Source organism: Struthio camelus, chromosome 7 (assembly GCF_040807025.1).
Source record: "Struthio camelus isolate bStrCam1 chromosome 7, bStrCam1.hap1, whole genome shotgun sequence".
Classification (NCBI taxonomy): domain Eukaryota; kingdom Metazoa; phylum Chordata; class Aves; order Struthioniformes; family Struthionidae; genus Struthio; species Struthio camelus.
This window is the reverse complement of record NC_090948.1, coordinates 4,790,911-4,849,030: the sequence shown is the minus strand read 5'-3', so window position 1 is coordinate 4,849,030 and position 58,120 is coordinate 4,790,911. Positions and strand designations below refer to the sequence as shown.

Sequence of the window (58,120 nt, the reverse complement as noted above, 5' to 3'; positions counted from 1 at the left end):
TTTTCTATCAAAGGGGAGTATGTTCATCCACGGCTCTGAAAAAAACTATTAGGCACTGCCCTGGCACGGAGATGGGAAGGGCACTGTTTAACTAGCTAGAGCAGGACGCTAAAGCGTCCCAGGTCTCAGAGCTGACCTCTCTTTGGTGTTGCTTTGCCTTTGATAACACTAGTAATAAGCTATTTCTGTCTGAAAACAAATGATGCAGTTGTCTGAGCAAGAAGAAACCCAGGACCGATGCTCGTGAGAAAGGAGCCGTAGTGTTACTCAGTCCTACCATGGAAAGTAATTAAAATTCTTTCATAGGGAAACAGAGTTTGAAGGCTTTTTTTTTTTTAGAGTGCTATTATAAATAATAGCAAGGAAAAACAAAGTTTTTAATTTGTGAAAATGCTTTGACAAAGTCGTGCTTCATCCTTGTATAAATATTGCTCCTGTAACATTGCCAAGGAATGGCCTTGAGCTGTCTGCAGCCAAAACCCCAGACCTGCTCCCATCTGAGTCCATGAGACCTAAGGATAATTCATGTTTATGGCTGGCATTCCAGCTCCTCAAAAATTGTCTGTGAGCGCTTCCTGACTGGGAATCCAGACTGCCTTTCTCTGACTTGTGTGTAGTATTTCAGAGATGGCACATTTTGCAAGGAGAAATACCTTTTATTAGACAAACCGACAAAGCTGGACAAAAAGGACAAGCTTTCAAATAAGCAATTCCATTCTGAACATCTGGGATTGTGTGCCTGGGTGCTTATCTCTTCTGTTACAGTGATCCAATAAAAGATAATCTCTCTACCCGAAAAGCCATTATGTCACTTAAACCCTAGACCATCATGGCTAAAATAACATGGCCACTGCAAAGATGATGACTGAGACAAGAAAAAGGAAACCTATTTGACTGCAGAAAGATAACTGCATATGGAAGGAGCAGAAATTTAATACCTCTGTTGTATACTCTGGCTGCATTCCTCATTTGGTTGGTTCTAGCCTGCATCCAAGTAAGGAAAAGAGGAAATTCCAGACAAAGTCCGATATGAGGTGGTATCTGTAGGAGCTGTCTCAGCTTTGAAGTTTCCATTGAAGCTCTAGCTCATACGTCTTACTTGATACCGAGCCCTAACTGTTAGGCACAAGGCTTTTTCCTTATTCCTCCAGAAACTTTTCAAGTGAGGGTTCAATTAACCTTCATGAAAAGTGATGTGAGAATAAACAGAATATGTGTAGTTTTGAAAAACATAGGCTGAAGTTTGAAAACCTGCAGGCATTTTATGATTCTGCTATTTCATACCCTATGAACTTGGAGATTCAAAGATAAAATTACAGATGGAGTTGAATTTAAAAGGCCCATAGGACTAACTCCTTGATTTTGAAGAAGTAAGGACCCCGATTAAACTTTTCATTTCACACCACTGCTTAGTTAAATTACAATCTAAAATTCCACAGATAAGAAAACCACAGATAAGATCAACTGCTGAAGAACCACTTTCTCATTTAGACGCAGGCAGGCTAAGGAGAAACCTTCAATAAAGCATAAATATCTTCAGAATGGGGCTCCTGAGTGTGCACAGAAAGTATCGCTTGGACAGTTCTCCAGTCCATCACTGCTTTAAAGAAGAGGCTTTTGCACACCAAATATACAGGCAGTTCTTAAGATACCTGCAGATGGTCTTGTGATCATAAAATCCTGAACATAGAAGGTTTCTCAACATGCCTTCTGGTACAAATGCTGGGGAGCACTGAGTGCTAGGGAATTTGTAGTTACTCTACTATAGCCAATGCTTTTAATATTGCTGCTAAATAAATCAATAGAATTTTAATGAGCAGAGTTGGCATTGCAGCATCTTCCTGCATAGAAAACATTGGAGGCATATGATGATGTTCTTTAGTTTTTCCAAATCTTTATTGTTGTCCAGCTCCAGAAAAAATCTAGAGTTTGGCTCACTGTAACACTAGATGTAAAATTTTCGAGTTTTACTACTCAGTTAACAGGAGTTTTTTGTGAGTTCTATAATTCTGGTAGCCAGAACTACAACATATATAGAGAGATTTATTTGCAGTGGAAATCCACAGGAAATCTGTGCTTGGAAGAGGACATCCTGTCTTCGAAGACAAGCTGAAATGCTCACCCATTCCTATGTTTTCATACACAACCCAGTGTTACTCATGAGTGCAATGATATTCCAAAGAATAACTTCCCAAAAGCCTAGGAAAAAGAAAATTTCATACCTGTAGGCCTTAAACTGCTTTTCCACGGTAGTCACCACTTTCTGCAGAAGCAGGATAGCCAATGGAGGGCTCCATCCCATGGTTGTTTCCATGATTCATGCGTATAATTTTCTCACGTAACCTGTGTTTCAGGGAACAGGAGAATCAAAACCGTCACATTAGATTACCCTTTCTCAGGTCATAGCTGAGTAAGTGTGATAAGGAATATCATCCTATGAATTAAAAGTTCATATCCAGGTACAATAGACTAGGTGTACCTAGTACAGTGCTGTAGTACTGCAGATATACAAAGAGCAAAATCAGTGTAAGAGCTAAACTGTCTGTCTACCTTAAGCACTTCTGCGTCCCGTTAGCGGCTTTTTTATTTAGACTTGCCCTTCACCATTGTCTGTGGGCTTGTTCTCCACCAGCGAACGCCATGTTAATTCAACTTTCCCATGTGATAACCTGGTTCCCTGATTGCAGGCATGGTACTTCTTGTTGGTGAGGGATATTTTGACCTATTAACGCCGTAGCAGATATTCAGTCCTTACTGGGTAAAAATTAACTCTGTCGTTGTGGACTGAAGCGACACAAAATACCCAAGTTTCACACTGAGAAGTGTATTCTGGCACTAGTGTCTGGCCAGAAGACATGTTGAGCTAGCGAAAGATGTGGTCCCCCCGTTTTGCCACTAGTTTTAGGATCTTGTTCAAGGCTTCATTTGGATTGTGAATGATTTATCTTCTGTACTTCCCTCTCAGATTTTTGCATGAGATTTCTTCCTCTCAGGTCCTTTTTACTGGCTAGAAGAATACCAGACAGCATGGTCTGGTAAGAAGGACAGAGGGTTAACATTATTGGTGACATGAGCAAAAAAAGGAAACATATCTTGAATTGCAGGTGCTTAGACATTGATTTTGTATTTCTGAGTGTTTGAGGAACAGAAACATGCACCACACTTAAACAGTTTGCCATTAGAGAGGTAACTATGTGATTTTTCTCTGCCTTTTATGAGTTTACCTGCGCCTGCAAAACCTCAAGCACTGAGGCAGTAGTTATATGCAGGCAAATCAATCACTGTGTACTATCATGTACTATATGTTTTACACATCTCTTTGCCATTAGAAGCATCTCTGCTAGGAAGAGGTAGTATAGTTCTGGTAAGAAAGCTATGCTGACAAGCTTTAAAGTGTAGACAAGGCCTTAGCTCCAAATTATCGATAGATATCACTATAGCAAACCCATTGAAATAGTTAAATTCTGATTTTCATGGTCAGGAAATGGTGAAACAGTGAAAGAGTTGCAGGAAAGCATATTTTACATAATGCTCCTCTCAACCCTGAACCAAAAACACTGAGAATAGCCTAGAGCAGATCAGTGTCTTTCATCCAGTTCCAAAAGAATCTGGAAACACTCATTTAAATTTGTTAGCCATCCTTTAACCTTTTCTCCCTTTTCTTTCCATCTACTGTGGTCTTGCCACATGCAGCTCCTTCCTGTTTATTAATTTACTTTCTTACAATAAAGGGCGGAGGGGGACGACTGTTGTGATAACTGCGCTCAGCTTCAGTCGCTTTATGATGGGTTCGTTTTGAGCATAAGCACATTGCTGTTCGCTACCAGTCTTACTCCTCCTATTGACATGGCGACCTGCTACACGATTTTGCAAAAGGTTTGAAATACTCTCGTGTCACATATATTGCTTCTATCTTCTACCCTGGGAGCAAGCTCCGTACTTCGCCTATGTACTTCAGGCTCTTCTTTCATACTGTGGCCTGGCTAACCATTTCTTAGACAAGCCTTCTATTGTATAGGAGAAACAAAAATGCAAAACATTCTTTCTTCATAAAGTAACAGCATTCATCTCTTCAACGTGGCTGCTTTCTCTTTGCCTGACCTATTAATTCCAAGTGCAGCCTTAAATATGGGAAAGGAAATTAGTTTTGGAGCAGTATCACTTTCACGAGGCAGGGGATGTGTTTGCCCTAGGATTGCAGAAGTAGCTATGCTGTAAGACAACAGCATCTCGACCCCCCCTGGGACACCACAAAACCCCCTGGGATCCAGCCAGCCCCAGCTATGCAGCTGCAGCATCCAAGCTAGCCAGCTGTGTGGACACCCGCGTGGTTTTGGTGATATCTGCTCCAGGCAAGGGACTATAGAGCTGTACAAACATGCAAAGCCACAGGGAGCCCGAGCCCTGCGCGCTGGTGGCAGTGGGCTGCGTCGAGAGGCATCTCCTCCCTGCCCTGCTCTCTGAGCTCTCTGTCTTCCAGGAGAGCATCTCTTTTCTCTCTCTTTCATCTTTCTTTCTTCTCTTTCTTTCTTCTTCCCATTCCCCACCACCACCACAGAGGACTCCCCTGTCCTGGTATCTGCCTCGTGTCCTCCTTTTCAGCATGCACCTTTGTGCTTCCAGCCAGCACCCACCAGCATCTCCACTTGGCCTTGCCCATCTCTCTGAAAGGCACAGAAATATTTTTTCCCTCTCTTGCTTAGCAACGTCACAGCAACAGGGAGTGCAATTTTATGACCCTTAAAAGCACCTGGTAATCTCAGTTCATCTCCCTTCAAGGATTGCTTGGTCAAGAGGGAAATCAACAGTAAAGTCAAAAGAGGTATCCATATGTCGGGCTCCTTCTCCACAAGATAAAGAGGTACCTGCCAAGTCTGTGAGTCACATGGCTAACTCGGAGAGGGGCAAATAGTGATCTCACAATGCTTTCCAAGTGAAAAAATATTTTAATAGGACCAATAAATTCTTGACACTTGGATGGTATTTCGTGTTTACGAGCATTTTAACAAAAAGTACTTAATCCTCTTAACAAACTCATTATGTGCTGAGTCCCCCATTTTACAAATGCAAAACTGGACAAAAGAGAAGAGTAAAATTCTTTCTGGTCCTTTCTTGTGCTTCTGTTGCATTAGGAGGGGACAGGCAGCCCCGGAGAAATGCCAGAGCTGATACGGTGGTTCTCTCCCATCCCCATGCCCTGGCACCAGGTTAGTTAGTAACCGATCTGAACACAAGAAACAATTAGCCTGGCAATGCACAAAATGGAATAACATTTGGTCTTCCTTGTCAGTTAAGTTTGCTCTGCCAGGCTAGGAGAAGTGAAAAGCTGTAAAAAAAGGGCCAGGATATTCGCTGGCTGAGTTAAGCTGAAGTAACTGAATGTATGAGAGGTGCGTAGTTTTGGAGAAAGAGATGACATCAATTCCTTATTCTCTTAGTTCTCTGCTCTTAGTTAACCACCTTTTTAAGGATGTTGATGTCGTTGCTATTGTTAATACACTTTAATTCCACTGGTAATGTTTCTGCATATGCATGAATAGACAGGAACGTCGCCCTGAAGCACTATTCGCTGCTAAAGGGTGCAAGAAGCTGAGCTGATGACAAACAGAGAGAGGGGGGATGAGTTTCCTTGTCGAATCCCGTAAACAATAATAATGCCACGTACCGTGTAATTACCAATCCAGCCTATGGCTCCGCTGTGCTCAGTGTTTCTGCTGGCTGGATTAAGGCAGCAGGTAGCAAAGCAAGAGAGCAGGAGGGAGGAAGGAAAGGGAGAGTGAAGGAGGAAATATAGGAATGGAAATATCAGCCAAGAAAAGAAGAGCGAAGCAGAGATCTGGATGTTTTAGGAGAACAGTAACAAAAGGCACAAAGAAAACCCTAGTGCTGCGCCCCCCACCCAGCAGGCCGCCTTCCCTAGCCCCTACAGGTTTGCCCATGGGCACGGTAGTGACTACCTCTCTCACAGCCCTCTTGATAGAACTGACCAGGCAGAGAATGTGGTCTTCTCTCCTTTCTCCAAAAGAGAAGGAAAAGGAGGATGTGAAAGTGCAATGTATCGCTGCATCGAACACGATGCTGAACCGGGGCGGCAGGCTGCAAAGGGCCTCGGAGATGCAGTTTGGAGCAGGAGGGGAAACCTGGTCCTGCTTTGAGGGGAAAATCCAGTCCTGCTTTGCTGCCTCTGCCCAGACCCCTTAACCCCCCAGCATCAGAAAGGCAGGGATTTAGCGTTGTGCCAGAGCAGGGAAGGGCTTTCAGAGAGGGTCACTGCCACTGCGCCGGGCTCCAGTTAATAGGAGCACCGTAGCTTGTGTCTTCCCCGAACAGACTTTTCCAAGGTCGCTCTCAGGTCAGCACAGACGCATTTTCAGCAGAGCAAAGTACATCGTATGCAAGCCTATCTATAATTAAAGACCCACAGTTTCCTACATGCGTATTCTTAAAACATCTGTAAGCATAATTACAGTACAGCATTTAAACAGCTTAATATGAGGCAGGCATTCTTTCTTACTGTGTGATTGCTTTTAACGACTCAGTGTACAGTGTAGTCTGCAGATAAGGCCAGAAGTGCACCTAATTATATCTCTGCTGGCAGCTACCATACTTACAGTTACATTTTCACAGTGGTGTGTGAGGCTTTTTTTCTGCTTCAAGATGACTCCCATTCCAATTAATGCTTAATTCTCCATGCACCACTTTAAAAATTAAGGATCAGCCCCAAGCCTGGGTTCCTGCTGTCCAATTAACTGCAAAGAATGCCATACAGCTTAGTGCCATTTCCTTATGTCTTTCCTCTTTATTACTTTGACATGGGCTGATAGCACTCTTTTGTTAGCCGAGAAGTGTATTTAATATCTGCTTTTCAGAAATTACTCTATTTTTGCCAAAACACATATGGTTTATACAGATTATGGTGTCTGTGGTATAACAAAGAGTGTTTGAAAAGAGACTGAACGTAGCTCCTGGAAGAGCTACAGCTCAGAGTTCTGCAGTGTTCAACTTTCTTGGAGACTTGCAGCAAGTAAGGCAGAGCTGAGGGGAACTATTTGATGCCTGTGTTTGCCTGAGTCACTGTTCTCACCTGGGGAATTTTTGAGACTGGAAAAAGAGGTAAAAGAATCAAATTGAGGATGTCTAAAAATCTGAACTGTTTTGCAGGGACTTCTTATTTTTAAGTGATTTTTCTTTCTCTTTCCCGCTTGCCTGAAGTGTCCCCCCACGGCACTCATGCCTCTGCTGTGTGAGTGACCTTGTGAGGAAACCTGTTCGTCATCGCCCTAAGCAGAGACGCCCTTATGACTTACCATCCAGAGTAGGTGACCTCAGCAGGGGGGCTGTTTTGGGGAATAAGGAACCAAAGTTTCCCAAGATAGGAGTCCAGTTTTTACCCAAAAAGAATGGAAAGATCCATTGGATAAACTAGGTGATCCCACCAGGGTGGGAAGCTCTGCGGTTTCTCACTTTGCTGGAGAAGGCACTGCTATGCATGAAAGTAAAAAGCAGAAGTGTCCATGTTTCTGCCATCACGCAGTCAGAGACCTTTTTTTTAGCATGGGAAACAGAAAGAGGAGGCCAGCTGCCTGAATAAGGAACTGGCTAGGAAGAAAAATATCTATGAACAAACTGTAGTCTTGCAGGAAGAGGTCAAAGCTGAGTTGGGGAAGAAGGTGCAGAAAGACTTAAAGTCACGGGTGCTAGATGCTAACATGCTAGAAAGCTGAGAAAGAGAAATCATGAAATCAGTGTTTGCAAAAGCAAAATGGGAACACATGGAGAAATTAGAAAGAAAAGACATACATGGGGAGAGGAGATCTTGTGAAACTCCTCTTCTGTTTGCCTGTTAGGCTGTGAGTGCCAGATGCGTGAAATGTTGGTGTTACTGTTTCCCCACTGATGCACACGCATCGCTGAGGACTCCCACAGTCCACAGCAGCTCACTCCATCCAGGCTGTACAGGCTTGCATTTGCAGATTTTTTCAGTCTCTTGTGGCAACACCTTTCAGATAATCCTTCGGCCAGACTGTGCAAGCATCCTGGGCTAGTCCTCACTGACATGTGCCCTCCTATGTTACGACCGAATTCGCATCACCACAAACAGCAATTGCATAATCCAGGCCCTGTTTACAGAGAACCATAGAAAATCAGGTCACGTCCAGCTGACTTACCCGCTTCGTCAGCGTGACCCATGGAAACGAATAGACCGCGTACTCGCTGTCTGTGCTACTTCCATTGTCACGCTGACTCACAGTCTCCTCCCCATGGCCCATGAGCAGGCCAAGTAACTACTTCAGCTTTGAACAGTGGTTCTGCTACTGACCTTCCCTGCCGAGGGAAGACACACTTGAAGTGAGAACTGGGAAACCTCCCAAAGACCTCCCTGAAGCTCTCAAATAAAAACAGCACAGAGGCCCACACACAAAAGCACGAGAGGTCACAAGGCTCTTGGTGTCTTTGCTTTTCCATGTTTTGCAATACGCACAACACCCTGACAGATCTGATTTTACCCTCAGCGGATCCTGAGGGTCACATTGAGACCACCTGCTCCAGCAGGGTGAACTATCATAGGGCAGTGAAGGTCAAGAGAGTGAGGAGCAGCCCAGGCTGTCCCCTTGCCCACTGTCCAACCTCCCCACACGTGCAATTCAGCAGAGAGGAGCTCTCACAGCACTTACGCTTTTTCCGCTGGCCAAGCAGATCATCTTTCCTGCTATAGGTGGCCAACAGCCACTCAAGGTTGCAGAGTAAGGTTTCTCCTACGGTCAGTGTTATAAAAGGATGGTAGAGTTGCCCCCGGGAAGCTTCTCTGTTGTCGACTCTGCGGAGAACCTAGAGAATGAGCTTAAATACAGATAGCTAAATTTTAGACGTCTGAAGTTAAATAAGCGTGTCGCTCTCGCTCAGAATGTGATTTGAACATAATCCATCAGGTCTACTTTGTCCCCATCCACCAAAGCCTTGAAGTAGGCACTAAGGATGAATTTTTCCCTTGCACTTTTGATCATCAGAGTTTGCATCCTAGTAGGCCTCCTGATGATCTTTCTGTAGAGTCTGATATTAAATAAATACAAACGTATTTCATTGAAAGATTTGAACTATCAGAAACGACATTGTTCTGTGTTTGACAGTGAACTGTATTTCAATGTATTCCTCTGATTAACAGAATATAAATAGACTATGTTTTCATATTAATCACACTGGGAGGCATTTCCATCCAATTATTTTTTTGTCTCTAAGACCAATGAAAGCTAGAAAGCACATACATTTTTCTAAATAACTATGGTAGTGTTTTGTGTGGATTCCATTTGGGAGCAGATGGTTAGGAAGACAAGTCTTAGCAAGAATTTAAAAAGAATTTATTGTAATAAACAGTGTATAAATAAGACATGTCTAATCTCTTGCTATATTCCTGTAGAATGTGAATTCTGTTATGATTTAAATTAAAAGAAAACAGAATACTGCAAGAGAAGCCAATACGTCTTCTTCCTCTCCTGCTACAATTGGAGGCAGAAGCTCTCCAAAATCAACTTTCGATGTCCTTCCCTATTTCCAGGTAAGTTCACAGGGCTGGGCATCAAGTGGTCTGAATCTGCTTCTACACCTGCTTCTGCCACATTGGGTAACCTAAAATAAGTCAAACTCTGAAATGTAGATTTCCTCCTAGAATAACTGAGATAATTCTCTCCTACTTCACGGAGAAGTTACAAGCTTTAACCAGGAAGGTGAGCAGATCTCAGTTTGAAGAACACTATAGAAATGCCAAAAAAAGAACAAATTCCACTCTTCAGACTGGCAAAGTTCGGTGTTGGCATCAGTATCTAAGAAATGCAGAAAGGATTTGCAAAAGCAGAGAAATGCATAAACGTCAGTAGACAATATACTTTCATAAAATGCTGACTTTTTTCAAGGATCTAAAGAGATTATTCTTTGCAGACGCTTTTTGTTCCAGGAATCATATTTAAAAAGGCTTATTCCCTAATACTGAAAAGTAAGTGGATTCTACTTACATGGTTTCATTCAGCTATATATGAACAAAGAAATAGCATGCATCAATCTTTCTCAGCTATTTTTAATCTGCAGCAATCAGGAGGGTGTGCTACCTGCACTCTGCTATAGCAGCAGAAATGCTTAGTTTTGCTAGGGATCTGGGATTTCCGTCATTAGACAAGATAATATTAGCAAAGTGTTTGAGCAGTGTTTACAGTTATACTTTTCTCCCATTCCTAGTTAGCATGAATACATCCGTGCTGCTTTGATTTTTAGTCTTTAATGAACTGGATCCTCTCTGCCACTGGGGGCTCAGCTGAAGGTTGGATCTCCGTGGTACTGACAATGCACAGACATACCAGAAGATAATCTTCCTCAGGAACTCCCGATCCAAACGTACTGGGATGAAATAAAGAAATGAAACGGTGAATTAACTTGTGGAGCTAGCAATGCTCCTTCGCTATGCCTATTGGTATCCCCTAATAAAACACTCACCCTTTGGGTCAGACGACATGAAGGTGGCTCCACTGTGGCCATCCAAATTGCAACAGCATCAGGACACTGCTGTAAAACATACATAACAAAAAAGTTTGGCTAAGCAGAAGCAAATGTCAGGCATTATGGCAAAGGCAGGCTTTGAGTGGCCGTTATATAAAGGTTGGTGCCTCATGAATATGGGCATGAAGGGGAAGGCAAAGGCACCCAAAGTGAAACAGATAAGGTAGTATAGGCTGGCACTGCTGCGGCGAACCAGGTGGTAAGGGAATGAGCAATAGCTTAATATATTCAGTTCATCTGAGAGCCAAGGGCAATTAGCTAATGTGGAGCTTCTGGGGCTGGGTTGAGTGGATTTCTCATGAAAAGAGGCAGATTATGATGATATTGAGCAGCACACCAGAAAGAAGACCCTGGGTGCAGTGAAGATGCATGAGACAGACTATTGTGCCTGGCAGGAAGCCATGAGAAAAAGAGAAGTGTAACTGAAGGACAAGAGGAAGAGGGACTAAAGGCTTTAATAGTCCAGACAGATGGAAAAAGTCAAATTTCAGCAATATTACAAACAGAGGAGCAGCTAGATTTAGATTTGGGTCAGTTTTGCGTAGAGAAGGAGTTGACCCTCGGATGGACTTTGCTAGCATGTTTATAGAAATGTGGTTAGTTATGCATGCCTTACAAAAGGGAAGCTGGAGAACAGGAATCATTTGGGAACAATTGCTTGAGGATCATCTGTCCAGGTTAATTGTAGCTGCAAGAGATTTTTATGTTATTGTGCAATGGTTTATTTAAATATCCGCCTAGGTAACTTTGACCATATGTGAAAACTGCCCAGTAGGATATTTTATCGGAAAAAAAATATTTAATACGAATCATATCTGAATTACAAATGTTATTAAAAATGACATCACAACATATGTTATTACAGCAAACCATTGGATGATATTATCCTACTCAACAATGCCAACTGGAAGGTGATTAACACAACTCACGGGCCTGGAGATTCACTACCTCAGTGCCCTGTTGCCCAGAGACTGAGCTCCGGTAGCAAGTTTTTATGCCAAGCCTGGCTGTCCCGGGAGCTGACACCATGTCTGCCAGATAACGTAATAAAGATTTCTGAACACGGACGCCTCTTTCATTTTGGTAAAGTTATAGTCGTTCCTCTTCCCAACCAGTCCAGAGAGATTTTGTTCCTGACCACACGTTTGACATCAAATATGGGAAGTTATTGGATTACAACACTGCAGCATGAAAGGTCAGCCACAGAATGGACTCCCGGCTACCGTGCTTCTGTTGCATATTCACATAAGGATGGATAATCAGATAATTCCTGTGTGTGCTGGTTTTCTACTGATTTCTATTCTACTAGATTAAAGATACCTGGCTAGGTCAGAGCAATATTCTAGTGCTCTTGAGAAAGCACTTAAATAAAGCCCTTTCTGTAAAGTACACCTAATATTTCCATGCGATTTTCCTGTGGGTCTGAATTGTTCTGCGGCTGCAGAGGATTTCTTGGAAAGCTGAAGGGGAAAGTAAATTTAATTTGACCGTGTCTTAGTTACCTGACCTTTCACATTCTGTGTGCATTGGGTCTTTCCAGTACTCTGGGCTCTGAAATAGCTTCTTTTCTCATAATTACCTTTTTTGTTTCTCAGTCTTCCTAAAATGTCTTTGATGCTTCCTGAAAGCCAGAGCTGAGGTGCACAAAAAAATCAGAAGGGATAAGACCTTCAGCTGGTGCAACTCAGCATGGCATTGATGACTTCGTCCTATCCCAGTATTAGAATTAAATGAAAAATCCTGAAAGATGAGTTGAAAAACTGCAAATATCATGATTTTCCCATGCTGTCTTTCAAATTATTGGGGGGTAGGGATAGCCTATACACTTCTTTCATCTCTCAAAGTTGTTATTATGGAAATAGATCAAAAGGGCTGATCTGTTTTTTTTTATTTTTATCCTTACGTGCGGTAATAGTTTACTATCCAGTGGTCTTCCTGTCATAGCCTGGCCTTAAAGTCCAGAGAGAGTAAAACTCATTAATTGATGACTCAACTGTGCCTTTTATCTTGTTAGTTTTCACAAGCTATTTGTTCCTTTTCAAGATAGCTTCCTCCTATGAAGCAGATTTTTTTAACCTCAAAAATTAAACTCCAGTTCCAACTATAGACAGTTTTATTTCATATGCTAAATTGTAACAATCAAAGGCAAAATCTCTGCTGAACAGGTTCAAAAACATCTGGCTCTTTTCTTGCGACTTTTCCGTCTAATTATCTCAGTACAGATTGTGATTGCTAAGTATAAAATTAAGCTGACCAACCTCAGCAGTCTCTGCGAGTTTGGGGTTTTGTTTTTCCCCCTTTGTAAGTATTTTCCCCACAGCCTTAAATCATGCTGAAATGGAAACAGTAAAAATATGTGCCCGCAGAGCAGTCCACATGTGCTGGCACTTTGAGACACCACCACAGGAATTTCTTGCTGCGTATTACAAGAACCGGTCTCTTTGTGCAGAAACCAGTGACTGTGAAGGGCTCGGGTATTTAGATGGAAAATTTGCTTTCGCGGGGAGACGCAACCTTTGAACGGAGCCAGGCTGTATAATGCAAGTATATAGGACTACCCACGTCAGTCCATTTTTAATACTTTTCAATACAAATTAAAAGGGTGTGAGGAATAAAATACACAACCGATGATGGAAAAAGGGTTAAAACATTACCTAGATAATAACGCAGGGGTGTGAACCTTCTGGCACTCCAGAAAGCTGAAGCTGAATGTTTATTCTGTCCAGGTCTGCCCCATGCAGAAAGAAAGATTTCTAACTAGGTGCAGAAGCAGTGGCCACGATGACTTAGAAAGTCTCAGGTTAACTCCTTGTTCTTGGTCTTTGAGTCTGTCACCCATGCCCAGGTTTGTCGAGCCATTCCCATGGGTTTCCCCGGATAGATGTTAGTGTCTCTGCGACTCATTCCCCATTCATAAAACAAGAGCTAGAAGCTATGGGACAAGAGACCTATTACGCGTCTCTGACACTGAGACTGCACAGTTAAAAGAACAATGGATAGAGAGTGCAAAAGAGGCAGAAACAGGTTTCGTTATTAAAGTGGGAGAAGGCTGCCACAATCTGCAGTGTCATCTGCCAATGAAACCATGTCTCCCGTCACCTTGGTTGGTGGAGTATTGCTTTGCTTTGGCTGCCTATGTTCAGGACAGATGCCTTGCCTGGCAGGGTTGACCCCAGAAAACTCAGTGAATAGATCAAAAATATATCATCCTAAGCCTACGGCCAGTGTGATACCAGGCTTTTTTTTTTTTCTTTTCTTCTCTCAATCTTCCCAAAAGGACCAGAGGTGCTGAGCGGCTGGTCCCAGGAATGGATATTCTTTCTTTTACGTGCACATAGAGTCACACACTGCTCCTGCTTCAGACAGCTCTTCTCCTTCATTTGGCTTTCTCTGTGTCAGGTAAAGTCTAACACATACACCCACACTGAGGAAGGAAGGAAAAAGAAAAAAACCACAACAATGAATCGCAGCAAACCAACCTCCAACAGCTTGGAGGAGTCTAGAGAGAAGCTGCTGTTATTGCTGTTTTTAAACAGTTTGGTGAGAAATTTAGAAGTGACCGTGAGGACCAGGCAAAAGTGAAGAATTAAAAGATGGAAGGAAACATTCTGAAGAAAGGATTGGCTTACTGCAGACAATTCAAAAAATTTGGTAGACCGAGGGTCAGTCAGTGGCAGGGTATTTAGGTGTTGTGCAAAACTTCAACAAGATATTCCAGAGATAAGAGCATTTCTTCAGTAGAGGCACATGACAGTGACACTCATTATTCTAGTCAGCAATCACTTGAAGTTTTTCTGTGCTACTTGATTTATATATCCTAAATTGTACCTTGGGAACTAGTAAATGCTTTCTGCCATGGAAATAAGAAATTCTAAAAAAAAAAAAAAAAAACCTGTGAAGTTAGTTGAAAAGGCAACTTCCTTTTTAAATGACAGATAGCACTTGGTTGTAAAGGGTGAGGGGAGTCATCCATTATTGCTATTTCTTCTATACTGACTTCTTTTTAATTATGAAAATGTACTCAGGCACTATGGCATAGATACAGGCTTACAGGAGAAAGTATTATATCTTCAATATTCTACTATCATTCACCACCAGTCTTTAAGATATTAAAGAACCTGAGTCAGAAGCACTTTACAGGAAATCTGACATAAGCATAAAGAAAGGACACAGTCCTGATGGGACCTGGAGTATTAAGGCATCATGTTGACTTCAGTTTCATATGTGATCCACTGTTGATACATAACACAGGCGTACGTACACAAACTTTTTTAATCCCATATGCAGTTTAAGGAAGTCACTGGTACAACATTATCTGACATCATCCCTACCTTTTGAGTGAATCATAGACTTTAATGTTTCTGCTAAACTCAGTATTTTTGTGGCCCTTCTGGAGCTGCTTAGGCAAGGGGGAGATCACGTCGCTACTACTCCAAGCCTCAGTACGTATAGTTCTTGGGCACTGTGCGCACAAGTGGGATTCAAAGCTCCATTACTCATCCCTCTTCCTGACGTGTTTCTGCACCTCCTCCTCCTCCCTCCATATGCATCTTTGGGTTTATACAGCCAGTCACTTTGGGCTGGAAGAGTCTTCTCCTTAGACTTGCAGCAAGGCATGATGATCACACGTATAAGATACATGGCTCTCCTTCAACCTCTGCCTGCAAACAAATGCCTGGAAAGCTAACCACAGTGCTGGTTGTGATTTTGGAAAGAGGAGATCACATACTCCCTGTGGTTTTAACATTGCCATGTTTGGCATTTTCTTTTAGACACTGTCATTACAGGAGGCCCCATGGTACTGTTTGGGCTCCAGGTTTGAGATTTTTCCTTTCAATGATCTTTCAGGCTCATCTTTAAAGACAAGTTAATTAACCACATTTTAAATCAGAGGCAGACTTCATTGGGTCTCAAATACAAAACAAGAGTGACTGCTTTGTAGACCAAGTTCTGCTTCCTCCCCTTTGGTTTGTGGCTAAGCAGGCAGTCTTACTGCTCCAGGTGGAAGTCAGGTTGGAAGGTAGCAGGCAGCATAGAGGTAAGCAAGAAAAAGTCTAGCACAAAGATCATTACTGCCTTTTTGGTTTTTTTTTTTTTTAAACCTTTGAATACTCTCCACTCTGCCAGTACATACAGGAAGTGTATGTTTGTGCCAACTTGCCCACCTATGGGTTTCCATCAATCTGTAGACACATTCAGTGGCTAGGAAGTCAGAAAAGACATCCAGCATACCCTAGGTCAGCAGCCTGCTGAAGTTTTTGAACTTCTCCAAGAGGCTGAGCCCTGAGATATCAGTTCCCAGGAGATTTCTGGCAGGTGAAGTTTTGCCCCAGGAAGAAGCAAAACAGGAGTTACCAGGAACCACTGTGGTGACAACAAGAGTATCAACTCCAATGCAAATCTGCACTTACCCAACTTGGACCATCTTTGTGGACATTTACTTGTGCATTTCACTAAATAAAAAAATGCATCAATTATTTTTCCTGTTAAAGGATGAGTTGCGCAGGGAACACTGAAAAGAGCTGCTATAAGAGCTGCTAAAAGTGATACCTGCTAAATATAGGTGAAGTTGCTAAATATAGGTGAAGAACCTGAACCTGAGAAAAAACTTCTTCACTGTGAGGGTGACAGAGCATTGGAACAGGTTGCCCAGAGAGGTGGTGGAGTCTCCTTCCCTGGAGATATTCAAAAGCCGTCTGGATGTGATCCTGGGCAATATGCTCTAGGTGACCCTGCTTGAGCAGGGAGGTTGGACTAGATGATCTCCAGAGGTCCCTTCCAACCTCAACCGTTCTGTGATTCTGTGAAGTTACATTTGGCTGCCAGTAGGCCACAATGAAGTGCCAGATCCCCCCAAAGGCCCATGCCTTGCAGAGGACCATTTCTTGGTGCAAGGCACTGTGAATTACACAGCTGTTAGATCATTTGTCAGGAGTGACTTGTGCAACAGGCCAGTCTTCTTTCATCACATTCTGACTTTCTGTGTTGTTCAGCAACACGTTGCTGGTGCTGTAGCCCCTCATACCTTAGATGCTGAGCTCTGCTCACAGACACAACTCCCTTGCTCACTCAGGGTGACTGAAAGGAGCAGAGAGGTGAGCAAACCACACCTGCAGAGGAGGAGGAAGAGGATGCTGCAGGGATACACAAGTCCTAGCACACCAGTGCTCTGAATGGAGCAGCAATTCAGCAGAGCAGCCCATCTCCAGCCAAGCCTCACCTTGTCCCAAGAGCTGCTACTTCATAGCAAGAGAGAAACTCCCAGGGAAGTCTTAGCCTTCAGGACCCTGCATGGGCTGCGCATCTGCCCTCCCATGCTGCTTGCTGCACGCCAAGCACTGCAGCCATTAGTACCCTGCTGCACATGCTTACACAGCCAAGCTGGGAGCAGGCTTAAGAGTAACAGGCAGGAGATATATGGGGTTTCAAAACTCTTCAGTGTCAATCCCAAATAATGTTTAATGAGATTCCCGCTGTGAAACAATTTCTGAAGACAGGTGTCTTAAGTTACTAAGGGCAGCTCACTGTTTGGGTATAGGCCTATAACAGAAGCCCTGCGTCAACAGAAGAAACCACTTCACTACTCACCATATAGAAATACAAATACTGACTTACCCCATGAGCAAGCACTTGAAATCCTATGCAAATTGGTTAAGATCCTCTTACCAATTGCTCCTTTCTGTAGCTCTCCATCTCTTAATTTCACCTAGTCACAGCATTAATTTCAGAAAGTCATCATTGCCACATCATATCTGCTTAGTAAAAAAGGAGTAATATGCTCTCATTGATGATCTGCTACCACTGCTCTTCATTTTCCACAAATAGCATAATTCCAGCTAGTTGAGAAGGGTAGCATGGGTATAAGAGAGCACCAGTGTACCAGAAAAGCTGCTTTCTGGAAGGAAGAATATAAAGTAAGCTCAGCAGAGTGGCTCATGTCTTGCAGCTGAAGCCAGTGGCTTAACCAGCTCAGCTGCTCAGGCTTATGAAGAGAGCCAGGAGAATAAAGGCCCAGAAGGATATGGTAATTTTCTATGATAATCATCTGGGGTTAACCAGAAGAATTAGCTGAGTAGAAGGGTAGAACAAGATCAAATGGATATATATAGGTCAGGAATACATTTAGGTGTGAAATTAGAAGGTTCCTAATCACTGCACTGAATTTCTGAAATCCTCCATCAAACACAGTGATGAGAGAAGAAACCTACACTGTTTTGAGATGGATATTTTCAGCTGTATGGGTGGGATTTGGTGACAGAGCAGAAGGAATCCTGAAATCAGAAATTAAAGGTTGCAATCTGAGAGTTTGAGTGGGGTTCCCACAGAAAGGGTGAAAGGAGATTTGCAGGAATTTTGATTGCACCCTGTTTATACTATTAACTACTCCTGTGCTTCAGACCTACTGGTTGCTTGAGAGACTGGGAGGGCTTTTTGACTAGGAGGGTTTTTGCTTGCCTTCTTCCAGATCTGCAGAGACTAGTTGTAGTTGGGGCTGGGCTGTTGGCAGAGGTGCGACGATGCCCTCGCTTGTTTTCACAGGTCTTTTTGGACTCAGTTAGTGCAGACTGCTCCGGCGTTCAGAGCTATCCCAGTTGTTGGGTGTGAGACCAGGAGGGATCCTCCCTGCAGCTTGGCCTGGCAGGGCTGCTCGGGAGAGAGCTCCACGCTGGGCATCGAACAGGATGCTCTACTACTGCAGGGAGCCAAGGACATCGCTATTGCCTTGTCCTCTTCCTCTGGTATGTCTGCCTTTTGGGGCTTTTAGTCTTTCTGTACTGATCATAATGGTTTTTTTAATAGGGCCTTAAAATCCTCTTAGAAAGTACAATTTCCATCTCCTCTACATTCCTCAATAAATGAAGTTATTTGCAGATAACCAGCAACTGAAAGACAAATGTTTTAATTATATCAATTTTATGATGCATTTTATTTAAGAGTTTTTCATTTTCACCTGGCATCCAGGAAGTTTACTACTATATTGATCTTGGAAGAAATAAGCAGCACTTGCAGGACCTCAGAATTTTAATTATCTGGTGCTCTGTAGTCAAGACTGTCCCAAGACAGAACCATTCCAGGGTGAAAACTCACAAATAAAGAGAAGAAACATAGTCTCATAGAATCAAAAACAATACTCCTTTCGACATCTTTTTTTTTTTTTTGAGCTATTAATCTCTGCAGAGCTATACTGCAGTGGTAATAAGTTTCAGGAAAAGAGGGCTTGGCAAATCTGAAATGAATTCCAGGCCTCAGAAGGTTGCAGGATCATTTGCTTACAAAAAATAACTTTTAAAAAGCTTCTTAGAATTTGCTTTTTAAAAAGCCACAGACAAGTCCGGCCTGCCCTCATTGAGGTTAGACTCTGCACTATTTATAGAATTTCCATAAGACTTTGCATGGGTTGCTAAAAGTTCATTGCAGGGAGTATCTGCTCTTTTCTGTTTCCAACCCTCTCAACGATCCCAAGTTATTAATCTTTAGAAAAGTACAGGCTTTCACTTATTTTTTACAGTTTATCCTTTTCAAGCCTGACACAGATGAAACCACAATGTAAATTACAAACTGTATATATAAAGCTCACAGATTAGCTAGACTAAACTGATATCACTAAAAATTCTATTTTTATAAGAAAATATAGTTAGAAATTTGATTACTTGCTAGGATCTTAAGTTGTCTGCAGTTTGTTTAATATGCAACAAAATCAAATCAATTTGTACCTTGCTGTGAGGAAAAAAGTCAATGCATTTGAACATGAGACAGAAGAGCACCAGCATTACAAGATCAACATCTAGGAGCAGAAGCTTAGCATTAGATATCCTGCTGCTGAGAATCTTATTTTCAAAAAACTCATCATGGAAGGAATTGACCTTGAGGTGTACCAAAGGAATAAGGAAAATATGAAAATTGATTAAAGTTTTCTCATCTTTGACGTTCATATACTGTGTTCATATGATTAATAATTCTGCATTCTCCTGCTCTAATCTGTATTTACTCCATTCACATTCCAGGACTTGTGGCTGTACTCTGACTGCCAATTTCAATCTGTTAATGCAGCTCATAGAACTATTTCATTGCTTTTGTTTCTGGGCCAAATGAAGGCCAGCAACTTGAACCCTTTAGGATTTTATACAGGGCATCCTAGAGGACTACAGAGATATGCATTGTGTTGTAAAAGATAGGTTAGCTGTCATTTTCACCTCTAATAAGATGATTTGTGCTTTCAAAGTACATTTTCGTTTTCACAACAGAGGCTCTTTTTGGCTCTTGAGTATTGAATGCAACATGCCAGAAACTCTGTGTTTTCATAATACCTGTAAAAAGCCATACATTTTTAAGACTTTTCAGCAACCAAGTGTGAAAAGTTGAAGGAATCTCTTAACATATTGATTGCTTTGAGCACTGCTTTAAATTAGCTTTCAGCTCCTCTCCATATGGTTTTCCATTAAATTTAAATAAATTAAGGTTCAATTATCTGGAAGAGATGCACAGAGTCCTTCTCGAGCTGCAGGATGAATTATCACCCAAGCTTCTCTGTCGGAAACTCATCAGGACGCCCGCCTTGGGGTATCATGTACTCCGCTGCCACCTACAACTTTCTCTCCTAGACAAGATTTCAGCCCAGGTGTCAAGCACACTTTCAGAAATAGCCCTGTGATTGGAAATGGCTTTCCTGCTGCTCTACTATGTGAGTCAGGACTATTAAAAAAAAAAAAAAAAAAAAAAAATTCATCAACTGCAGAGGCCCCACATTGACACATAGAATGGTTGTCAGTCTGCTGAGACACAGCAGACATAAACAGGAGGAAATGCCACAGATGGTGTTTATATATATGTGTGTATGCATGTATATAAAATATATATTTCCTATATATCCTTGCCGTGAGCCTTTCAGCTCCCCATCCGTAGCACTGAGCCACCGCACAGAGTCACAAGCTTGAAAGTTGATGAAACGTAGCCACAGGCTTGGGTGGTTGCACAAAGCAGGATGAGCAAATACTTCAGGCAGATGTCCTGAGACATCCGTTGGAAGTACCAGCAGCTAGTAGAGCCAGCACCATCTAACACCCTCCTATGCATTTTCCGCCCAAACCAGGCAGGCAGAAGCTTGCTCACCCATGAAGCCACTTGATCTATCGAAGAAAGACAGAAACGCTGTTCAAGAGCTGTCATTCTCATCCTTTTTTCTTTCTTCCTCATGCATAAGAGCAGAAAACATATCCGCCTTACAGCTTTTGTCAGTAGTGCAGACGAGCGCTGGAGGCAAACCTCCTCATTACAGTCCCTGTCGCTAAAACGTTGTTCTCCTCAGAAAATATTCAGCCGTGAAAAACATTATTGGAAGTTAGGATTAAGAGTAACTGGATGTGAGCGTGACCTATGAGAGAAATATCTGTGACATACGCTACTTCATTTTTTAAAAATCACGGTTTATCAAGCTGTTGTATGAACATATAGTGAAGCTTTTCAGGACACGCAGAGGTGCTGACTGGCCCGTCCTAGCAGTTACTGAGTCGGCATGAGATCCTTACAGTCTCTGATGCCCCATCTATACGGCTTAGGGAGAAGAGATTTGTCTTTGCAACTATAACTACCTTGGAAATTGATTTCTTTAAGTGAGAATGAAGAGAGATGCTGGAAAGATAGCCAAAGTAGGCATACGCAGAGCGTACGTTCATGTTTACGTCTGAATTTTCCCCCCGTGTCCCCTATTTTAGCACTTAATGTATCGCCACCTCCTTGAGGCTCAGCTCCAGCCTGGTGGCTCCTGTTACTGAACGAGCCATTCAGCCATACCACAGACTAAGCGGTTTTATTATGTGAAAATACATTAAATGACCAAATTATTTGTTTTTAAACAACTCCCTGTGCAGTCACACATCTGACAAGAATCCTTGGTGCCTTGCAATTTACTCCACGCTTGTGGCAGCTCAGAAGGAGCCCTTAGCAGACTAGGATCAATGAACAAAACACTCCTTTTAGTGAGCCTTGGCGAATTCACTCCAAAACAAATCGTGAGGGCTATTGTCTATTGTGTGAGGACTCAGTATTTTTTAAGAGAGAAATTATTCACAGTAATGGCCCTATCCAGCTGATAGTCTCCATTTTTAGAATTCCCAGAGTATGCATTTATTTAAAGAGATAAGACAATTAGAGAGGTTTTCAACTGGCTTTTATAGGCCTATTAAATTTCCCCATAGTGTTGTAAAAATTAATAAAACTAACTGCTGCTGTTGTATTAAAAAATAAACACAGCTAGCATTAAGGGCTGCTTTTTCAACTTTTTTTGCTGCCGTTGTTTCTACACCGACAGGTACAAATGGTTTCTGTTCCCACAAATGAGTCTCACAAGCAGGAGCACAGCTGGAGCCCAGATGCACGTGAACAACAGCAGGGACGATGGCCATGGCGTGCGTGTGGAGGAGGAACCGAAGCCACAGGAAGTGACCAAAAGGTCCTTAGCATTTTCCCTGGGAACAGGAAAGATGTGGACCCCTAAAACTGTTGTGGAAATTGTGCCTGCTGGTACCTTCGCTGGAGACCCAGCACATGCAGATGTGCGTGACAGCCTCCTGCTTGAGGCAGTTCCCCATTCCGGGAAGAAATTGCCCTTTTCCTGGGCGAGTAGCTCAGGAACTACTGAGCTCCATGCAGAGCTTGCTAGTCTATCAAGAACTCTTGCATTTTGCCTTCTCTCACAGCCCCCAAAATCTCTCATCTAAAAAGCTACCTTTCGAGGCCACTGGGGAAGAGATTTCACAGTTTTGGGACCCATCTATTGCCTCCACCCTACTGTTTTTAAAACAGCAGTGCTATAACAGGCATACGCTTATCCGTCAGTCAATAAGCCACAAGTGACTGACGCTCAGCTTGGCTAGCATGCAGTGTTGCCTGTGTCCGTCGTAGCTACTCCGATATGAAGTTGTGAGGGTAATTCATCTAGCTGTGATCCATGAGGTCTGAACGCCGAGGCTCACCTGGCTTCCCTCCTGTTCCCAGGTATTTGTATTCACTGCTTCTCCTGCGCCAAGTAACTTCATTTAAATTGGGTGGATGGCTGTGCAGAGATGGATCTCAGTCTTCCTGCGTGCTCCTGAAAATGAAATTTTCCATTTCTGTAAATACAGTGCTGAAAGTCTAATTCCGTCTTACAAAAGCAGCTCAGAAGTAGAAGCTGCCTAAATCATGCATTGCAAATTCTCTGTTACATTAGCGGGGAAAAAAACCCTTTTCACGTTACTGCACTCACGCTGCTTTAATCAATAGTTATCAATCATTTCATTTCCCTTGATAAGCACTTCTTCCCCTCAACCTAGCTGCTTTCTACTACTGAGATGTTTGCAACCTGTACTTGGAACAAAACTTATTCCCTCTACTATAATTTTCATGTTAACCTTTCCTCAATGGTCTAGAAATAATAGATTGCTAAAATTACTTTAATAGATTGGAAATTTAAACCTCTTAGAGATAACCACCCAGATGATGTTACAATTCAATGACAAGGCAAAGAATAACAAATCTTAAAGGTTACTGAACTAAGACTTACTTTTTAAGACCGCTGAAACAAGGATGTTGTTATGGCTCTGCAATTAAGCAGCATTCCCTAGCGTTACGGTTCCACACGCTGTTCAAAAAGCTGCCTGCCTGAAATTGCCTTTTTAATGGTAACTCTGATTGATAGTTCATTATCAAGGGCATTAATTATCAACGGAGAAAACAAATATTTTCCGTATTCACCCTTGGCCTTCTCATATCTTCTGTGGCAAGGAGAAGCATTTTGGTCCTTTCTTGGCAACCTTCTGGGCGCTGGAGGTATTCAGGATTTTCATCAGAAATCTTCAGGCAGATTATGAATCTTCAGCACTTGGAGCTGTGAGTGTAAACCACTGCAGCCTATTAAACAATTCTTGCAACTTTTGCAAGCATGGGTGAAACACTGGAAGTAATGGGGCTTTCCTTGCCTGTAGAACCCAAAGTATCGTTTCTTAGGGGGTATTTTCTAGATAATTACTGAGTTTAGCTCCTAACATCTCATATGGCCAGATCTCAGTCCCTGTCCTCTATGTTCGGGTCCTAGTAAGCTGCATATTTTGTCAAGTTCAATTGATATAGTAAAAAACATTATCACATGGTCTCAACTAAATTTTTACAGTAGTTGATGTAACTGAGTACATAATTTGTTATAAAGAGGTGACAAATTCAGGCATTTCCCTTTAAATGTCCAGCAAGCTTGTGAATCCGGAGAGCGAGAGGACTTTTCTGCCCATAGTCGGAGAAGTGATTTGTCTCTGAAACGGTATCCGCTGTCAGCAGGGGCTGCACACCCCACCGTTTGTGCCTTGGTATGAACTCAGGGACCCTTCAACCACTGCTGCTTCACAGATATGTTTGCAAACATTAGAAAAACAACAATCAGCATGCTGCAAAATTTTTTTTCTTGAAAATGAGAAGTGATGTCAGCCTCCCTGTATTCCCACAGATGTGAAAAAGCGCTGTTAAATTAGATGCTGGGCAACTCTTGGCCCGGACTCTGCTCTGAATCACTTGCAACGAGCTGCTGTGCGCTTGCAATAGCAGAGCGGCTCGCGCCGGTCCCCAGGGTCGCTAGCAAACCTGTGCTCACCGGCTGCTCAGCTGCACCAGGAGCCGACGAGCGAACCCCAGCAACCTGCAGTTTTATATATGAAAACTGAATGGAAATGCAGCTCAAGAAAGGCAGTTGGGGAAGAAATTTCAACCACGTGTTTCACGCCATGGTTTGACACAGATTTTTGCACACCCACGCTGCAGACACGTGTCAGTAATAAACTGCTTTGGACCACCTGGGCCATCCCTCGCTCTATTCCCCAGGACGTACTGGCTGCCCAAAAAGATCCAGTTCTGCATAAGCCCAAGTTGTTAGATTTCAATGTTTAATTCTGAAATACCGAAAAGCTTTTTAGGTCATTTTTATACCTTTTATAGGTTTTTTTTTTTCCCAAGCATTGTGCAGAGGGACTCATGGTAAACAGAGCAAATGGCTTTAGAATATAAGGTGACAGAAAGTAGTCTCTAATACCGTTTTTAGGCCTCTACATTTGCTACAAGGCATTTTGAAAACGGGGTGCACAGATCTGTGCCGTGTTCCCGAAGAGGAATCAAGAACGAGGCTGGTTGTTGGGTGCAGATCTGATTACTGGCCCCTCTAAGAACAGGCTCAAGTCGGGTTCCTTGCACTGGTCTGCTCCAAATGTCTGATTTCCAACGCGTTCCTTGTGGTGCAAAGCACCTTCCAAAAATGCTTGGTGATTTCAGTACTTGGGCTGACCCAGCGCGGTGCTAAAACATTCCCTCCACACGGTCATTTGCACTGGTGCAACCAATAGCTACAAAGGCCCAGCAGCAACCTCCTGTGCTTAGCATCTCTGTGTTTATCCGTTTGTTTTTATCCTGCTTTTCTCAGATGCTAGCTGGGAGATGCTTTATTGTGCTGACTTGTGTTTTCATTATTTATCACCCTGGGAATCCTGGAAAATATCACGTCATTCAGTCTAGGTACTCCTCCCATGTAAATGCTTTAGTATAGATATCCTCAGGGTTTTTTTTTTCTATTTCCGTGTGATATTTTTTGACAAGTTACTTATTTCCAGGATTTCTGGAAATAGGTAGTTTTCAAACTTTCCAACTCAGGAAAATAGAGTATTTTATTGCTCTAAGGAGAATGAGGAAAGAAGCATACTTTATTTTAACCGTATGCATGCATACATCGTGGCCAGGCGGTCAGGCAGCCCCTGCCACACTAGCCCGTCTTGCACGCCGAGGAAGAGCTGCCAACATTTCTGCACGATGAGAATCCTTCCCCCGCTGCAAATCCTAAAATCCCAGATCTCTGACTACACAGCAGCGGTATCTAATGACACCTGCCTGACAAACCCAACATAGCGGCTCCCTCCTGCCCAGCAGCTTTACAAACGCGTCTGCAGCTTGCGGTAATGGAAGGCTGTCAGTCATAGCCGCCTCACTTGTTCCGCTCGCATCGAATGCTTGACTTTATCATAAATAACAGAAAGTTAATTATTTCTCCTGTGTGCTCTACTCCAAAAATGCCCCAGAAATGTCACTGCTACTAAACTGATTGCCTGGGCATGCCTGCAGTCCTCATAACATTTATTTGAGCCTTGTCCTTGGTGTGCAGGATTTACTAGCGAGGCAAGTAGGCTCTCCAGGAAGTTAATTCTAGTCCAAGCAGGCAAAAAAAAATGTCCTGGGGCAGGATCCACCCACACTCGGAGCTGATCTGGAAGCATCATTCTCACGGGGTCTTGGCGTGTGATGCAAACCCCGGTGCAATAGCTCCAGGATAGCAGGCAGCAAGGCTAAGCAAACACTGGCAAAATTTCTCTTGCTGCTTCCAGTACGTCTTCCTCAGGCTATCACCTGCAAAGGAGTCCTGCAGTACCGTGGGCGAATACTGCCCAAGGCCAAATTGCCACGGCGCTGTTTTTCCAGAAGCGTGCATTTCTCATTGAGAAAAGAGCTGCATCTGGCCACTTTACACCGGAGAAGGCTGGCAAGAATGGAGCTATTGACCTTGCTTCCCTAAATATGTTGTTTCTGTGAGTTAAATGAAATATGTGAACCACATTTGAAATATTTTTCCACTACTCCTGTAGCGTGTAAAAATCTGGGCCTCGTACATCAGTGAACATTAAATCACCATATCCTCATTTATACGTAGTCCCCAAGGGGCTGACGGAGCCGAGTGGCTACGTGTATGTATATGAGGATCTAATTTTATTCTGTGCATTATCTCATAGCTACCAGACTGAAATAAAAGAGAGGGGTGGAAGAATAATGAATTTTGCAGTTGTTTGATGGGTTGAATGAGCATGTTCTGTCCCAAACTTCATATGGACTTCAACCATTTGTAAACATTTCACAGAATCAGAGAATGGCTGAGGTTCGAAGGGACCTCTGGAGACCATCGAGTCCATCTAGTCTCTATTTCTCTTGTTTACTTTCAGTAACAATGCAGGCTTGTTTTTCAATGGAAATCTTTCAGAACGAAAAATAACAATCATTTTTGTTAAAATATTAACACTTTTCTGACGTTTTTGAAACTGGCTGAGTTTTGTTTCCAAACAAGCAATTAGGTAAATTTGACTTAAAATTATCAAGCCCGCATTTTTCATCAGAAATATTTTTGCATGGCTCACATTCATCCTTGTTCACCTAGCCCAAGTTATAACAGCAAGAAATTTGGCTCCGGGAATTCAAAATCTTCTAAGGATCACATTTATTACTCTAATTTCACTCCTCTTTTTATGTAACTCACCTGGCTAACTGTCAAATCAACATGCGCTAAAATCAGAGCGGTGGCCAGAAGGGCAGTGGCGGTGACTTTGGGGGGGAAATGCCACGGGGACACGCCGTGCAGCAGACACAACAAGTCTCACCGGACCCAAAAGCCAGTGCAAAGTGGGAGCAGCCACGGGGTCAGCAGCACGTCCCGGAGCCTTAGTCCTATGAGTGCATTGCATTGGGTTTGGTTTCAGGGGTGTTTGGGCTATGCCCCAAAACAGCCCCAAAGCCCGGCACAGGGGGCTCTCCCACACACCACAAAGCCTGATATCACCCAGGAAGGGACCCTACATAACACGATTTTCTTGCAGTTCTGCACTAAATATCAGGCATATTCCTGGTCAGGAAACCTTGTACCAGCATGAAACAGCACAAAAGGCATGGAAATCCCCAGTTTTTGGCTGATGTCTGGACTTCATCATAGATTCAGATGGTTTCCTCTGTTTCTCCCATTGTATTGGGTGCATCGATTTTTTCCAAGTTTTATATTGCAGAGCTACAGATTTTCTGCTGACATTTAATTCTGTCAGTGTCTTTTAGCTGGAATTAGTGCCTCATAACACAGCGAGTGAGAAACTGATACTCAGCGATGAAAGTATCAGAGCACCTTCATTGACCCAATCCCTAAAGCTTTTGGCGCCTTGGTTCAAGGGGCTCCGGCGCTGTTTGGGGTCTTTGTTATTACCAGGGAAAGAGTGTGCGATTACATAACTAAATGGCTCTTGTAATTCGTTTGTAAAAGGGGCAGGGTCTGGGTTGCGACTGCAGCTTTATCACTGGTATTTCCGTGCTTAATATGATAACTTCACAAATCAGGCTCCTAGCTGTGATTTATGTTTTCGGGACTGCCTTAAGCAGTAAGGTTTGGACGGCTCCCAGTGCCTGCGCCGGTGAGGAGTCGCTGATGTAGGTGCTTCTTCCTCGGCCTGAAAGGGAGCCTACACTGATTTAAAGATGGAAGGTTAATTTTGTCATACCTTCCACTTTCCAGTAGTGTTTTTTTCGAATAGTCTTATTTTTCAAATTAGATGGAGAGCCCTGCTGTGCAGACAAAGCTGGTTCGGTTAAGACATGCTGGATGCATTTCTGTTCTGACTGATTTTAATACCTTTAATTTATCAGTTGCGGATTTATATCTAAGTCACACTGTAGCTTTCCTATGATTTAGAGGAAATTTAAATGTTGAAAAGTTGCCGTATGCTGTCTGTAAAAAGAACAGGTTTTAGGTCCTACTTTGAATATTTCTTTTTCAGGTGTACGTTTAAAAGTTAGCGTGATTTTGCAAGACTACTGGCACGAGTCTCTACTGCTAGGGTTTCATTACAGTCATTTTGCAGCTGAACATTATTTGTCTGCATTTGGGGCGGTTTTTATAAAAAAGGGGAGAGCAAAATCCCTCTGTCCGCTCTGAACGCACAAGCCTGCGAGGCGCTGGCTTGGCTGGCGCCCTGCGACTCGGTGCCTCCCTTTCCGGCTTGCTTTGCTCGCTGGCAGCCGGAGGGTGGGCGCGAACGTCGTGCAAACCCAGGGCAGAAGCCGTGCGAGGTCCTTTGGCGAGTCATTCCGACCTCCTGCCTTTCTTTTCCAGCATCCCAGCAAAGCAGGGAAGGGCTGGCTGCAAGCCATGGGGATGCCGGCCGGCTGCTGGAGGTCCACGCGGGTGGCTGCTGCCGCAGGAAGCGGGAGCCAGTAATCCCAGTTACAATGGCAGGATTGTAACTACAAATCTCTGTAAGACTTCAGTTACACGGAAAGGAGGTCCCTTCAGTGAAGACTGGCCCTAAGGAAAGCAGAGATGACAAGTCATTTTGCCTATGTAGCGATACAACGCTGTTTGCTTTAAACAGATGTGTACAGCTGATATTGGAGCAACGCTTAAAAATTAACCCACCTTGGGACTTCAGGCTTTAGCTTGTGCCTCGTGGCACAGGAAACTCAACCGCAGGCTGTTTTTATCGGATTGGTTGCTGCTGCAGTTGCTCCTTATCTTGAAATCTGCCCTCCCGGCGTGGCGGTAAGTCAGAGCCCGCTGCGATCGCTTCGCGAGGCTGCAGCACCACTTCTCCAAGCACGATTCCACTTCAGAGAGGTCTCAAGTGCTGAAGGGACCCAGATGCTTGCAGTCTCTGGCTGGACATGTTACAGAAGTGTTTCATTTGAAATTAAAAGACAAAACAAAAACAATGTTCTATGTGTTAAGAGCAGCAATAAGAAAGCTTGAAAAAGATACTTGCCTTTGGGATCTGTGCAGGAGTTTCAGCCCAGCTGAACGCCTTGCATCTACATTGCTGAGCAGGGACTTCACGGATGCATCTCCATCAGCTTCCAAGTGCACTGCTGGTCCTGCATGTACCTTTCAAGACTTCAGAGTACTGCTGATTTCAAACATAGGAATATTTGATTCATGAATACCCTTAATAGTATCCTCATGGGAAAGCAGGTAGCATTTCTGGTGCCCCTGGGCAGCAGCAGGACAGCTTTCTGTTGCAGCGCGCAAGAGGAGGCCAGCAGTAGGAGAGGACCTCGGAAATTGCAGCAGTTTCACAAACCAGAGACTGCTCCAGAGCTCTACTCAGTCAGGCAGGAGCCCACATAATCCATGCATTTTTCCTCATTTTCACTGCAAAACAGGGATTTCTACTCCATATCAAGTGTGTTTCTTATGCACAACTACTGTTGTCACCTCTCCATGTATCCCACCTTCCTCCGCACCAAAGTTCAGCCCGCTATACAGCTATGCCATTAATGTACAGAAACAGATTTATAGCAGTTCACAGTGGCTTAAGCATACTCCCTTGCTCTGTTTTTATTGGATTAAAGGATTTTCTCCATCTGTTCTTCTGTTCTTCTTATATACAGACTTTTAGTAACTCTCTCACCACTCCGAATGAGGTTCTGGATCCCTTTGAAAGAGCAGCTCTCGCGCGCTCGTTCCCATCAGCCGCTTTTATGCTAGACACTCCTCTCTGCCCTCTTTAATAATTCCCCCTGCAGTGCGTCACGTCTAGCCCTAGCTGGTCTTGGGCAACCTCAGCTCGTGCTTTTCCTCACCTCAGGTCTCTTTGCTCATTGCTAAGCCCAGGGGTCTGACTTTTTGCTCTAAGTTGCTCTCTTTTTAAGTCTCTTTCAATCCCCCAGCTTGTTCTGCAAACCAAGTTTAAGGTCTGACCGTTATGCACATTCACATACTCTTCAAAGCAACTCTGATTTGGTGTATTTAGTATTATACTTTTGAATTTGCCTCCTAATACCGCATTCCCTTGTCTGAACCCAAATCTCTCTTGTAAAGGTCGATTTTAAAGGCTGCAGCTCTCTTCTGAAGGCTGACTATTTTGCTGGCTTATTTTGTTGAAGCCTAATAGATTTTCATCCCTTCCAAATGAGATTATTTAACCCAGTCCCAGTCTACTTGGGATATAGTAATCCCAGATAAGAAAACAATAAAAGGAAAAAGAAATACACTGTGAGATCTGTGTGCGAATAACATAAATCCAAAGCAAATCCACCTTCTTAGCCTTCCCCATTGCCTTTGGTATATCTTTACGTGCACACAGACAACTTGAGGTTCATCTTGTTACTGATATGTGTGACTGCTTCTCTGGGCAGCTTCGCACAGAAGTGGCACTTTTCCCTGGTGTAACTCAAAGCACACCGCAAGGCAGCAGACCCATATTTTACAACTGAAGAAAGTGAGATGCTAAGAGCTCCCGAGAGCTCTTAGGGCAGAAGAGCTCTGAATCAAAGGCAGAAGTGGAAACGAAACCCTGCTCTCCTGTTCCCAACTCGCTATCCCGGACTTATTGACCATAGTGGCAATGAGCCCACCAACAGGCTGCCTTTTTTCTGGACTCAAATACTCCCTGAACTAACTAACTCAGCAAAGACTACCTAGACTAGGAGATGGAAAATCTCGTTTATGGCAAAAATGAGAGGTTTCCAAGGGGTCAGTGCCAAGGAGAGAGCATCTCATGTAAGGTACATCAGGTGACATTGCCCTCAGCTAAGCTTACTCTTCAAACTCTACTCAGAAACGCTCCAGGAACCAGGTGTCAGAGGAATCAGGAAATTCTGTGACTCTATGCCCACTGGGAGCTGGAGACACAAAATCCCATGGGTTTTTTTGTGCTTTATAGTCCTTCCCCAGCTCATCCTGCAGACAGGCCAAGGACACCTTCTGAGTCTAAGTTTAGAGGCTAGTCTAGCAGGAGCAGATCAGGGGAGTGCCACTAAAATTCATGGAAGTAATGCGGATTCACGGACCTCCAGTTTGATGTCAGAAAAGCCTGTTGACGTTTCAGAGCAAGGATGTGGGCCAAATTAGGAAAGAAGTTCCTGGCACACAGGAGGGGGCCAGGGCAGTTCCTCTCCAGGCCTCGCTCTCAGCTAACACAAAACCACGCTGCGGCATACCCCAGCTCTCCAGCCTCTCCCCACGACAGCACCTCCGTTCTTGGATGCCACCCTGCAGTCTTAAACCTTCCCAAATCCTATGGGGTATCAGAATATGCCTCACCCGCGCACATGCTGGCTTAGAAGGAAAATCTTCTAGAATCAATTGCGGTGGTCCCGTGCGCTGTGCGTACCTGGATGCTGCATTGGTGAAGGTTGTGGTTTTGTCTCCAAGCTTTCCAGAGGCAGGAGGCTGTGAGCTGTGCTCGCCGCCAGCTGCAGTGCACAGCGCAACCCCACGCTCCTGAGTTAATCGGTAATACTTGAACTTTCCCACCAGAGACTTCAAAGACCTTCCCCTTTACATGCGTTAGCTATTCTTCTGCAGAAGTAATTAGCTGACTACAAATTGAATTAAAAAATTAAGTTGCTTTCAGGTTATGCATAGAGAGAAACAAAACTGAGAAATGGCAAGTTACTTGAGGGAATATATCAAATACAAAGCGTTTTCCCATCTTCTCAGCCCTCTAATATCACTGGGAACAGGGAGCTTGCATTCTTAATTGGCTATAACTTTTTCTTCTTGGAGAAAATGGGGTATTTAATGCAACGCTTATTTTTTCTGAGTCTTCTTTGGGACATAGAAATGAATGTTAATGTATGCAAGCCCATTACTGAGAATGGTAATGAAGAAGTCGTGGCCAACGGTTAAGCTTAAATTAAGCACGCTTCAGAAAACAAACACAACTCTCTCAGAATTCCTATTCAACATTTTTAACGGAATAAGAGTCCTAATAAAATGTTTTCCCTGAGAAGTAATAAATTCTGAAAACATGATTGCATTTACTTAGACCTTTTGTAATGAAAAACTTTTTCTCAGACAGGAAAACTGCTCTTTACAAGAAAACTTGGTAAATACAATTATGCAACTGTTTTCTAGAGACTTATGCAAACATGTGGTGTTGTGAATGCTCAGTAGGCCAGTGCACGAGTGTAGCGGCCCCAGCCCCACATACACATGTGCGTTAAACTCAGAGACAGAGAGAGAACTACAGATATGTTTCCAATGGTTGGCCAATATTTTCTCTATTTCATTTCTATAATGAAAGCTCTTGCAAGTCTTTGGTATAGAAAAGGAGTTGATTTGTTTTTCCACTGGAAACCACTTTGTTCATGACATAAATCATCTTCTGAATGAAACATAACAAATTTCCAATTTGTGACTTCTTGAGAATTGCTATTTCTATATTTTTTATTTATTTGGGGGAGGAAATAAATTGATTCAGATTTATGAGTTAATCTGGAAAAAATGCATCGAATATCAATACAATTGATTTTTTAAGAGGATGCTGACCACCTAAATGCTCTTATTGTCTCCTGATTCATATCCAATAAGTAATTCACATGGACCCCTGAGCCAATGGGATTTATTTTAATGATCCATGTTGGAATCACACTTTGACTCCATTATGGCTAACTTTAAGTGAGTTTTCACTGCTTGACTCTTGCCACAGGAGCTTCCATTTTCCCAGACTGTTGCCACATGCGCTGTGCTTGGAAGTGCAAAACTCACCTTTACAAAGACAGACATTACACAATATTTATATCATTTATGCCTTGAGGTCACTTGAGCACAGCCCTCCCTGAGATGCTCACTCAGCTCGTGCTGGTTCTTGTAACAGGCTCCCTGAACCACAGTGAATTTTGCTCCGGGTAATGAAAACCTTTATGTGGTTTTGGTGACACTTCACCTGGAAGCAGACAGGTAGTGATAACTCTCTAATTGCTTCATAGCGCCAGGTTCATTGGTATGCTCCAGCCTGTGATGCAAAGCAGCATAAACCTAGCGTCTCTGCGCTAACCCAAGTTTATGGCTGCTTTGCGTTACTGGACCAGTGCAAAGCCTCTGGAGAGCACCAGTGACTTTGACCCCAAGCTACGGAAGAAATCCTGGTTATTTAGCTGCCGCGATCCCTGGTGATCAGATGTTGCACCTTGCAAGGCATCTGTGCTCTGCCTCATCCAACATGGACTGTGGTTCAGAAGAGTCAGAGCTCCTCAAATGCTCACAGAGCATTTAAGTGCAAAATAAAACCAACCGCCCCAGCAGTGCACTGCTGTCAACTAAGACATGTTGGAAACCCAGCTGCTGTGTGTCAACTGTGTCCTCTACAGCCCTGCCATATAGCAGGGGAGCTTCAGGACTCACATTACAGGGGCTGGAAAATATACAGCTTTTCCAAGGTCAGGGAGCAAGCCAGGTTAGGACCGCAAGGTAGCAGCGCTGTATTAATCCCACCTTTGCTGTCTTCCAAACCTCCTTCCCTCCAAGGGACACCACAGTCCTATGGCTACTGAACAAGACTCAGTAATGCAGAAAGTATACTGATGCTTTTAAGAAAAAGAAAGCAAAACTTTTCTTTTCTTTTATCCCAACATTCAGCCGCACATTGAACCAGTTTCGTTGCACTCATCCGTTCTTTGTTAAAGATTGACAGAGAAAGACATTTTTTATACGCAAAGTGCAAGTATGAATACTTGTATTTCTTTTGAAAATCTTTTACTTGATTCCACCATTTAAAAAAAAAAGGGTAAAAACTATTTGGTTTTGTGTCATTAAAATAGGTATATTTTAAAATTTTACACAAGCATGAAATTGCTTTGTTTGGGTTTCTAGTTCAAAACCGAAGATAAATGAAGATAGTTTAGAGAAAATGCTCTATGGGACAATGATAAACTGGAATGATGATACACTGTGCAACTTCTCTGTTAAAAGTCTGGCTTGCCACATGATTTTCATATATATTTTATACGTCTACTTGCATCTTTGAGATTTAATTAGTTTCCTAACAATATTCAAAGAGGAAGTTTCAGCTCCTGAGGCAATATCTGGAACAAGTTTGAGAAAAAGTATCTGCATTATTTAAGGATGGTGTTTTTACCTGGAATTAAAATAGCTTTATTTTTCTCCCATACACGTAACTATGCAGGTAGTCACAGTGCTGAACTAGAAAATTATCTCTCAACATAAATGTTAGAAAATCCATCAGCTCAAGCAGTGTAATAGGAATGTTAAAAAAAGTATATTATAGATCATTTTGCACGCTGGAAGACAAGAGTTTCATTCCCATTTTTCCTAACTGTAATTTTTCATACTGCTCTCAGCTTTAATTAGAAGACTTTATTCTTAATCTATCCTAAATTAGCTTTAAACAGACTATGAAGTACCAATACCGCTAATACGTATCAGCTTCTAAACTCTTACATCTGCTGAAAATCAAACTGAAAGCGTTATTGTATTGACTTCTTGTCTAGCCCAGAAAGAGCACAGGACAAAACTTTAAATTTACAAAGCATGCTCAGCTGCAAATATATTTGACAGCTACCTGGTTCCTCTAAAAGCTATAATGCTACAGTCAGACTTCGAGATTGAAGTCAGCTATAGTGTAACTCACCACAAAAACCAGCCTGCAAACTCCAAATTAGCTCTGTTTTTTCCTGTGTCAACCTCCTGACAGAAAGTGATATGATCTGTAAGCATTTATTTTGCAAAGTTCTGAAAAGATATAAACCTTAGAGGGGCGGAAAAAAAAGGCTCTTTGCTTGATGTTGTGAGCAGAGTTGTTGCTGAACTTATTTTCTCTCTTGGAAATAAAAAGACTGAATCTCAAATAGCAACATGACCGAAATATCAACGGCAAGCAAGCAGGCATGTAGGCAGATGCAAAGCCCCGTAATCAGCACCCACTGAGGAGTGTTTCTGTTTTACCGTTTGTTCGCGGTTGATGGTGTGGACGGTTTACAAACAAGTGGCTGGCAACAGGAGGGAAACCGCAGCTCCGTTCCCCCCAGCTGCTGCTTTTCAAATCAGGTAGAGGTCCTGGAGGGAAGGAGGAAGACATCTGGACTGGGAGAAACATCTGGAGCACATGGTGGCATTGGCAACTGGGCAGCCGGCAGCGAGCCAGAGAACGGCCAGCTCCTGGGAGTCACTGGTGCCCACGCAGCACGGGGACAGAAAATCAGGCTCCTCCTAGGCACGCCAGGGACGGCAGCCAAAACTCAACAAAATCTGCTGGGCTGGGAACAAGATTGGAAGAAAACACAGTGCCCCAAGGGAGAGAGGGGAGAATTGTTCGCAAACCCTCTTATTTCAGTCCGTCTCATGCCAGATCTGGGATGTTCCGATTTTGTGCCCTATGAAATGCAGCTTTGGAGCTGGAAAGCCCACATGGCAATTTGGTTGTGCTGGCTTCAGGGATTTGCTCTGTCACACGGATCCGGCCCTGGACAGAGCGTGACAACAAGCATCTCCCTAGAGCGCACTCAGGCTCTTCTCACGTCGATACGGTATATCGTGGTACTACAGGACAGCACTGCTCACACATCACCCCAGGACAGGCAGAAACCAGAGAGCAACATCCATGAGCGCGACTCTGATGGAGTAGGTCGTCATCACCACGTTTGTCCCAGCTCGTCACAACTCTTTCTGCAAATGCGATGGAGACCTGCTGCCTTCCCCACTGCAGGCACTGACATTACCAAAATTGTCTCATTGTGCTGGGCAGCAACAGCATTTAAGACTATTGGCTGAAGAAATTCCTGGCAGCTCCTGCAGGAGAGCCCCAAAGCCCCAAGCAGCGTGTAACATACCGTGTCCTTCTGTCGCCCCACGCTGGCTGGGCAAGTAGGTCCCAGGGCCTCCTGCTCCACAAACCCAGACCTCTGACCCGTGACCTGCAGTCAACCAATGTAGGCCCATAACATGTCCCGAGGGCCTGAGCGGCTGACGTGGCTGCATGGGAGCGCTGCCATGAGCCAGGAGCTTCAGAAAGAGGGATCTCGGGAAAGGAAAATCCTCAGAAGCCATTTAGATTCACTGAGATTAAAGAAATGTTCTCTTGCTGGAATACAACACTCTTCCTTTGTCTCTCCAGCACCATGTCAGTAATTCCTCCGAGGAATACGAGCTGGAGGAGTGCTGCCGTGAAACAAACCCACTAAACCTCTCCGTGTTCATTGTACTTCTGTGATTTGCACAGCAAGATGCTCCACTTATCCTGTCCAGGATCTGATTATAAAGTGGTTTTATTTTCTCGCCGTACTCAGCCCCTATAAGCCACAGCTGGACAGGCAAGAGGTGTCTTTCCAGTTGTGACAGCCGTGTCATCGTGTTGTGACGGAGCCGCTTTTGTCGGGAGAACCTTGCTGAGCAATCCAAGCAATGCGCCAAACGAGCACAAACCTGATCGCAGCCTTGGCTGGGTGTCTCCGCGGAGCTGACGGCGCTACGAGCAAAGCGTCCTGTCCGTCCCGGCACCCGGGAGGCTGCCCTCTTGCCTCGTGGAGGTGAGCCTGCGCCGTTCCTGTAACGGCCTTTTCCGCGAACCTCGTGCCGAATATGCACAGACACAAAGCAGGCAGGGCAACCCGCCAGATCAAACCGCGGACCTGTTCTTTCTCTAAAATACGATCGCGAAGATAACCGTCCTACCAAGCTCTCAGTAAGATTATCATAAATCATACTTGAAATTTAAATATGTTTAACTAATACTCTCAGGAGGAGAGAGAATTTAGCAGATGCTGGAAAGGCAAAAGGGAGAAAACATGCTTGCGGTGGAAATCTGAAAGTAAGAACCAGTGAAGCAGGAAAGTAATAGGAAGTTGTGCCAGATGAGAAGGAGGGAAGGATGATGGAGATCTTTCTCCATCAGCCATGGCAAGGCTGCTAGGAGGCCCATAGCAGACATACATGTTAGCTGAGGAGCAAAGAGAGGAAGGGAGCTAGAGAAGCCTGGTCTTCACCCCGGTTTAAACTGGGAGCGTCCCATCACCTGCGGTGTTTCTGCCCAGCAGGAGCTCAGACTGGGATTAAATCAGGAGGGAGGATTCCTCAGCATCAGGAGTGATTGCTGTGATCCTCTCTTCTTGCTGCGATCAGAAAACAGCCCCCAGGTTCGGGAAAGACCCCTGCAGGCTTTGTGGGGCGTGCTGTCTCCGGTGCGCTCTCCTGGCATCCGGGGAGCTGCTGCGAGGCTGGAGGGAGTCAGGGTCAGGCGCACAGCTTGGCACAGAGGGGAAGATACTCCAGCTGAAGAGAGAAACAACCCTTAGGCCTCAAAATCTGCCCTTGAATCGGTTTATTAATCCCAAAGCGCAAGTCAGGAGACCAGAAGGGAGGAAAGGGAGAGAGGAGAGCCCAGGATGAAAATAACACTATTAAACACTTCATTTCTTTCTTGGACATTTTCCCAATGGCTTTAAAACATCCCCAGGTTTATAGCGGAAAAGAAAAAAAGTTGATGTTCTTAACTGCTCCTTTATGATGTAGGAAATCAACCTTATGAAGCGGGCTTTTCCTGTGGCAGCGCCCGGCGCGTGCACTGGCTGCCGTGGGAAACGCGGGCTCGGCCGGCCGCAGCGGCGGCTTGCGGTGCCCCATTGCCACCACTGATGTCCTGCGCACAGGTCTGCGTCCTTCTGAAACCGGGGCCTGAGACCGGGTCAGCCCAGGAGCGTTCGCAATAAAAGAAGAAAGAAATCTTGGACTTGGAAGGGGGGAAAAGATGGGAGCTTTACACAGAAGACAAAACAGTATAAAAGCACATGAGGTATTTTGTTTATGAAATGCTTATTCGGCACTTTCTTCCAAACTCTGACAGCTCTAGCAGGTATACAGTGTGTATACAGGACATACGTGTAATTTTTCTTCCATTAAGAAGCCTCTGCCATTAAGTCCTCATTACTTGACAACCTAGAATTCAGGACTTGATTTTCACAGTCCTGCTTTATTGCTGTTTGCCAAGTGTAAATTAACTTCTATATGCCTCTTTTACTGAAATATAGCTAGAACTGTGTGGTCTTGTGTTATAAAATATCACTATTTCTTCTCATATAGGAGCAGATGTTATTTGCAATGTTGAAAAATATATATAAAACAGAGCAGGAAAGCAATAAAGTAAGTGGGGATATATGTTGATAGCTGGGTGAACTTAAAGCACAACTTTTGCAAAAGCAGGCTCCTCTGGAAAGATTAATTTTTATTGTGAATCAGATTTCAGATTAAGATGGCTAATAGCTTTGGCAAGAGAGTTTTTCCTAGGTGTCCTGGCAAAACCTTTTTAATCTGGTTTCCGTAAGCTGAAAGAGGTTGGACGGATGGCTGAAATACGAGAGGATGATCACTACCAGGAGCGGGAGCCAGCACCTAAATCAGATTTGTGCATAATCAGCTTGGGCGATTCAAGACTGTGAAAGCTTTTAAAGGTTCACATGATCCTAAGTGGTTGACATGAAAGTATAAGTGTATATGTCCATAAAATACAGAGTTTATTTAAATAGCTGCCCCATAAATACAGTTAGGCTGGCGGTCTGGGATTGCAGGGGACCAATAATGGACTGGAGGGTCCTTTATTTATAGATCTCCTCCAGTTCAAATCCAGTTCAAGCCATCAGGAGCTAAAAGCTGATGTTTTTCCTGTGGCCTGCGTGAACTCAGCCCAACTCTGCTCAGCTCCGGACAGGCAGGAGCTCCTACCCATGAAGTACCACCTCAAGAAGAAGCAGGGAGGGGCTTGCATCTTGCCGGTGAGGGATTTCACCAGCCTGAACACCTAGAAGCGGCCGGACCCGTGCCAGTGGGCTGCCCGGTGGCAGGGCATAGCCCAGCAGAAACCTGGCCCGGCATCGCAGCCGTCCTGCCCGAGGCTCTGGCTTCCCCATCCAGGTGCAGCAGCAAAACTCAACCATCCAAAAGTCAGCAGCTTAAGAGCAAATGCAAAACCAGGGGCTGGAAAACTCCCATCTACCTGCAAGGTAACTGGTCTCCCCTAACCATGGGGAATGAAGCCGAAAGGGCCCCAGGAAGAGGCCAAAGAGCAGGCAGAGCAGGGGCAGAGGAAGGTGGCCAGACACCCAGGCGGTTACATTTCACCCAAGGAGTGAACAACCGGCCAGACTGTCTGGTCACTGTATATATAGGATGGGGCAGGACCTTGCAATTACACTCAGTTTATGTGGCTTACATATAGCCACACTTTATATGCTAGCACACATCAAGGGTGAGTGTTTTAGTGGCCTTTTTCCAGGGACTGGGATTCTTATCTCCTCTTAGGTAATGAAAACACCGGCAAATTTGCTTTTCCAGGTTGAAGAAACCACAGAAATGTGAAAGTCATTTGTGTAAATAACATCATGCACTGAATTCCACCGTTCCTCTTCACTTTTCCTTATGGCTTCAGCTGCATGAAGTGGAGTGTTCTCCTTGGAACAAATGCGTCTTTATTAAAGAATAACGCCAAAGCAGATTTACAGCAATTCTTCCTATCGATAAACAAACTCGATGACGCTCCAGAGCCCCAGTTTTGTCACGACTGGGCATGATGGTCATCCCGCTTGTGCCCAGACGATTTAAATTAGAGAGGCTCTGTTAGAAGACCTGCGTTGGGCTCCACCTCCAACCATGCTTGACTGGCTTCTCAGTGCCCACAAGTGCCACCTCTCGCTGTGCCTCTGAGGGCACGAAGGTTGCTGCGGAAAACCAGACTGGTGTGTTAAGAAAGGCCTCCTCAGCCCGTGCCAATTACAACTGGAATGTTCCTGTTTTCCAAGGATGCGAGACATTTCCTAGCAAGACTGGAAAACCAAACTCGCAGTAATCCTTAGGAATGGAAAAGACTTGCAGTTTGAATCAACAAAGAAAGGTGAGAATATTGCCTTCACTCCAGCAACGCCGCTGCACAGCTCCAGTTACGTACATCTCCCAGCAGGAGAACTTGCCTTTCAGATTATAAGCATAAATACAAACCGTAAGCAGGAGCAACACATGAATATAAGCGTCTCACTACTAGACAGGCTGCATTCTGGCATTACAGAGTCAGCTACATAATGCACCATCAATTATTCGTGTTCAAGCACCAATTTTTCAAACCAAGAACGTGAAACCCGCAATTTGTTATCGAGTGAGAACTCTTGCACACTAGAGCTTTTTTTCCGTGAAAATAGTCAATTAAATTTCCAGCCGTCTCCAAACAGAAAACTTAGTGAGAAGAGTGCTCTTTTTAAAAAAAAAAAAAGTACAGAGAACTTTATAAGAGGTGAAATCAAATGTAAGTAAAAATCAGCTACAAGATTTTCTGCTGGGCTACTCAAGAAGGTAACAGATGAGGCCTTACCTTACATACATGCAGTCAGCTTGGCCTGACTTTTCAGCAGCAACCAGTGGTTTAAGCATCAAACCTTTGAATGTCCTGTTGGAAACTCTGTGAGACATGTGAATTTAGGCTGTTTGAACACAACAGACTGATCCTAAGCGAGCATTTGTCAGTGTAGTGACAGTTTACTGTTGTCTGTCTTAAAACATAGTGACATTTTGTAGTTCAGAAAGAGACGAAGACAGCAGAATTCAACCAAACCCCACCAAGTCCCACAGGAGACAGCAAGGCTTTTAATTCATCCCAGAGGCTCAAGGGAATGTGATTTATCCTGCATGTTCTTGAAAAACAGTCTGTTTTGAGCAAAATGCTGGCTGAGGCTACAGTTCTTTATAGAAAATGCTGTAGACAAAACAAAATTCCCTGGCAAACAAAAGATATACTTAGATGTCCTTTACGCTCTTCTTGAGATGAAAAGAAATGGGATGCCAAGAAGTGAGCAATCCTTTCACTTCGCCAGGCACAAAATCCTACTGTTAAACACTTAAAATAGTTTCAAGTTGGTTTTCCCCCTTCCTTAGCTTCTTTCACGCTGCTTGGTGTTTTCAATATATAAAGTACACGAGCGTAAAATTGCTTACTGTGGTGGGGATCCTTCCTGTGCTCCTTGCAGGCTGCAAAGCAAGCCCTCGGCTGTCCTTCCTGCGGCTTCATGATGGGCTGTTTTGAGGCTGGTCAGGTGAAGGCTGGCATGGCATCGCTCACGGTGGCAGGGGAAGGGGCTGAGGCCAACTTGTGTCTGGGATTTGCAGTAAGCAGTGCACCACTGGGAGCAGCAGGGACTCAAGAGCCACTGCTCATGCAGAGGAGGACACTCAGGTGCACAGACTCTATTCTCATTGCTCCATCGAGCCGTAATAAAATATTTCCTACAGGTGGTGCTGCCGAAGGGCACCTTTTCATCGTACTCACTTGATGGCAGCATTGGGAGTACTTGTGCCTGTAATGGCACCAGACCTGGGACGAGCCATTGGGCCAGGAACCGCTGCCAAGGGAGGCAGGAGAACACCACACCACACTGACCAGCTCGCACCAGGACGGGTAGGAAAGGAAAGAAAGCTGGGAACCAGATGGGCAACATGAATTAAAAACTCAGACTCCACTGAGATCCTTGCAAGCGACCAAGGGAAAGAACTGCAACCACTGCAAGAAATGCAACGATTTTTTCCAGGTGTTTACAGCCAAATTAGCAGAAGCAAAAGAGAATGCCTAGAAAGCGAGGCAGGGCAGGTTACCCCAAGTCAGCGCAAACTGATAGAGGAAGGAATTGCACTCTGTGACCGGCTCTACCGAAGCTGCTAAAGATTGAACTCTTTCACTAGAGATTGCTGCAACTCTGGTGAACTGTTAACTGAGGCCTGGTACTCAGGCAAGTGTCATACCTGAAAATGTTGTAAAAAATTGACTAGGAAAGAAGGGCCAGTAAAGTGGAGATATTATATTAGGATACAATTTTACTATTGAACTTCAGAGATGCTTTTTAAGGCATGAAATGTCATCATCCGAAATTTTGTACAGCGAAAGGCTGAGAGCCAAGCTCCCTGATTCAAGCAGAACTACATCTCAGAGAAGAAATGCTCTGATCTCGCATAAGACACCAGTGAAGATGCACAAGAGTCATCTTATAACAGGTGCACAGGCATTTTCAAGCTGCTGGCAGGAGGAAACGCATTTTGCATGCATGATAGCCACGGGGAGCTAGCAGGTGCAGTGAGGAGAGAGGATGCGACTCAGCCTTTTCAAGCAGATTTTAGAAGAAACCGGAGTTCCATCTTCCCTTCAGGAAGGGGAGCCAGCAGGTGGGACCTGCAGGGGCAGTGCCTGGAGATAAATTGGCAGGAGCAATTGGGAACAGCTGTGGGGACAGAGATGATGTACCTTTCTGGAGATCAACAGAAATACGTACTGGAGGGACTAGACGAGGCTTCAGTTCAGGCTCCTGAATCACAGTCCTATTATAGCTGCAGCTTTCCTTCATCTCTAGACCTAAAATGATTTACTGCAAATTGCCTCTCTTGACAGCCCTGGTTCTGCTCTCCAGCCTCTTTCATACCGTGTAGTTATTCCTAGGTTGTGCCAGTGTACTGAGAGATTTCAGCCTGTAAGAATTCATGGTAATTTTTCATCTCAATTATGCCAAGCTGCCAGCAAATAGAATCACTAGCTAAGGGAGGTTAGTTATGAGAGCTGTTTTAACACAAAGTTTGAGTTTCGTATGTAGTGCCAACTTCTTGTGCAATAAATCAGAGAGTCTGCCCAGCCCATGCTCCTCAGGAAGGATAAAGCCACCTAAGGAAAAATGCTCTGTATCTATGTAAATGGTGCAATTCTTTCTGAGCGTGCACCACAACTCACGTGTAAGAGTTGCAGGGAAGAGATGCTGCTCTCCATCTGCAGCGAGCACAACTGGCCAGCTCTGTCCTTAGGAGAGGGCTTCTTTAGAGGGCGCATGTCCATCAGGCTCCTATAAAGAATGGTTTAAAGCCATTCAATAACATGGAGAGAATCCTAGCAATTTTAATGGGTTTCATATTTGTCCCCTGCTCCTTGGCTTTGTTTTGTGCTAGAAAATCCCCTTCATTCCTGGTAGAAAAGCTGTGTGTCCTGAAACAGCATGTTGGGGGAATGCAGAAGGAGTGGCCCAGTAAAAATACCTCCATTTAGTTGTAATATTGGTATTTGCACAGTTCATTGATTATGTGGCTGCCCAGATTCCTTCAACTATTTAGAAGTATTAAAACGGTCCCGATCTGAGACCTTCTCTGCCAAGACCCGCCCTAGGACAGATATCTTGCGGAAATGAAGTGGGAAAATAGGCCAGCTGAACAAGAACAACACTTCATAAATCCATTTGAACAGTTTCAAAGATCAACAGACAGACAGAGTAGGGCCCGATCCTGAACACCATTCTCATTCTTGCAAATAATCCTCAGGAGTGTTCACGTGAGGACTTATTCACACGAACAAACATACCCTACCAGTTCCCTTTTCTCGCTAAATCTTTATCCTTCGGACATATTGCGCACAAAGTTAGCTTTCTCCAAATATTACTCAACTGAATTGTGTTATCTTCTGTGGCCAAGTGATTTGAAACCAAAACAGAGCTCTGATTTAGCAAGATCTGGCCTTTGGTTTTTGTGGGAACATGTTCTCTTGAGTCATAAATTTCCTTTTGTTAAGGAGAAAAGGAATTATTTTTAAAAATGTACATTCACAAAACCAGATCACGTTAGCTTGTGTCATCTGAAAGCCTGGTTTTAGTGGCACGGCTCATATGGTAGTCAGGATATCCTTTTACGAAACTAGAGTTTCTAGAAGACTGGTTTTCCTTTCCTGTGCTGTTCTGCCAGCTAAGAAAAGAAACATCCGGTGAGTTCCAACCTATTTAACCCTCCAGAATTATAACAATATCATTGCAAAAGTTTTTAGTATTGATTGTTTCCTTTAGTTCCCTTTTGAATTTCATGGAACCTGCCGTAAATGGGTTAGGAAGAGACAGCAATCCTTTCCTTTAATACCTTTAAACTGAAGAAACTAAAATTATACACGAAGGGGAAGAAGAAGCTTTAAAAGGAAACAGAATATGTATGAGTGGAGCCTTGCAAAGCCGTGAGGTTTAAAGCATTTTACCTTTGCAGAAAAAACGTCCTGAAAGTTTGGGTCATTCTGGTGACTTTAAAAGATTACAGTAAAATAATGGGGATTGCACTGGTGAATTTTCTGACGTTTTCTTTCCATCTATGCCCTCATCAAGGAGAAGTGCAAAATTTACTGAGGAAAAAAACATCAGCCCACTGTTAGAAAGGTGATTTCATTTAGACTAGAAAGTAACCTCATATGGCTAGAAAGCAAAAAGGCAGAAACTGCTGGTAGATTTTTTTTTAAATATTGTATGCCGCAGCACTCACAGGGAACTTACCCTTCCTCTAACCACCCCATCTCATCATTTGCCCCTCACTGCAACAGCGGTGCAATAGTTGCTGTAACGCTGAATATATCCATAACATACACCGCGTGATTGATCAGTATGATGCTGGAGGGGCACCCTGTGTTCCCTCATCACACTTGACTGTCCTGCTTGCTGCGGGGTGAAGTGGCTGATCCACCCCTTCTTGCCTACATTGCTGCAAGGTGCAATCTTAACGCAGAAAGAAGCTTTCTCCTTTGCCTTTGAGAGCTAGCAGTAAGCAAGAAGAACAGCAGGGTGCTGTAAATCTTTAGTTGGGAAGCCTAGGATGAAGCAAGGTGTGAAAACGATGACGACTGGCCATATCCATACAAGGTGTAGTTGTGCCCCTGCTTCATAAGATGCATGAAGATTCCCTCCTGACCTCAGGAGGTTGACACCAATTCTGCCCCCGACCAGGGCCACTGATGTCTTTTTCTTCCATGTAAGTTAAATCTTTCAGCCTGCTAGATCTATTCTCTGTGAGAAGATTTCACGGCCTCTAAAGGGAATTTTTGCAGATTTGCTATTGTCAACCCCCACATTGCGGTGGTGGCGAGTCCTGGAGAGTTAGGAAGAATGGGAGAATAATAGCACAGAGAACCTGCTTTGCCTTTCTTCACTCCCATGGTGGTTCCTGGAAGTCTTTGCTTGCCTTCACGTTAGCAAAAGAAAAAGATATGACACGTGATTTTCAGTCCAAACATGCATATGTGAGATTCGTGCTGTGTTCATAAATCAAGTTCTGGTAGCATTTTGTAAGTGCCTAAGCCCCATGTTCAAAAGTGGGCATGAATCTTACTGTGGGTGTTTCAAGTGATGTTTGCAGAAAATTTGTTAGGAGAAAAACTAGCATGTGGTTGGAATTACCCAGGGAACGGACTTGTACTGAAAAATCAGTCATCTTGGGTGTGGTGGAAACAACTGCTTTGTTGCAATAACCGTGACCAAGATTCAAAATTTGCTGCCCTTTCACAACAGCAGTTGCATGGAGTTGCCACAGAAATGTTTTCTCCTTTTACGTGGAGGTTACGAGCGAAGAGCAGGCTTGACCTTTCGCTGCACCTTCTGTGGGACATGCCGCTTGGGAGGATTACAGAGTTTATTCTTCGATTTCCCTGGCTTTGTGCTGCTATAGCAAATTCCATGTGTTTCAGTGGAGTTATTTAGGGCTGCTCTTGGAAGACAATCACACCCATTTTGAGGGGGAAAATGCATGCTTTGAAGTTATTTTAGGTAACAAGGAATGCATTCAACTTTCTCAAATAGCTCCTTGCCTGTAATTAGGAGGTAAGAGTTGCTCTGTACAACATAAAGAAAACATACCGAAGGCAGGAATGGAAAACATTCCTTTTAAGTGGGGCAGAGATACTCACGCATTTCTTCGCTGAGTACGTGCCCTCCCAGAAACAACCCTTGCATGCTTTGTATGCATTTGCATTGCTGCTTGAGCTTAGGATATTGCGCTTTTCTGATCGAGCATGAAGATGAATCCCATTCCTCACTCCCAGCAGCGCAGCCAGAAGCATCATCACAGGATTTCTTGGCTTGCGGTCTGCGTAGTGGATGGAGCAAGAGGATGCTGACAAATGCAATGCTCTGAGTGAGAGCGACCTGGCTTTTGCCCCAGCATGTGCGGAGAGGGAGCCCAGGGCAACATCCAGCACTTAACGTGCAGGGGCTGCCTCAGGCAAAAGCTCCTGGCCAGAGGAGAAAGGAGACAGCCAAGAAAACTCACACGCAGAAGCCGAGAGGAGTGCGCTGCACTGATTGATCCAAGCAGAACAAGATAAAAGGGTGTTATCGAATAAGGAGTTTCAGCCATTTATTTGCTCACCTACAAAGCTAGCTGAAGAAATGAAGAATGTAGTCATTAATAACACATCGCTCTTTTTTAAGTAATGAAGAATAATGCAATAACATGGGAGCAAAGTTGTTGATGGGACTATTTGCAAATAATAGCTGATGACTTCTCTGTTACATAAACTGTACTTCGCTGGTAAGAACAGGGCATCTGACTTCACATAGGTATTCATCGAAAATACCTATCTTTTGAAGCAGCTGTTACAGTGAATTCACAGTAACAGCCCGATTCTGCTCCCCCTGAAATCTCAACATAGGCTTAAGATTGACGCATACCGTATTATCTATTGTTATATGTGTTTCATTAACTGAAACAGTCTGAACGTCACACAGGGCTGGTACACATACCATGGACTGGAACTCCGAAAAAATAGATTTAGTGGCTGGTTCTGCCACTGACCTGCAGATGGATTTTGCATAAATAATTTAATCTCTCACCGGCTTGCTTTTCACATACAGAAAGCAGCAGTAGCAACGTTTATCTCTTTTATAGTGATGTTTATCATCTCTTTTATAAAATGCTTTGAGGTCTAAAAATAAGAATGCTCTGTAAAAAGTAAATATTATTATATTAATATGATCATGGCAGATAAGCTGTACCATTCACATCCTACAGATGTTACACAGAGAACTAATTATAATCCATATAAACCCACTAAAAGCTGGTCCAGAAGTACTATAAACCTGAACAGAAAAGAACAAACTCCCCTGGAGGAGCTGTACTTTGTGCTAGTACATGTAAAAATCAAGTTTCACCCTTAGATCTTATAAAACAGGAAAGTCCATAGAGAGCCTTTCACATTGTATGACTGTACTGCATGTCTGAATGTATGTGTTTTTCATTACGGGCTAATACATTGCTAAAACATAAGCTGACCCAAAAGTACATGTGCATCATGTTTCCATCAGTACAAGAAGGAAATTGCTCCCACAGCAAGCACCGCTTTCCAGATCCCTAACTATGGCAATTCTGAAGAGCAATTGCTAGGACCCATCTTTACATATGTATTATGGGCAGTGCATTAAAATCTGAGATCATAGGTTACTGAGTTTTTTGCTTCTGATTGATTACAAAATTCATCAGAGCACTAGCAAACAGCGAAACAGAACCTACAGCATTGCAATCCTGCAGCCCAGCCGATATAAATTAGTTAGCCCTAAGGATTCAGGCCTGTTCTTACTGATCAAAAAAAGCTGGACCAATTTGAAATAATGCAATCATGATTAGTGAAGCTAATGAGGCCTTCTTTCTGGAATATCGCTAAGCACAGGAGAGCACAAACACAGGAGCTCCACAAACTCAGGACAGTGCCAACTGAAATGCTGGCAGTAGAATATATACCAGAGCAGCAGGGCTTTAGGAGTTAATATCATATGTAGGGGCAGGAGAGCTCACTCAGAGAAACTAGTTCTCTCTTCCTTCCTTTCAATATTTAGATTTCCCCACTGCTAGTGCTGAAGCTGAACAAGGCATCGAGAAGATTCTCCATTTTCCATTAGTCTTCTCTGCTATTCCCTCTCCATATAGATGCTTAGCTATTTCAGGGTGAGGCAAGACCAGGAATGTTAGCGTAACTTGTGCCACCAGAACATCTGCTATGGGGTATTTCCAGCCCATCTTGAAACAAGAAATATCTGAATCTTGTAAGAAAACCGTTTCTCACAAACTCTTCAAGCGAAACTTGCAGATAGGCTTAGATAAGCATCATAACAGCAGCTCAAATAAAAGAGCCAGGTCCTCCGCTGCTTTACTTGGCGTGTATCTGCCAAAGTAAATGGAGTTTGGCTGATCTGGCCCCACATCTGCGGGATTTTGCCAACAGCCAGGCTGTTGTACTGTATCATTCTTAGAAAGAATGGGAAAAATATTTCTTAGATTGTTTAACTCAATCAGGATTTGAGGTTTTTTTCTCCAACCTTGCACAAGTGAAAGGGCAATTCAAAGGAAATCACTACCCATCCCTTTCTGTGACACAGGACAGTAGGTGACCTCCAAGTCAGATCTCTAGGCAAAGCCCTCGGCCAGCGCCTTGCGCTGAATGCCCCCGCGGCGCGCAGGGTTGGGGCTGCGGGACCCCCGGCCAGCTCGCCCTCCTGTGCTGCCACTGCTGCCCTGCCAGAGGGACGTGCGAGGCAAAGCCAGGGCTTGCGCACACGCCCCAACAGGGATGTGCTCCCTATCTTCGCGTATTTATAGCGCTGCTTTAGCGGAGTGGAATAAATAGCACGAGCAAGCTTCCAAAGAATGGACGGTATTAGCATATAATCGCTCACATTTAAAGTCAGCAAGTTCACACTCATTTTCAGTGTGTGGCGTGCATGCATGCGGAAAAAGCTGCTTTTTGCTTCCTGATCTCCACAGGGGAGAGATGCAGCTTTTTTGATGTCACTAAAAACTCCTACTCGGGGACTAGGTAGAGTCTGGAGCGTGGCTCGGGCTTTCACGCCTTAACTAAAGATGCTCACGGTGGGAGCAAGGTGTTACCCCCCTTCTTGGAGCTTCCTGAAAATCTATCATGAGACAGGTGCTATGAGGCAAAATGCAGCTTTCTTGGTGGCCTAAAATTTGCCCACAGCCCTCTGGTGTCTTCTTCTGGGTTTAGATTTCCAATGGGAGTGAGCTAAGAGCAAGTGCTAGGCTCAGGGGTTTAGGGACTTTATGTCATCTGTATCTGGGCGGCAGTGCTCACTCCTGACCGCTGTGATCAGGATCAGGATCCAGAGGGTCACTCTCCCACTGGGTCAACACTGGAAAAACACACAGCCAAAAATGGTTGGCAGAGTGACGTTGCCAGAACTTCTTTGGAGCAATAGGAAAGGTTAAGGAAGAAGTAAAAGAGGAACCTGGTTGGGAGGTGATTGAAAGATTGCTGGCAACCGCTGGCAAGTGCAGGGAGACGAAGACTGCTTTGAGAGTGAGGAGGCTGGTACCCTCTTCGTGAACAGGACCAAGAACTAGAACCAGGCTGCAGCACCTTCTCCAGTAAAAGTCACCGATTAGGAAAGGACAAATGGCTTGGGCAGAATATTTGCTGATGAACTTTTGGATTAAATCCTGATTGTCATAAAGCCAAAAGGAGCTATCCCAGTGGTTTTCAGGCTTGCCAGACTTCTGTACCTGGAAAACGTCGATGTCTCGGAGTCAAAGAGATGGATTCAGGGAGAGAGAAGAGTAGAATGTTTGTATTTTTGTCAAAAATCCTTCCTGTCTTTTCTTTTTAACCCCAAGCAGTTTAACATTTTCAGCAATTATTTACATTTCGTACCAGTGCTCTTCACACGTGCCTGTGCCCACATTACAATTATATCTACACTTTATCTCTTTGTCATGATAACTGTTTCTGGTAGAGTCAGCAGCAAGTCAGAATTGGTCCTGAAAAGCTCAAGTGGCTAGCCTGATGAAACCAAGAAAAAATGTAGTCCTTGTTTATTGAAGAAACAAGGCTGCATCCACAAATAAGCAAGAAGTACAAAGGAGAAGCAGAGATGAAACAGCACTCTAAGAGAGAGATTTCAATCATATTAGAAGGATTTCTGTGCAAAAAAAAAACCAACTACAGCAAAAGAGCTTCTTTCTCTAAAAAGAGAAAGCTTACATTTTTAATATACTTGGAAAACTTCAAATCCCACCAGAGGAAAAATATTAGAGGCAATCTTAGCTTTAAACAAGGGTAAGGAGATAATTTCCTTTCCGCTGAGAGGGGATTGGTACCCAAGGAATCAATTCTATTAAACAAAAAAAAAGAGAGAGAAAATAGGACACAAATCAGCCTTTGAGCATGCAGCTTATAGTGCCACTGAGATATCCAGGTATCCTTCTGTTACCTTAAAAACTAACCAGGAGAAGTAAAACAGGCTGGAAACACCTGTGCTGATTGATGAAGGCTGCAAAACTGTTGGGCCATAACCTCTCAGTCCACAAACCACTCCCAGTTCTCTGGTGCGGTACAAGACCCACAACGCTCCTCTGTGCTCCTGCCCTGAGGCCCTTCCCTGAGCAGCTCCTGGAGACGTGGAGCTGTGGTCACCATCAGCATGCGGTGTTGTCTCATTTCTCCAGGCAGGCTGGGTTTGGCAGCAGACTGGTATCTAGATTATCACCACCTACAACCAGAAGCCTAACAGAGGCATGGCAGCCAGGAGCCTCCTTACCGTGGCGTCCTGGTAGTCAGTGGCACTGGGCGAACAGGAATGCTGAAAACATACCAGAATGGTCCTCAGGAGTTCTGGACTTGTCTGCTGTCTCTGACATTGGCATCCTCCACAACCCTGAGAAATCATTCAACCTTCAGGTCCCTCTTTCCCCTTCTTTCAATAGCAAAGACACAATTTCCCTATTTCTCAGGTGAGGGCTTTGTAGAACTGATGGAAAATAAAGGTAGTATGAGATGGTGGAGACACAAGTATCCGCTCAGATGTTTCCTCTTCCTTCCTCTGCTTATTTACGGCTCCCCTTTTTTCTTTTTTTTTTTTTTTTTACCTCTTTAGCATCTCAGACACCTTTCCCATCAGAAGCAGCAATCACTCTGCCATCCGGACAATAAACATGGAAACCCCACTCACCTGGTCTAGTCAAACCCTTGCTGCATTTTGATCAGTGAAGCACAGGAATATTTTCACATTTGTCCAAGCTGACTGCTGAAAAAGGCAGGGCCTGAATTTCGGTAGCAGTGGACATTTCAGTAGCGATGGACACTTACACAGGCAAAATCACATCACCAGAGACGTGCACAAGCAAATTCTCTGTTTGCATTTGTGTAACTAAAGACCGTATGCATAACTACGTTAGCGCACTTCAGGAATTCATCATCTATCTAGGTTATAGAAATCAGCCCCAGGTATCCGGTGGGTTTCAGTGAAGAACTGCGTCACAGCTCTGTAGTTAAGAAAGAATTAAATTGCATCAAGTGTATTGTTATGTGTCTCACTTTAATATCATCTGCAAGTGTTCCAATAAAATCCTCAGCCTTTTGGCAAGTCTTGTTCATAATCCCATATCATTGATTAGTTTAAGCAAGCTACAAATGGCAAGCTGTCCGAGTCTGCTTATTAATGCAGGCATCTTCTCTCATACGCTGTCTCTTTAGAATAACAATGAATGCAGTATCCTTGTGCTTGCCAAATACACTTTAAGCTTATGAAATACTAGATTTCTGTCAAAAGTAGGATCTTTGCAGGATCAGAATTCAACAGTCTACCAAAAAAGTACAGCTGCAGAAGGTTTAGAAAAGAAGCACCTTAGCCCCAAAATTCAGACTTAACCTCTCATTTTGAAGGTTTTGGAAGGAGAATATTGACTGACCACCAGCACAGGTAGAGAATTGATCATGACCTTCAGACTCCCTTAACCCAGCTGCCAAAGTGCAGGGCTTCCGGGCTCAGACCCACTGCTAGCAGTTATCAGGAGGAAGCTCCAAGGTCCAGATAAGGAGCCAAGGCTGTGCCTGAAGGTGCCTCCCTTTCCTCTGAGCCCATCACCCCTGAAGACATCTGAACCTGGCCCAAAGGCAAAGGCAAGTGAAGGGACAACCTTGTCCTCGGGTACTGCCAAGGGAACACAACTGCCCATTTTTACTGTCCTTAGCTTGAGGTGCCACAGCTGGCCCCACCTCTGCCCGGCTCCCAAGTGGCAGGCTTTTGATTACTCTTAGAGCAATAAATAAAGTCCACTAACATTATCCACTAACATTAATGCAGCAAACTAAAATGTAATCACATTTAGCGATAGCTGAAAATCCTATTTGAATGATATTCTATCTTTAACGGCAGGCACCAGCTCAGCCCTTGACTCACACCTCACCCTTCAGCCCAGAGCTGATGGACAAATTTTGTCCATAGGCTATTGCCACCCCTGCAAAGCCTCAAAGAAACCCTTCCTAGAAGGCTTCCTAGAGCTTCTGCTCTTCCGGTCCATCCTGCCCTGCCCTCCTCCCTGGGTGGCACAGGGTGGGAGCAGCTGAAGGCTTCCCGTGGAGCACAGGGCGGATCGCTGTCGCGCTATTAACTGCCAGCTTCGGCACTGCGGACGCTGGCATAGCCCCATGGCATGGGCTGAAGGTTTGTGGCCTCAGTCAGTGCCCACACACTGCAGGTGGAATTATGGCAGCTCACAGATAATCACGGGGCTTTTTTTCAAGACACTGAAAGCACTTATTGACTTCTTCCCTCAGAACTGCTATGAATGGCACTACATAGTTAGGGTAATGGTTGAAAAAATCCAATACCTGCTAATGGCCTGAGTTGAGGATGGAAGAAAGGCCTCGTTTACAGCCTTCACGCTACAAGGTGCGACTTGGATTTGAGGTACAGTTTGCTTTTACTCTCTTTCCCTCTCTGGGTATATTTCCTTGACGTGAGGACCAAAACAAGAGTGTCTATTCAAACTTTAATGCTTAAGAAACACCGCGCTGCAATAAGTCAGATCTGAGGCTTTTCAGCGTGTTTAACCATTCCCATATATGAGCTGTGTTGTAAGAAATGCTTTACTCATTGCTATTCTAACAGTGCCCTCACTGACTGCCATTTGTGACCAAATACCCTTAACCAGGAGAGTGTCCCCTACCAGGCTGCCGCCGGGAAACCCTCGCCTCTGCTGCAGAGGTCACCATCCTGCTCTGCAGGGCAAATCCCAGCCCGCACCGGGTAGGGATGGGACAGGACAGGACAGGACAGCACATCCCCACCCGCCTCGATTGCTGCGGGAATCGTTCCTCCGGCACGCTCGCATGGGGCTCGGCAGCTGAAACCCTGATTCACCCTCCTTCATAAACAGCCTTGTAAATCCGATCTTCTTACGTACTACGCTAATAGCTCTCACGTTCAATAACCCTTCAGAAGATCAAGCAATAAAACGTTATTTTTCTCAGAAAATGGCATGACCTACATATCTTAATGAAAATGGTGTGGTTTGTTGTTTTACAGTGCATTGACAGTACCAAGTTCAAAGAATTAACACAAGATTCAAGATTAGATCTAGTTTTGTAAGCATGCGATGAAACGCTTGCCTTTGATATGCAAGCAAAGAATCATTAAACATTTTTATTTGATAATATCAAGCTAGTAAGAGGCTTCAGATACGGAGTTGAGCAACCGCTAGATAGCTGGAGACAAGCATTTTGATAAAGAACATTAAAAGGATAAATAATTCCAAAGTTTTAATTCAAACACAGATCACAAATGCGCTGCAATCGAGTGTTTCAGTACTTTGTCTCCAGATACCTTATTTTAGGAAGATTTGGAATTAGAGGAGATCCCGATGAGATTGTTATATCAGTAACAAATTCTTTGGTATAGAAAATATTATTGCAACTCATTTAACATTTGGGGACGAACAGCTGCAGCTGTTAAGGGATCCTACTCCCAAGCCTACACTGAGCTCCGCTGGCTCTGTCTTAAACACAGTGAAAATGGTTTAAAACAAGCTTTTGAGAGGGGTCCGGAGGGTACATTTGTCAACTATTTTTTTTTTTTTTTTAACCTATTAGCCTTTTGGAAGAGATCAATAGAATATCATGTGCTTGGCTAATCTAGTTACCCAAAAAATATGATTTTATGAAAAATATAAATGCAGCTGCTCATCAGTGACATGATCAGTGGATGCAGTGCTATAAAGAGAAACAGAAAATCTAGTTTTGACCACTCTGTGGCTTTGCCACTGCCCTACCAGATGATACTGGGCCCACCACTTCCCCTCCTCTGCCTCAGTTTCTCCACTGGTAACCGAAAGATGCTTTGAGCTCCGAGAACCATCTGTTTTTGACTATTTGGATATTCTCACACAGCAGCCAGACAGCAAGAGGAGCTTCTGGAAGAGCTCCAGAAAGGCACACCTGCCTTGAAAGTCAAGTTAAAAGCCCTTCCACCCCTCGGCATTACTGATGACTTAGCGGCTTTCCCAAAGCACTTGGCGGTTCTCCAGCGATGCAGACCTCCTCCATGCGCTCGGTCTCGGGGTTTTCTGGGCACTTATCCGGCACCGTGGGGGCTCTGCAGCCCTGGGCTGGCGGTGCCCGGTGGCTCTGGGTACAAAGCCTGGTGGTATAGGGAGGCAACAGGGGCACCCGTGCGTCCTTCAAAGAGGGCTTATTTCAGGGTGGTTGCGACAAATCAGAAGGGTTTTAGATTACGCCTCTGGAATAAAAGGATTTTTCAGGCTATTGCGCCTGGACAAGTTGGCATGCAGATGAGGCTGTAATGTGTGGAGGTTTTTTTAAAAGACACAAATGAGCTTTTATTGTTTCTAAAGGCAGACACGGAGAAGAGGGAGACTGTCGCCGTGATGTGGCAAGCCATTCTGCTCCTAGCTTTTTTTATGCAAAAGCTGCTGGAGCTCAGCCAATAATTGGTATTAAATCTGTACCTGCCTCTGCGGCTGGACCCCGCAGAAGGCAGAGCAGAAAGGCTGAGTTCATCCAAGGCCAGCAGCTACGGCGAATGCAGAGCTATTCACTGAATTCAACGCAGGATGAAGCCGGGATGCTACAAACTTCAAGGGCAAAGAGAAGCAAAGCACCGACATAGAAAGACTGTGCCTGGTCTAACCCCTCCTCCTCCAAGATCGAGCACTGCACTGAGCCCCGTTTCCCAGTAGCAGTATTTTTTGCCTTTTTAATACAGCTCTTTATCGCACACGGTACTTGGGAATCTCAGTTGCTCCTACTGCACAGCTGGAGAAACTGGGGCACGGGTAGGTGGTGTGGGTGGCTCAAGAACGGGGGTCAGCAAACCTTGTACCCTGTGCTAGCATCTCTGTCCTTGCTTTGGATTTAATTAGCTTTAGGAAAATCAGCTGCATAACCAAGGCAGATAATTCCTCAGACTCAGCTACTGCCAAATGCAGATATACTCACTGCTATACGTTGCGGGAGAGGCTATATCCTCCTTTTAATGACCATATCACTAGTCCAAAATTAATGTTCACGCCAACAGCATTTATTATCCTCGTTATATCTCACAGGGAAAAGGCAGGCATGTTTTAGAAGCACTGATACCCTGCAGTCCCTCTTTACAATACACTTTTCTTAAGCCCGTGAAAAACTGTGATAATCAGTATTGATTGATCTCTGCATTTAGTCCAACAGCTGCTTCTAAATCGGAAAAAGCACTTCAGCAGACAATGCATCTATTTAAATTTACCAAAGAATGGATGGATAAGCAGAGTCTTCAGGGCTTAGGCATGCAAGAGTGAACTGGCGGTTCTTAAAATAAGTGGGAATAATTAAACACCTAAAAAAGCAATTCACAAGCAGGAGCGTTGACATAGGTTTGACTTTGCTGGCCAAATGGCAAGCTGAGAACCAGGGAGCATGAACTAAACCCCTTTTTCAGATAGGGCCTGGATGTGGGACTCATTGGAGACTGTCAGGCTTTGTTGTCAGGCTATCTGGGTAAAGGAGGGAAGAAAATTCAAAAAAGTATCTATGGAGACTGTTTTTCCAGCGATGCTACCCTAAATTCTGTCATTATATATAATCAGGCTGATGGTCACAGGCTCTGGAAAGAGGAGCTCAGATTTATAGTACCCATGTGCGATTTGAGCTCATGAACAGCATTAAATCATTTCTCAGAAAAATAGATCTCCTAACTTTAGCACCCACGCAAAACCATACTTAAACTGTATTTTATTAGCAAAATTTCAGATGGGCTAGCACTCTCTTGAAAAAAAAATGAAGCCTGCCTATTTTCCCTTGGCAGTTGCCTTTGTATTTGATTGCAACTTGAGAATGATAAATAGCACTTACTTCATCAGGTGAACAAGTATTTTTCCTGGTAGCCAGTAAAGCTGCTTGTTCTCAGTGAGTCTGCATCAATATATCTTCATTGAAGTCCATGCAGCCCACCAGTTCGCAGTGCTGGGATCTGCTCTTTCAAGGGCATAAACTTGACACTGCATAAATATTGTATGCTTTTCTTTCTCCTTGTCGTTCAGAATTGATTCATTCTAGAGTATAGTTGCAGGGCTGAGTATAACATAGCTCATCTCCAGCTGGCGTTTGTCTCTGTGAATAATGCACCAAGCTTCTCTACACTCAGTGATGAAGCCTCTAAGAAAACGTCAACACGTGATTGCTTTTTAGCAGTAATGTTAACATGCGATTGCTTTTTAATCAGGTTACCCAAGCATCCCTCACCCTGACAGTTTCACAGTACCAGCCCTTCACCCAGCAAGGCAGGTGGAGGTGGCCACAGCACCAAGATCTCTGTCGGGCAGTGCACCACGAGCAGCTTGGCCCTTCCTGCTCACTTCAGGGTTGGTGCAAACCTCAGCGCCAGCAAGTCTGTGCATCACTTGGGCTGGAATGGGTCCTCCAAAGCAGGAATCATTCCTTATTTGTATCACAAATTTTAGATATTTCGAAACAAAGGTCACCTAACACTACAAGTTTCTGGAGGAATGGGAAGGTCTTTTGATATTTAAGTAACTGGCCCTAAATTTAAAATCTGAAACTTGAAATTTCTTATTTGCCAGCTGATCAACCCAGGTGGATTTGAAAAAAAAGTCACTATTCCAAGTATAATGCAAAAGTTATCTTACTCTACAATAAGGTAACTTGTATAAAAGCCAAGAGGATTTCAGTGGAATAACACAGCATTGCTACAAGATGCGAGTAATTCCTCTAAGCTATCAACTTAAATTTACAGACTCTAACAGCATTCCTTAACAGAAGCACTCCATGGAGTGCTTGTTATATCTCATTTGTCTTACCCTGTTCCACTTAACCGAGGAGCAGACTTTAGTTTTCCCTTTTAATGCAGTATCTTCCACATTTAAAATGAATACACCTTCTGTGAGACCATTTCAAAGTTCAGGTGGGATCCCTAGAGATACATTCTGCTGGAAGGTATTCTCGGCTAAGCGTTTGAATTTCTCCCACCCCATATGTTCCTATTTTATTCTAAACCAGTTTTCAAGAATTCCTTTTCTTGTTTCTAGCATCTTGAGTTTTTCTGGTAATGGCTCGCATACAACATTCCAGTTTTGAGTTCCTTTCATTTACCATATCCCCTAAAGGACCATTCTCTCTGGACACAATACATACGCTTCCTTTCCTCCAGTTCTTGCCATCTCATTTTCTCAGTTGACTTCTTCCAAATCCCCCTGACTCGCCTGCTCCCATGTGCTCTCTGGTAGAATGCTAACAAGTGGGCTAGCACATATGGCAAAATTAATTTAATGTGGGAATAGGTTATGCAACCCTTCACCATGTGCTATTTACGGAGCATTTTACTGCATTGCGTTAGTGGTTCAGCTCGTTGCGAGAGAGCTGCTTTCAGAGGTGGTAATCACTAGATGTGAAGGCAGAATCTACCCTAATAACTTCTTGGAAACATTTCACCTAACTTTGGCATCACTTACTGGTTTGCTTCTTGAGCAAGAGCTCTTTCACAAGGGAGACTGGCTCTGAGTTTCCTCCTAAGCGCAGTGAAATAATTGTGACCCCTAAGTTCAGAGAAGAAACTATTTAAAAATAATTCATCTTCGTATTTTCCTATTCCCACCCTTTCTCACTCCTAGCCCTTCCTCTCCAAGCCCTTCTCTGCAATCTCGCTCCCTTTTCCCTGAGAATTTCTCCCCGATCTTTCACATGCTGGTTTCTAACATCTAGTCTGGTCACTACCTCAGCTCCACAAGGACACTTCTCTCCCAGTGGAGCCTGCAGAGAAATGCATCTCTCCCTCCCTGCTGCCCAGCTCCTCTCCAAACGGGCTCTCCTCAGGCTGCTCACAAGCTCTTGGAGGTCTCCAAGGAGAGGACAAGATGGCACCAAGCCTCATGAGGCACCAAGTCCTCAGTTTGCTCTTGTAGATGTCCTTTCTTCCTCTTTATCAA

At 44.0% G+C, this 58,120-nt stretch overlaps 1 long non-coding RNA gene across 1 annotated transcript; it reads right to left on the bottom strand.

The window, feature by feature from the left end:
• Nucleotides 1-9,489: 9,489 nt before the first annotated feature.
• On the bottom strand, nt 9,490-31,789 carry LOC104141306 (uncharacterized). The gene is made up of 4 exons (XR_693514.2): nt 31,464-31,789; nt 22,518-22,633; nt 10,483-10,551; nt 9,490-10,386 (listed from the first exon to the last, which is right to left on the bottom strand). It is a non-coding gene; the product is annotated as an uncharacterized lncRNA (long non-coding RNA).
• Between the last annotated feature and the right edge of the window lie 26,331 nt (nt 31,790-58,120).